Source organism: Lepisma saccharinum, chromosome 18 (genome assembly GCF_977018435.1).
Source record: "Lepisma saccharinum chromosome 18, izLepSacc3.1, whole genome shotgun sequence".
Taxonomy (NCBI): domain Eukaryota; kingdom Metazoa; phylum Arthropoda; class Insecta; order Zygentoma; family Lepismatidae; genus Lepisma; species Lepisma saccharinum.
The window spans coordinates 19,528,765-19,600,853 of NC_139246.1; the positions used below are offsets into that span (position 1 = coordinate 19,528,765).

General features: G+C 38.3%; 2 protein-coding genes across 4 annotated transcripts in view; one reads left to right on the forward strand and one right to left on the reverse strand.

Annotated features, from left to right (window-relative positions):
* Nucleotides 1-3,204: 3,204 nt before the first annotated feature.
* LOC146002438 (uncharacterized) lies at nt 3,205-31,861 on the forward strand. Of its 3 annotated transcripts, none has more exons than XM_083140266.1 (11): nt 3,205-3,565; nt 9,331-9,628; nt 10,174-10,327; nt 22,511-22,721; nt 23,338-23,663; nt 24,435-24,588; nt 25,220-25,603; nt 26,293-26,397; nt 28,613-28,693; nt 29,391-29,545; nt 31,178-31,861. In XM_083140266.1, the coding sequence occupies exons 1-11, from the start codon at nt 3,484-3,486 to the stop codon at nt 31,364-31,366; spliced, it is 2,139 nt and encodes a 712-aa protein (XP_082996392.1). In that variant the 5' UTR covers nt 3,205-3,483; the 3' UTR covers nt 31,367-31,861. The 3 variants fall into 3 exon arrangements, with proteins under 3 accessions (XP_082996392.1, XP_082996391.1, XP_082996393.1); XM_083140265.1 differs by having other exon boundaries at nt 3,206-3,565; nt 28,595-28,693; XM_083140267.1 differs by having other exon boundaries at nt 3,207-3,565; nt 28,616-28,693.
* Nucleotides 31,862-55,457: 23,596 nt separating this feature from the next.
* Nucleotides 55,458-72,089, reverse strand: part of RPA1 (replication protein A 70) — a 142,316-nt gene continuing 125,684 nt past the window's right edge. Inside the window, exons 22-25 of the mRNA XM_083139866.1 lie at nt 71,079-71,331; nt 64,386-64,618; nt 63,490-63,632; nt 55,458-59,246 (exon numbers count right to left, since the gene is read on the reverse strand). Of these exons, the coding sequence (XP_082995992.1) occupies nt 59,048-59,246; nt 63,490-63,632; nt 64,386-64,618; nt 71,079-71,331 (828 nt within the window). The 3' untranslated portion in view covers nt 55,458-59,047. The remainder of the gene's footprint in view (nt 59,247-63,489; nt 63,633-64,385; nt 64,619-71,078; nt 71,332-72,089) is intronic.

Below are 72,089 nucleotides of genomic sequence, written 5' to 3' on the forward strand. Positions count from 1 at the left end.
GGAAATCTAAAATTGTATTGAGTTGTGGTTAAATTTGTTCAATTTGTTTCTTAAGAATTACATTCCTGTATGCATGAAGTTTTGTAAAAATATTAAATAAAATAATGTGGCCATTCCCCATCCAGGATGAAGTCTGAACCATAAAGTTTTTACAAACAAGTCTCTTCTTAAAGTACAACTTCAGTTTTTATCTTCATCGCCCTTGTGTAGGGGTTTTTCATTGAATAAAAAAATGTATATTTTCATAATTTTACAACTATATCTAAGTAGGGAACAATTTAATATATGTTAAGAAATTGGGGTAAATGTCAAGGAAAGTCAAGAAAAAGTCGTTAATTTTGGATTTGTTATTTTGGTAGACAACCTGTTTACTCTTAAAAAATAAAATGTACCATATTTACACATGTTCTTATTACGCACACGTTTTCCTAAATTTTATCAGCAAAAAGACTGTTATACGTGGATTAGTTCTGATAGCTTCATGAAACAAAGTGTAAATGAATGTTTTCCTCGATTTTTCACCTTCTATTGGGACGTTTTGAATCACCCTACAAAGTTGGCGGGGTTCAAGTGAGCACCTACAGGCTACAGGCACATGAAAACCGTAACATGGGTATTTGTCACTCGAGAAATGATTGATTCTTTATTTTTACTTCGCTTGTGTGCCAATTTTTGGCTAATTTGCGAAGATGGGAATGAGTGCTGATATGATGAAATTGATGAATGAACACTCGCAAATATCCATGCCCAGGCCGGGATTCGAACCCAGTACTCCTGGCGTCGTAGCGCGATGTCGGGGGTCGGCTCGAGAAATAATGGAATGCAACTTCCTAAAGAAATCATTTCCAAGATTTGAAACTGTCAAGTACAGACACAGGCCCCGTAATCTTCAAATTAGAATACTAATTTATATGCACAATGATTGCAGAAAATTGTGCTAAAATAAAAACGCGAAGTAATTGACACTTAAGTTCTTGACTAAGGAAAAAGGAATATTTATGCCTCATGGAGAGTTAATTGCTCTTACCACCCTAGGGGAGAATTTAAAGCACAATGAAACTACATTTTGCAGAAAAGTGTTTCTGAAAAAAGAACACTGAAAAATCAAGGTAATCAACCTATTGGTAATTCCAATGGCACCTGTGCGTGAATCTTGCGAGTAGGAATATAATGCATGCGATAAAGTTATGCCACTCAAATTGTTTGCTATATTCAAGTTGTGAGACCTTCAGCCACAACCAGTACATTCTTGGGCAAAATAACACCAGCTCTATGACATAGCGAAGAAAATATTTCTCAGAAATCACGTGTTTTTTTGTTTTTTTTTATATATATTAACTTCATTGTTGCAGTGGGTAGGAATACTTAACGCATCTAAAATGTTCCACCCATTACCTCTCTACGGACAACATAAGTACAGTCAGCGGCAACAATAGTGGGACACCTAGACCCTGTAATACTCTCTTCCCTGCAAGGCGTTGTGTGTTTGGGCTAGCTCTACGGCCATAAGTAGATTTTAGTAGCAAATGTTCAATGGCAACTTCTACCACCGTAGTGTGGTACGCCGTAGTGTTAGGCAACACACAACGCCTTTCAGGGAAGCGAGTATTACATGATATAAGTTGTCCCACTTTTATTGTCGATGACTGTACGTTTAACGTAGATATTGATTTTTTTTAATAGTCAGCAGATTTCAACGGACGCCCGCATAAGATTTTGCAGTGTGTCAGAATAGAATGGTTGTGGTCTTATATGCGAGGAAACGATATGAAGAAAACCATGGAATATGGAAGGAAAAGGGAGAGAAATAAAAGTTATAGATAGGGAGGGGAAGACACGGGAAATGGAAGAGAGAATATGAGATGGCGGGAAATAAAGATACGAGAGTGAGAGAGAAGCGAAAGAAAATAAGAAGATAATCCAAACACACGAGGAGGGGGAAATACGCGATATGGGGGGGGGGATTCATACCAAAATGACAAGCGACGCTGACACTTCGTCTGTCACTGCTCATGCGGAGACCAACAGACCCAACCGACACATTGAGTAAACTTCCCAGTCCGGATGGCACGCAAGCGATAAGCTGCACGCCTCCCTTGTCGTGTCACTTCGGTAGGAAAGTTTGAATTTATTTCTGAAAGTTGGATTCGAAGTGACACACGTTGGCTGTCACCTCGGTCTGAAAGCTTCCGAAGAGAAACGAAGCAAAAGAAAGAGAATAAAATAATAGAAAACTAGAGAGAACATAGAAGAAGAATGATTAAGAAGTGAGGGAGTAAGGTTGAAGAAATAGGCCTACTAAAACAAAAGAAGAAGAAAACCTAGAAAACCTAGAAAATGATACAAGAGAAAAACGTATTTTTTCCTTAATTCGGGTGGGAAGGGTATTAAATTTCGAGTGTTTTCTTTGTTTGGTTAAAACATGCAGCAAAAAATTAAAACAATGTCTTATAAAAATAATTCTATGTTTAATAGAAATGTTTGTTGCATCTGGCTACGGGGATTATTAGATGCCAGATATTTAAAAAAAAATAATTCCAATTTCACGTTTAGAATGCTGTATTATCCATACGCTGTATAATTGTATGTAATTCATATATTCATTATGATTAATGAAGTGTGTGATTGGGTGAATAGTGGAAACACGTTACACTGACCATTCCGTTATGGCGTTTGAGTACATACTTGTTCGCAGGCGTGGGTGGTTAATACTGTTCAAGTGTTTACATCATGTGGAAGGCGATAAAATAAGCTTATCATGAAAATGTTACCTTTATCTGACAACATTGAGCGGCAGGGTGTGACAGTAATAGTAGAGGCCTCGAGCGGCTATCTGGCAACAGTGTTGGCAATCCGTCGAGACGGATGACATCACAGGGTTGCTCCGGACAGTTTTCTTTCTATCTGTGGGTCCGTGACTATCTCCCTCCCCCTTGCGTTAGTTTCTCCTTGCCCCCCCTTCTCTCTGCCCGTCAAGCGCCCACTTTGATACCTGTGAAATCCCCCGCCCTCTCGTTCCCCTCCGTGTAGCGCGTCGCGGACCTTGGAATTACAAAGGGGGGGGGGGGAGGCTTGCTCGAAACGAGGCGGAGCCTGCCGGTGACGTCACTAGGTCGCGCAAGTGTTATCAGGTGGTAGTGTTTTGCGGACGAGAGTACTCACGGAGGGGAGGGAAGAGCGCCTTCCCTGGGCGAAGTGAAGATTAGCGAGTACGGAAGTTGTCCAGTGTGTCTATGCACGTCACTCCGATAGTGTTACTGGAAAGTTGTATGCACCGTCGTGTGACGGTACCCTTGCTTCATGCTTGACTGTGATATTTTCGCAAAGGAGAGTTTACGGCTTTTGTGTTTGTGCATTGTGTGCGATCTTTTTGGTGCGCGTAGATATGTGGTGTTGTTGCTGATAGTATAAATCAGTGCGCATATATTATTATTAGTGTTTTTAGAGCACGATTTTGGAACTTGTACAGTTGTGTTTGCCAAAATGGGAGTGTTAGTGGAAACTGAAAGTCCCACAACATGGATGCCTCCACCAAAAAAGAAGTGGATACAGCATTATCTTTTAGGTAGGATATTGAGATTTCTTAGTTTATTTCCCCACTTCAAGTGAAGGTATAATGTAATTCGTTACACAACAATGCAGCTTGTTTTTCTATTGCTGGATGTTTTGATACTTCCGTTGTTCATTGTCAATCTACTTTCGTTCTTCATTGTCAATTTATTTTTGCAGTCGTTCTGGTAATTAGAATTTATTCTGTGAATCGTAGAAGTTTCAGAACATTTTGGAATAATATTGAGACAACTATGTACATTCGTAGTGGCAATTGCCCATTGCTACATTCATTAGTTTTAATTTTACGTTGTACATGGACATTGTACTGATGTTGGTGCAAAGGTGGGTCAACTGTTTACCTTATTATCTCGATTCTGGAACTTAATTAAGTAAATGAACATGACGATGAACAATTTGCCTGATAGTGGCCGCGGTGGCTCAGGCGGTAACGCGTCTGACTACCATGCTCAAGGTCCCGGGTTCGATCCCCGGCCGGTTCAAATCCGGGAACTTTTCTAACGGTGAAAGCGGCCCCGGCGCCCACCCAGCGTCGAATAACATGGGTACCTGGGGGAAACCCTGGGGGGTAAAGGCGGTCAGGGGCGTGATGCTGATCACATCACCCCCACTCACGACCGGATCAAGAAAGTGTGGGGCGTTACCCCCACACCCCCTATACGCCTTCATGGCGTGGTGCTATGCACAGGGGAACACTTTACCTTTTTTTTACCTTTTTATAGTTTGTGTACATTTGAAATGTTTATTTCCAGTTTCTGACAACGGTTTTGTTAAATAATAGAACTGTAGATTACTCGTGCATATACTTTCGTATGCATCCAATTCAATCAACATGCAATCATTTTGTTAAACCAAAGTTGATATAGCTATTTAAGAAAGTTCAAAGTGGATTTTGTAAATTCCTTTGGCCACAGTGATTTGAATTGAAATACTCCTTTCGTTTCTTGTAAGAAGAAAACTTTGTACACAACACACTACAAAACCGTCATACAACTGACAGCTCTGCCGAAACCTTCTTCAGTGCTCACCCTCTTTTTTTTTTTTTACCTGCTAATTCCTTCCTGTGCTGGTAGGTGTCAGCTCCGGGCTGTATTTCGTTCCGTGTTGGGTTGGGAACCTTTTTCTTATTACATTTGGGCACAGTGCGCAGATTTCGACAATTATGGAGTGGCTGTATTGACACACGTTATATATTACACATTCCCTCTCATGAGAATTGGGGTGGGTGTAGTGCACAGACACCCTTCTAAAAGAAAATCCTTTTATGGTGTGCGTATTGTAAACCAAAACTTAATACTTGCCATGCAATGTTTAATGTGAATGCCCGTATTGAATGTGACAAAATACAAGTTTGGAAACAGTTCCATGGATTGTTCAGTTGTTTTTTTTTTTATTCTCATGTTTGTCACAAATCGCGTGGCCCAACCTAGCGTGTTTGTAGGCAAATGTACCGCAATCCGTAAAGATAATCAATCTTTTGCTTAAATTTCTGTGTATTGTATATTGTATACAGCATAATAGTGATCCTTATTCAGGCACTTTATAATTTTTCCCAAGTATATTGATTGATTTAGATTGTACTTAGTTTTTCTGCCACTTCTGGCTAATTGCGAAGAAGGGATGAGTGATATGATGAATTTGATGAATGGTCACTCACAAACACCCATTCCCAGGCCGGGATTCGACACCAGGACACCTAACGTCGTAGCGCGATGCGATAACCACTTTCCCAATTAGATGTTGCAAATTAATATGCAGAAAACTTTCAAGCATTATAGTTTGAATGTCAACTGTGCTGTAGAAATAATTTTGCGTCTATCATTGCTTTCGTGGTTTGCACTATATTTCATAATCCTTGCATTAGTGAATGTGATTTGGCCTGACCTAGTAACGTGAAACGAGCACGTTCGTCGAAACTGTTATTGCGAAGGATTGGCATTCGCTAAGTTTATTTGAAAGTATTTCAGATCGCTTCTACGTTTCGCAACAGACCGGGATAAGGACGTTGCTATTTTTGGTTTCTGGGCGTGTGCTAGATGCCTCCCGACAGACCGCCTATGCTGGTCGAAGTTTGTTTGGAGCGTGAACCTTGTACTCATTAGCACATGGCAGGAGCGAAGCCTGCGCGAGTGGAACGAGGTTCCGCCCACGTCACGGTCACGTGGGCGCTCAGCTCACGTGGTCGGTGTTGTTGTATCTGGCCGGGCGGCGAATGATAACTTGTATGACCTTCAGGAGCGGTGTGGGCGATGCGCAGGGAGAGTGGAAAACGGTTGTTACGTAACTCGTAAAATTTTGCAACACGTAAGTGCGCCAGACATAACTATGGATTCGGTTTTCGAAAATATTGTGGAGTGGAGTCGCTTTAATCCGCAACTTGATACGCTCTACTCCGTTCTTGAGTACAAAGCAACCAAACCCATAATTAAGAATGAATTCAGAATACCTGTTTGAGCAGGAAGTTGTGCACTTGTTGAGAGCGGAATGAATATAGCTATTGATAATGGAAATCAGACGCATATAGTATCAAATCGGGCAAGCTTATTCATAGTTGGAGCAATCCCCAAAACTTTTCATGGTTTATCTGTTGTTGTTGTTATTACTATTGTGTTATATATGCTTTAAAACATTGAATACTATTGATAGTAACTTCACCGAGATGGAACGTTCTCCGCCATGTTACCATCACCATTGAAATTTCAGTGAAAATTGTAGGCTCGAACGAGAATCGAACCCGTGTCTTCGATACCGACTGAGCTACCGAGACAGCTCTGGGTTCTACGGATATTTCGCTGTTGCTGTTCTACCTACGTGGAATCTTGTCAACGCTACTGCAACGGGATCTGTTGCCTTTAAAACACTGTTGACGTCGACGTGCCTGGTTTCTCCCAGCGTAGAGATTTTTCGCTGAAATTTTTACATAGGACATCTGTGTGTGCTAAACAGTAGGGTAATTTACATATCTATGCTGGGAGAAACTTTGAACTGTCGACGGCATCAGACAACTCCACGCAAGTAAAAGTGCAAGAGCGAGAAATCAGGCGAACCCAGGGCTGCCTCGCTAGCTTATTTGGTAGAGCAATGGACGGTATACCAGGGCACTAATAATGTAAGAATCAGCATCTGCGCGAGAGATATATTATAAAAGGGATTAACCTTTCTAGACACCGAACTGTTAACCTCTCTTCCACGTAGAACACTCTGGACTGACACTTGAAAGACCATACAATATAAACTTCGTGATTAACATTTTTCCCAGAGTTAGACTTGCCATGATTGAGGTGGGTACAAGCTCTAGCAAAATCAAAGTTGCTGTGTATTTCAGTGTACTAATGGTTTGAATTCTGGATTTAAAGAAACAAACAAAAAATATACATAGTTGTGCCAAACTGACAATGTTGTCTTGTAATTACATAGTTCCGATTCTCAATGGAATTGTTACAACCCAGAAGTGTCAGTCACTGTACAAGTATTTGACCAAAGGAAAGAATATATATTTAGTTGTTTGATGCTATTATGTAATCAATTGTGTATCGACGACCTGACCTCCTCGCAAAAGTTCTTGGCAAGGGCTTACTTGTGGGTGTACAGTGGGATCCATGAGTATGAGCTTGCAAATTGTCCATAACCATGTTCGTGCACTTTTTTTGACCCAGTAAGAGCTTCAAGAATAAAAAAGCTCAAACAAGCAGTTGACAACTTCTGCACCAGCATACATAAAAGAACATCGCTTAAAAACACACAGGATGTGAGATAAAAAATAATGAAAAATAGCTATGAACAATTTGCACGGCAATACTCATGGATCCCACTGTACACCTAGAAGCAAACGTGAGTTTTTCATTTTAAGATATAAACTTGATAGCTATATTTGAGCTTTTGATAATTGAATTAACGAACAAAATTTATTTCTGCCTTGCATATATTAGAATCTAAGAAAATTGGTCTGCCATATGTACTAAGATGTATGTTTCTTCGTGAAACCAGCCGCACACTTGGTATCAGTCCATCCTCAATTCTATCTACTCATCTCTCATTGCGTAAAAAAAGTGGATTTGGGTGATGAACACCGCAGTCTGACCGAATACATTGAACTCTGGAATTCAACTTTTCCCCTTCTCATCGTGTTATTTTCAAGTTTTGGCCCCTCCCCTCAAACCACACGGTAATTTCACCGAGATGTTGCCCCCTGATGCAGATTGTTAGTTTCGACGCGGAAGGGAACGGCACTGTGCCACAATCCACTCGCGTATACTGTTTGGTCACGTGATGGAGGTCGCTGTCCTTGAGTTCACGTTTTCACTTGGTGATGGCAAGTGCCTCGCCTCGAGACGAAGAGAAACAGCGAAAAATATGGGACAATCCAGGTCATGCGAATCGTCCACGTTGTCTGCACCTCCACCAGCGCCTCCGTGGCGGGGAGGGAAGGTAACGGTGTGCGATTTTGGCTCGTTCGCCGAGTAAAAAAAGATACTTACTTTCTCAAACTTATTCTTGAGAATGTTGTATAAAATTGCTGCTACTCCTTTTTGCACAATGGAATAATGCGATAAAGAAGACTTGTATGGAGATATTTAACGATCATAATGAAGCCTGTTAATATGTAAGAAATATCTAATGGAATAAAGAATAGTAGGTTACATCTTACATAAAAGTTTGACAGTCAATATGCGAATATTTATTAATTTCTTTGCACTGCTGCTCTTTACGTTGTAGAAACTTTCGACATTCTCTTCAACTGTTAGCATTCGAAAAATCCAGATATTTGAATATACAAGATCTAACTTATGGTTAGATTAAAGGTTCTTTAATGATTACGGTACGAAACAAATCGTTCAGAGGGAAGTGAGATCTCTTATCACTGCCATTGCAATACGAGTATGTACAATTCAGAACAGAAAAGTGTGAGAGTTCGTTACTCTCCTGATAACTTTACCTCAGTTTTGTTTATATGTACATAATGGTTTGATATTTAGACTGTTTAAGCCAGGAGAGTTCATCCTTCTGCTAAAAAATTAGAGTGAGTGTGTTAGCGGCGAGTTGTTGTTTTTCTGTTCCTCGTTTGGAACTTTGTACTTTCGAAAGCAAGATCGTGTGCACTTTTGTGAGTCTGACTCTCTTACACGTTGATCGCGGTTCAATGGCCTATTGGCAGTGAAAACTTGAGCAACAGCCTCCTCAGTCCGTACAGGGAGTGCCTTGTTGACCGGGGTGTCTGACGAAGAATGGAAAATCGGGAGCATTAAAATTTGAGATTCAAACGCACAGTTGAGACAATGTATGTGTGTTATTGCAGTAGCTGATTATAGCATGCAATCATCATTGGTCATTATCATTATCCATTGCTAACCCAATACGTTACCTCAGCGTAAAACCGGTCTGCCATAAGGAAATATAAATAGTAAGTAAAATACAGCTGGACATTTTCACTGTCAACGTTTGGCTTCCCAACAGTTGGAAAGACCATAAGGGATTTTCGTTGTATTGTCTCCTGCTTAATACCAACAGATAGTTAGAAAATAGCACTTTTCCTTCAAAACTGCGTTATCAATTAATTCTTAGTGTAATTTACATACTTGACACACATTAACTTACAAGCCAATATAGTCTGATTGCAAGAAGGTGTTAGATCTGGCTGTCCAGGAGGCTACATTAATCATGGTAGTAAAGGCATTGAACGATGTCTTGCATATATGTACTAGTGTGTGTATATCTGTGTATTTGGAGTTCTAACATTTCCCTCTCGTTTTCTACTTGCAGGCGAGGAGCCACAGGACTACCATGCATTTTCATCTACCGTCCCCGCCAGCAACGACCTGCCACCACTTAGCAGCGCCAGTCCGCCCCGCCTCGCCACGAACGGAGCCTCACCGCCGGCCCGGCCACTCCCCTCGCCGCCCCCCAGACGAGTCCCCTCGCCACGACCCCCTGTCCACCACGAATTCCGCTCCGAAAGGTACCCCAGCCTCTCCGTGGAAGACAGCACCTTGTACAAGCGCACCGCCCCCAATCACATCACCCGCATCGAAGACATTCAAGACCTGAAGAGGCGTGCGGGGTGAGTACTTTTTTCAGTCCTAAGTATCAATATTTGTAGTCACTTATGGGTTGTAACCATCCCATAAGGAGTCAAAAGTGTCAGTGACTGTACAGTCAAGGTGAAATTGCTGTTATGGAATCATTAAAACACATTCCTTATTGTCCAGGTAATTGCAAATTTGGCAACATTAAAGTGGTATTGCTTGGTATTTATAACACCATGCAAATTGTCCCATCACATTCATTTTACTCTTACAATGTAAGAGTTTTTAAGGAGTGGAATTGTTCTGATGATGCTTCAGAAGTTGTCAGCTGCTTTGTTGGCGTTCTTTTTAAGTCATGAACCTTGCATTACATAGAAAGAAGTGAACGTGGCAATTGACAATTTGCTTTGTATTATTCATACATTCCACTCTACAGAAAAAGTTCAGAAATGATTGCAAACATGTTCAAATAATTCCCTTCTTTGAGGGAACAAAACGCGTTTATTTGGTGATGAATTCATTTGATGGCCAGATCATTAAAATCCTGCAGGCAAACTTGAAGAAAATGTTTCCGTTCTAGGTCGGGTACAAGGGAAGTCCATAACAAGCTGGAGAAGAACAGAAGGGCACATCTCAAGGAATGCTTCGAACTACTCAAAAAACAATTGCCTGCTCAAGATGAAAAGAAATCGTCCAATCTTAGTATACTGCACAGCGCTCTGCGGTATATTCAGGTAAGTTTATATTACTGAACAGAGTACGTGTAGTTTAGTTTAAGTATGTTGAAATTGTACAGGACATTGAAAATGAACCTAGTAAAAATGTTAAAGGTTGTGTTTTAAAGTCTTAGCTTTCAGTATTCGTCGATAGGCGGTATTTCCGGAAAACGTTGCAAAATTTTCAGGAAGTCTCCAGGAAGGCCAAATTCCTTCTCGCTACAGACATAACTTCGTTCTGGTTATCGCAGTTTAATGAGCTACGGTTGGCAACAGTATAACTTGGAGTATGTCTTTATCTTTTCTAGTCACTTCCTTAAATACTTACATAAATATCGGTTCTAAATTTCGCGTTGATGTGAAGACGAATAAGTTTGTGCTAGATATACTTTCGGTCAAGCATTTGCCCCGAAGAACAATGAAAACATATTTAGGGTGAAAAACTTGATTTTGGAGCCTTTTTACGGTGGTGCAGTTTACTTAGCTTTTTCAAATTCCATTTCGTGTTTTTTTTAAATGCGCAAGATGGGTGCACACTAGTGTTCAGTGCTAAGCTTTGATCTGTTTTTGTTGTAGGAACACGGAAGCGAGATTTCAATGTGCAGAATGTTTTTTTTGTTACATTGTTTCATTTCCAAAGTGAGCATACAGCGCCGTGCTAAGAAAATACGTATAGTTGTTGACTGACGTACATCCAGTTTCGAGTGTCGTACAATTGGCTAACTTTGTCCGATGCTCTTTCGTATAACCCGCGCATTTTTATTTAATATGTCGTGTAATTATATACACAACATTGCCCTTTTAAGTATTATGAAATCGTGAAGCTGGTTATAATTGTTGTGTAAACTGTTCCAGCTTTATTCGTGCAAAGTATTGGCACTATTGAATGACTTTTGCGCATGCGTCAAGGTGAAATTTAGGCGGGAAGGACCGCCCTCAAAATTTCACGATTGGATTTCGTCACGTCATTGTCCTTGGGTTTTCTGCAATAAATTATTAATCCCATTGAATTATTCTTGGAACAGTCTTAATCGAAAGGAGAAAGCATTGGAGAGAAAAAAACACGAAGATTGTTCGACGTGCCATCTCTTGTGTCCAATGTCTTCTTGTAACTAGAATTGTGCAGAGACTTTGTACAGGCTACATCAGGCACGTATCTAGAAATATGCTTCTGGGGGGGGGGGATCCGAACCAAGTGTCTCATGAATAATAATAATAATGTTTAAATTAAAATTATATTAAATCAAATTAATACTAATAACAATACAAAAAATTAATATATTATTATTACACGAATAGGTAAAAAGACTGTATAAGAATTCAGATACGTATAACAGCGCATATTCATTACGTAGCTTACATGTAGTTAAGATCGGAATAATTTACATAAAAACAAGTGCTCTGGCAATGAAATTAATGTCAAATAGATGAATAATTGAATATTTATCGAATAACAAAAATGATGATACATATAGTTGGAGAAAATTAAGTTTCTGATTAATATTTTATGCATATTGAGTAGTAGTTTACATAAATCTTCTTTGTAATGTCATTCAAAGCCGTTTGATTCCAATGTAATCCTTGCCCGCTAAAAAGTTCTAAGGAAATTAATAACCATAGATTATGCAACAAATGATAATATTTTCATTACTTAATTTTAGTACTTCGTGTTTTTTGGGGGGGGTCCGCACCCCCCTAAATACGTCTTTCCTGTCCTTCAAAGCCGTATGATCCCAATATAATACTTGTCTTCCAATAAGTTCAGAGGAAATTATACAACAAAGGCTAAAATAATATATTTTTCATTATTTAATTTTAGTTCTTGATAAAAAAAAAATTACGGGGCGGCCCCCTGGATTCCCAAAATACGTCCTTGGGCTACATGAGACGACATCGTTGGCAGGTTATGGATAGCAACACAGTATCAGCATCATAATCACAAATGTATATTTAGTAGACATTTGACCTGATATCCACAATGTATACGGGTAAAGTGTAATAATTGTCATATCGAGTTGCGATCCATGACCTACCAATGATGATGTATTTAGAGAGAGAGAGAGAGAGATTCTCTACCCAGTCCTTGCTATAAGATGGCGTTGCTTTATCCACTCTCAGAATATTCTACATGGTCCTGTACCATATTTCCGGACCCATTGTATCGACATCGAAAATCGATGGCTAGGTATAAAGCGCGTAGGGACTATGTAACGTCTCCGTTCGATATGTATGTATATACTGCTTCAGGTAGAAATATGAGTTCTTTTTTTCCTAACAATATTCTCGCTGACCTAACCTAACCGAGACTGGGACAGAAAAATTGCAGTGTAGGACTAACTGGTAGACATTTTAAATCTTAGTATGATGGGATCTCTGTTCTGTATGTTCCCCAAAATAAAAACCTTTTCGTATCTTTGTATTTAAACCGAATCAGTTTCTTGATTTACTTTTCTTTCACTTCAGTCAGGTAACCACTGCAGGCCAATTGTTAGTGACGTACCCAAGATTACCCCCCCCCCCCCCCCCCCGGGCATGCCACTGCCAACCGCCTTCGTAAATAGTTTACGGAAGCAAAAAGTTCAACGCTGTAGCCCATCATAAGTTCTCATACTGCCACACAGGTGCTGTAGATGGCAACACTGATTTATTTGCACAGGAGGACTTCTGGTGCGATTGCATGGAGCTTTCTCCGTGCCCGAGAGAGAGGAGGGGAGGCAATATCTCCCTCTCTAGGGGCAACGGACCGTGGCAGAATGACCGAGTGACCGTCGCCACATAGTACACGTAGGAGTGGAAGGGTTCAACGACCGATGCGTTGGAGTGACGTCACAAGTCGGAACCATCTCTGTTCCCCTCCTTGTATTGCGAGGGAACGGCTTTTCCCTCTCTTCACACAACGCTCACGGATATCTGCCGCCTTTTTTTTTTGTTTTGTTTTTTGCACGTAGGTCACTGTTGACTTGCACACTGGGAGCACGTGCTGAAGAATTATAGCCTATATGTAATAAAGAGAGGAGGCGCACCTGAAACTTTGTTCTTAGAAATGTGTATCTAGAACACACCGTCAATTTTATAATCTTTGAGGTGTACCTTTCTTTCCTACCCGCTTAATATTTAGAACATTGTTGTTCTGAGACATTTAGCCTCCGCGAAGCGTTTGGTTTTTAACACACGATTTCGCCTCCGTGGACTCTGGGTTCGAGTCCTATCCGGGAATACCTGTTCAGTTGCATTTATTCTTTCATCGAATCATCATTCCTCCTCAACGTTGCAATCTTTCCCTATGCATTGGAGGTGCGGTGAGGTGATGTGATGAGCGCAGCACTCCGGTCGCTTTTACACCTCCCCGCACCAATCTATTGATAAGAGGCTGCGTGAGAGGCCTCCCCGGTGACGTAGTGGTAATGTCTTCTCCTTGTAATCAGGGAGAGGCACATAGTGGTTCGGATCCCACTTTAAACTGTAGCCTTTCTTTGCATAAAGTGGACTTACAAGTAAAGCTCAAACCCAAGAGGCTTCGTGAGCCCCGGAGCCTCTTTACATAATATGAATATGAAAAATTCCCACTCCTGGGAATCGAACCCGGATTTTCCACCTGACTAACAAAATGTCGCCAGTATTTTTATTATTTAGTGGCCGCGGTGGCTCAGTCGGTAACGCGTCTGACTACCATGCTAAAGGTCCCGGGTTCGATCCCCGGCCGGTTCAAATCCGGGAACTTTTCGAACGATGGAAGCGGCTCCGGCGCCCACCCAGCGTCGAATAACATGGGTACCTGGGGGGTAAAGGCGGTCAGGGGCGTGATGCTGATCACATCACCCCCACTCACGACCGGATCAAGAAAGTGTGGGGCGTTACCCCCACACCCTCTATACGCCTTCATGGCGTGGTGCTATGCACAGGGGAGCACTTTACCTTTACTTTTATTTTTATTATTTATTTACTGCTGCGACATGCAGCAACGAGTCATGCATGTGCTTTAAGAGTCTCTCCGACGTTGTCAAATGTAAGATATCCATCGTGAAAATCCAAAGTTTAACTCCAAGTTATACTCAGATGGGCTAATCGTGACTATGTACAGTTTAAAGTGGGTTCCGAATCACCGTGCAACGTCCTTCCGCCTGGAATCGAACCCGGGGACTCTTGATTACAGCGTTACCCTCTCCTTTCAAGATAAATGCCCTGGTATCTGTAGTAGACGAAGTGAATGCATGCCACAAGAAATGGCCTAATAATGCCGTTACATTATTGCATGTGAAGTTTCATTGTTGGCAGTTGAAAGCTAGCGGTTTCCGCCCAGTGCATGTGGGATGTGACCTTTTCTCCTTGTGACGATTTTGTCATGTGCGGTGTGTACTGTTCTTGCCATTTGTTTCCCCCACCCCCTTTTCGGGGTGTGGAATTTCTAATTGCCCCCGTCTGCGACCTGTTTCCCCGGCGCAGGGCCCGCCAACCAATCAGTGGGCGGCAGTATTGATCGTGCGGGAGGTCGGAGCAGACGACCGACCGACCGGGTTGTCGGTTAAGTTTTCGCGAAGGCAGATGACAAGCTGCGTTGCCAGTGTGCACCAGTGATGGATCGATTACAACGGTGATATTTTTAATCACCGATTGTTTAAAAAATGATATGATCACAATTGAGAACTGTGACATCACTTCTTAATTTCTTTTTTGCAGATATAATTGAAATCAAACTGAGTCGTTCTTTCTAAGTAATTGTCCATTTGGTTTTCTTTATTATGTTATATACACTCCTCACAAAAAAGTTTGGAATATTGTTATGTTAGACACAACAAGGTTGGAATATTATTATATTTTTGTTTTCTAAACTAATTGGGGGTGGCGGGTGGAAATGATGTGACACTGATTAAAAATATATATCTCATAAATACAACATGGAAATGTACACTGTCATTTAACCTACCTATTTTCATGATTTCAAGTTCGGGTACTTCTTGTTCGCGCAGTGGTAACGTCGTCGTCTTGAAACCAAGGGGTTCCGGGTTCGATACGGGGTGGTTTAAATACCACTTTAACTGTAGGTCCGATCGCCATTAGCTTATCTGTTCATAAAGTGGACATACAAGAAAAATCCACAACGATTTGGAGCTTATCGTCATTCGTAAGCCGAATAGACAGCTTGTTAATTATGTCCCTCATTTCAATTCACTACACAACACAGCACATATCATTCACAAAAATACAATCCACTCACTACTGCATTCACTCGCTGCCTCTTAATGAATTCCAAGCACCAAGACCACTCGACGCGATCTAGACTAGAACTGGTCCTTGTCATTTCCGTAATTTTTAGATGCACTCATAAACCATTCCCGGTCAGCCAACAATTTTCTACTCCCCACTGTATCTCTAGTTGTTTGAAGGTCAACGACCGCCTTTTCAACTCCTCTGCAAGCGTTCAATGATGTTCTTGTCCCTGCTATATGCCACACTTTCCCCTTGCCTGCGATACTTTGGCCTCAAAATTGCCCAGACTGTTGAGGAAGTTCAGAGGGATTTTCCCCCGCCATATGCAACCATGTTCCCTCTCCTGTAACAGTTTGGCTCCACAATTCCCCGATCCTGGGGAAATTACATGTTGAGAAAAATTGGTTTGCAGCATTGATCGGGTGATCTTTGTGGTAGCCCTGTCACGCTTGCCCATCACCCCTGTGCAGTTTCTAGCCGGCGCTGGGCCAGCCGCCTCGCGAATTCAAAGAAAGCGGGCTATGTTTCCAACTCCTAAGAAATCATGTTCGTCTTCTTATTGAAATGAACAATTTTATGCACATTTTCTGATAGATATTTTTTTCTGTATTTTATTCACTGAGTCTGGGCTTTGCAGATAGCCTAGATAGCCCTGAATATACGCCTCTGATGTGTATATATAATATTAAGCTCGCAATACGTTTGCATACTCGCTTAAAGTAATAACTTATTTTTTAGTGTTTCGTAATACAACAAGCAAGTCGGGTGACAAGACACGATTCATGTAAATAGTTTACGTAATGGAAACAATCCTTTCAGTTCTCAAGCCCGATATCTGAAGATATGAGACTTTTACACCAAATAATGCGATCTAATGTTCGTACCTAACTGTATAGGGTTTGTTTCTTTGCGAATATACAGTCTTTTATTTCATACAGTGGTATTCATCACCGTCGCGGTAAATGTAAAATAAACCTCTCTTCAACAGTGTTTTGAGCTCGGACACACACACACACACGCACGCATATATATATATACATACATACACATGCATTGCAAACGCTCGGTATGAGGAGGACCCTTTGTCACACACGTAAACATTTATATGTGATCGCCTTTTTTTGTGTGTGCGCGCGCGCCCACTGCATTCTTCGTTCCGCCATATTTAAAAGTTGCCATCTGGCGGCCAAACACGTAAGTTAATGGGCGGGCAGTATGCGAAATGGAAACTTCGAGATTTTCTCTATTTCAGTGGCGTACGCAAGGGAGGGTTACCGGGTTTAAACCCCCCCCTTGAGCTTTTGAAATATTATGGAAAATGCTGTAGAAAAAAATAAAAATGGCTAATTTATCACAGTCAAATATCTGCGACAGTAATAATAACAATAATAATAATAATTTGAATTATTATTCCCATGCAGCATGAAGAAAAACGCAACATTCCAAACACAATCTAAGCGGCCGCAAAGTTCAATTTTGCAATTTTTTTTGCAAAAAGTCGCCCAGTGACGCGACTCTCGCGAGAATTGTGAAAATTCCTTGCTTCGTCGCAGTGTGCCGACCTTATTGCAAACGTTCTTCCCGGTACTGATTTCACATCCCCTTGTGAACTCTCAAGTGATGCTGAGTCTACATCCACATCATTAAATAATGTTGAAGAAGTGCTTTGTGAATCACCTAGAAGTGATAAATGTGTTGGAATGTCTATAAACTTACTTTTCAACGAAAACATAGACTCAGTGGAATTTAGCAACATGTATTCTCGCGCTTCATCATCATCCTGGGCGAGTTCCATAGGTAAAGGTAATGTAAATTCCCCCGTGCATATAGCACCGTGCCATGAAGGCACACGTAGTGGTGTGGTGGGCCCCAAAGATTCTCGATCTCGAACTATTTTGCAGGTGATGTGATCAGCACCATGCTCCAGCAGCCTTCATCCCCCAGGGTTGCTCTCTGGTACCCATTGATATGAGGCTGGGTGCGGAGACAAGGCTGGATAAATTCCAACTAATTCCGGGAATCGAACCCGGATATCCCACGAAGTTGTCAGACTAGACCAGCGCGGCTCCTTGAATATTTCATATTTGGATTATTTCAATAAATTTAATATATTTGCTTTTTTTATGGATTTTCTTCACACTTAAAATGTCTGACTTATCACATACAAATAACCGTTTACTAGACAATTATTTTGTAACAAAGAAACAAAAGAAATGCAATTTTGTTCTATTTCTTTCATAAATAGCAGCTGCATTAGTAGTAATTAAACTAATTAATTATGAGAATTATTAATTTATTATTAATTAATTAATTAATTAAAGTATAATAAAACAATGGTAATGTGAATTTGTAGAAAGTTTTCGAAATAACACCCCCCTTGATGAAATCCTGCGTACGCTACTGATTTATTTCCCCACGATAGATCATGAAACACCGGCATTCTTTTTTTTGGATGTGAAAAATATCAACAATTTTCTTCCCATGCCAGAATTCACCTCGCGATTGTTTAAGTCGCACAGGAGCTGTATTTCGAGTAGTATTGTTCTCTGTAAACAAAAACAGAATAGTTTATCAAAACCTGGTGAATGCGAAAAGCAAGGACTCTGTAGCTCTTTTTGTTACTTTCTTTTTAGCGGAAATTGTATCCTTGGCGTTTTTGCATTTGTGCCAAATGGTCGGTCGTTCTCCCTAAGAAGATTTTAAGATTTCACAGTACATTTTCCGCGGAGGCTTTTCGTACTCTTTGCTGCTATTTTCAGTATGGGAAGCGGTTCTGCTGTTACTTTCGGTAACGTTTAGATCGCCGTGCTTGTGAGCAGCAGCAATTCCCTACAGCAAGCACGTTTCAGCGAGTTGCGTGTGCATAGATAGGCTGTCGTTTCCGAGGTCACACCGTTAGAACTCTTGCTAACACGCTGGAAGGCTGCGACGTCGGCTTTCGTTGCTTTCGCACGCGCCGTTGTCTTGACGCGCGGAAGATTGTGATTTGCATAAGGCTTTCGACGAAGAGCACCAGCGAATAAGTAGTTGTCACTCAGCTACAGTGCTGACTCTTGTAACGTAACAGATTATTTTTAGACCGATCATCTGCGAGGTCCATCAGCGTACGTAGGTGCGTTCAGTTGTTCAAATAACAAAAAAGAATTCTTCTTTGTAGCTGATCAATGGTGATTTATTCATTCTTACTTTTTGGATTTTTAACCACTGTCTTAATTTTAAAATACCAACGTTTCGGAGGCTGAATCTACCTCCGTCTTCAGGGTAGTGTGTAGTCTGTTAAATCTTGTGGTGTCTATAAATGGTTGCCAAGGCTCCACCTTGTCTCTCGGTCAGTCAGCATACAAACGAGGATCAGTGTAGCACACGCACTGGGAGAACTGTATGTCCACAACCATTCAGGGTCTCGACAGTAGCATACAAGCGGCACTGAAGGAGGTTTTTTTTTCATTTTTGGGGGGTTGATATACAGCATCAATCCCTTGACAAGGTGGAGCCTGGGCCACCGCAACATAATCCTCCCTGGCAAACTACATATAAAAATAGGGCTTGACGTGGCCACACGACGAAGTGGAGCCTGGGCCACTGATAACCCTCAACTTCATGTACAGTCACGGACACTGCCGGCTTGTAACGATTCCATTGAAAGTCAACGTATTCATTGCAAGCCGGCAGTGTCCGTGACTGTACATAGAGGTCCGTCCTTGTGACCGACAGACGAGGTGGAGCCTTAGCCACCGAGAATAATCGTCCAGGGCAACCATTTATACACACAATATGATTTAACAGATTACACACTACCTTGAAGACGGAAGCAGATTCAGCCTCCGAAACGTTGGTATTTTAAAATTAAGACAGTGGTTAAAAGTCCAAAAAGTAAGAACAAAAAATAACTGTTATTGGGAGTCATTTCAATGGGATTTGCATTTACCATATTGGGTTTTTCCCTAGTTATTTACTGCTTTCATTTGAAAACAATGATACTCAAATTTTCGGGGGGCTGTAACCATCGGTAACCCCTGAGTATGCCGGTCTACATATGAATGTAGTTTTATCTTCGTCATATATTTACTGTGATACTTAAACAATGTATCGTACGATGTGAAGTAATTGTGAACATTTTTCTTGTTATTGTCTTTATGCAGGGATAGGGGTGAGTAAGGTCGTCAGACGCTGTCATGTAATGTACAGTCACGGACACTTCTGGGATGTAACAATCGCACTGACTTTCAGTGGAATCGTTATAACTCAGGAGTGTCCGTGACTACATGTCAGCTATCATGTCGAAATACATACGCACGCATAATGCCGAAAATGCTGTAAATGATTGTATTAGAAGAAAACAACTGGCATCAGGAAATGATAATTTTTTGTACTCTTATTTCGTGTCTTCGGTTGTCTGCCAAGTGCAGCATTATTTGCAAATTTTTTAAATCAGTTTTCGTGAATAAGTTCGCCTTGTACTCAGATTGTCGTCAAAACACATGAACTTCCAATAACCTTGAGTAAAGGAGACTTCATTCGTTCACAAGTCACCATATTATAGCCATTGAGGTTTCTTCAAATCACAGTAATGGATTTTCGGTTTAATTGCAGGTTGCAATACAATAGTGGTTCTGCTTGAAGTTCAATTTTTAAAAATGGGCTAGTGAATTTGTGGCGTGGCAGAAGCTTACAGTTTGAGCGGATGTGTTTGCGATCTCGTCTCTTGGTACCGTTCCAAGGTCAGATTCGCTTTGCCTTGCCTGTTCATCGGTGCTATTTCCCCGTCCCTACCCGCAGTTTGAGCGTGAGTTGGCACAAACGCGTCAGCTGGCATTCCCAAGAGTAAACATGATAACCACGTGATAGTCCTCGAGCTTAGCAGCTTTCGTCTACTAAGTCTAGACAATACGTCGCGCTTTGCTTCCGTTATTAACCAGGATGTTCCTGTTTTAACTTGTGGAGTCGAGGTTTCGTGATACCTAATGATGTCGACGTACTGAAATATCAAAACGTCACCTTTCGGCAGCTAGTTAAAGTCCACCTTATGCTCAGATAATCTAATCGGGACTGTAGTTTAAAGTTGGATCTGAACCACTGTACAATGTCCCTCTACCGGTGATCGAACTCCGGACCTCCCGACTACAAGGTTTATCGGTAGCCATTCATTTAGCAGTACTACAATTACCCATTCAATCTAGCGGAGGCGGTTAGTTCCGTTACTGATTGTAGTGTTCAATGGTACATTTGTTCGTTGAAATTCATGTTCTCGCAATAATAATGTACGAAATGCACATACGACGATGCTTGCGATAAATGAGTAATCCTAAGTTTTAAAGGTAAGCATTTCAAATGTTAATAGCGCATATAACTTGCTATCTTCCGGGTATATTTGTGTTCGTGTGGGCATTTTTAACCACCTTTTGAAAAACAAGTTTAGACGTAAACTGCTCCTTTAATTTAGATGTACAGCCTTGAATGGGTGCAACATACTTAAAAGATGTGATTGAATGAAACTGCAACTTGGAACTCCTCCCTTGACTCTTTGACGCGCAGCATATGATTCTCGTCGCCCAGTCCCAACGGATGACCTTGTGAAAGAAATAACTGCATGCGTGTTGTGGCACGTGCTTGCCTGAGCACGAGGACTGGCTGCTCCCCGACAGGTTGACCCTCTAGCCTCTAGACAGGGAGCGGCGTAGCCTCACTTCCTTATGATTGTACAGGGCATGCGTCACCTGTTTCTTGCTGGCACCAACGTTCATACATTGGCATATGGGTTGCGGTTATCCATCCATTACGAGCAAGTGTAACTTTGTTCGTTGGCATTACAGTTTTAATACAAAGAAATCAATCTGTGTTGACGAACATTATGAATATGAATTACAATGAAATTTATGGCTCGGCTGGACCTTTGTCATGTGAATGGGTGATTTTTTTTCAAATTTTCCTCTCCATTCGAAAAACTCCTTGGATATTTCAAAATATGAAACATTACATCAGCTTAGAATTCCTTCTAGAGCATTGACGTGAATTTTCATGTAGTTTTCTTTCATTGTTGTCTAGATATTATCAATAGTTTTGTGATTACATAAGTCTATTAAACTATTGATAATATCTAGACAACAATGAAAGAAAACTACATGAAAATTCACGTCAGTGCTCTAGAAGGAATTCTAAGCTGATGTAATGTGTCATATTTTGAAACATCCAAGAAGTTTTTCGAATGGAGAGGAAAATTTGAAACAATTCGCCCATTCACATGCCAAAGGTCCAGCCGAGCCTTAAGATTTCAAACCAGGACTTTTGCTTTTCCAGCCCTTACTATATTATTTTCTGATTATCAAAATGATCCGTATTGTTTAATGAGAACTTTGGCTCCAAGATATGGTATTGTAAAAACTTTGTTACTGTACAAAAATCATGCATGTTCTTACGGTGGTTTAACTACATATTTCCATAAAAAAAGGTCTGATTTATGGTGTTTGCCCTAAATTTACCTTTAGGCTACTCCTTACTTAATAAAACAATCAGTTTCTTGCAGTTGAAAATTGTAAACTGCCGCAAATTGAAAGAAAATTTAACATATTATCAAGCAACTTGTATACATTTTCAGTGTGATTAGCGTAACAACCAAGTGAGTAGTGACATTGCACATCAGACTTTTTCTTCCTCAGTGTACCTTCCTGTGGGGTTTTGTAACACTTTTGTGTTTATTCTACTGTAGTTACTGTACTGTAAAAGCTTGTTTCTGTAGTGCAAAAAAGAAACCGTAAAAACGTTGAACAGCAGCTTTACAGGAAAAATAGAAAATGGTGATGCAGTAAAAATAATGTAATCATACCTTCCCATTAGTTTTGACTATTGTATTAGCCAGAATTTTGAAACTGACAGGGTGCTCAGGATGTGAAAGTTAAATTTGTCCAAAATTAATGGTATATATAAATCACTGAAATATATTATTGCAGATTGTATTGTCCTAATTTTACACACAGTTTGTTCCTGCTTTTACAGACACTCAAGCGGAAAGAGCGGGAGTACGAACATGAAATGGAACGCTTGGCGAGGGAAAAAATCGCATCACAGCAGAGGCTATCCGCCTTGAAGAAGGAGCTGTCAGCGCAGTGGGACCACATAGACTTCAACACCCTGTTGCCCGACGTTCAGGCAATGGAGCCAAGTGCGGTTCGAGATCATATCTCCAATTCTACAACTACTGCCTCTGGTAAATATCTGCATGTTGTTCATTAACATTCATGTTCTTGCAATAATAATGAGCAAAATGACTAGAACATTTTATACGTCTTTATTGTACTGTAGTTAATATTTGCTGTAGTGCAATGAAATTTATGGAAGAACATGCTTCACCTTACTCAAAATTTCAATCCAGGACAGTGAAATTGTTGGTTTTTTTTTACCTACTAAAGTTATTGAATTTATATTAAATGGATTGCACATTATGAAGATTTCAATCTTTTCAGGTTGTGGCCTGTCCATAGACATTGTGTAATTGTGGTGGTCAAAGGTTCTCTCAGGAGAAAGTAAGAAGAACGTTTTGTTTTTTAAGCTGTCGCCCACTAGTTGAATCGAAAGTTTGTTAGTTTTTGATTTAGTATCGGGGGCGATGATCACTTTAAAATTTTAATGTCGAGGGAAAGGCCACATTCTATTATGTTTATTGATGATTTACTGCTTAATTTTGGCATCTTGGGTGGTTCCAAAACATTGAACATTTCAATGTGTTGCAGAATAATATTGATAAAATCAACAAATCTCGCATATGAACTAAAATTATAATCATGTGCGTGTGTTGGCTAATTCTATCAAATTTATATTTGCAGAGCGTGGCCAGATCAGCGACATGGATGAAATGATGGCTGAACCGAGCGGAAGGGATGCTAAACGACTCAGCAAATCCGGAATGTACAGCAGCACGTCTTCCTTGTCAAGTGCTACTGCATCGTCTCCTCCACGTCCAGGGGCTACGTTGCTCTACACAGACAGATCGGCCTCAGAATCCACCACGTGGAGTTACGAACTTGGCGATAGGTCAGGATCGCCAAGGAGGATTTCCCGCAGTCCGCAGCTGAAGAGCGAGGTGCATATGGAAGGCCCCAAAGTTACCACAGTTAACTCTGTACCAGCTCATATGCAACTGCCCGCTCAGGTATGTTTGGGTGTGATTTCAGTTCAGTGTACTTTGTGCATTGCACAGCCATTTTAATAATGGTGCAGTCCATTGTAAAAATCTTTCCCAGAAATTTTTGCACTGTGCTCAATTTGTCGTGTGAGAACCAGGGGGATGCAACTCCAATTGTTCAAATTTACAGGGGAGAGGAAGTAATGCATTCTTGGGAATATGTCTGACACAGTCACTAAATTCGAGATACTGATAAGGATTAGAAGTGGAGTTATGTTCCTCTGCTTCTCACATGGCGTATTACTTTGGATTATCCTTCCTGATTCTGCCACAGTTATGCACAGGGCAACTGTTAGGAAAAGCAAGGCCCTGTGTAAGACATTGTAAACGATAACCTTTGAAAGAATGTTAATCTAAATGAGTGTTCTTGAACATAGTTTATGATTTATTTACAATTTATGGTGACGTATAATACAATCATACAAGTGTTCTCCTTTTTATTTTTATTTTTTTAAAAAAAGAAGTTCATTTCATGCATGTTCAATAATTTTGACAATATTTACATTTACATACCAGTCTTGTAATTATTGGGAATTCTTGCATGAGTATTTGATACTACCTAACAGTGGTGTTTGAAAATTGAATCTACTTTCAACATGAAAATGTTGTGTTGTACTTTCAGTTGTTAGCTTTAATTTGTCTTCAAATAATTCTGCAATTTTATACACGTTCGCCTTCAGTAAAATTGCTGGTGCATGAATTAATATTGTAATGCATTTATTTTAATTTTCATTACAGATGGTAACACCACCTGGGATGGCAACAACTCTGGTTAGCCCCACGATCCAAGTGCTGGCCCCTCATGGGTTGCGTATGCTTCCAGCAGATGCGACAGGGACAGCCACACAGCCTCTAGCATTGACAGTCCATGCCCCTCATATTCCAAGCACAGGTGAGAGTTCTTCTGCATAAATGCATGTCTAGTTTGATTTTATTGGTTATGGTTTGATGGCAGCCAGCCTGGTTTTTTTCTTCATAAAAATGCATGAATTCTGAATCAGTGCACATTTTAAAATAGTCCAAGAACATGGCGAATTTTTCTGTATGCCTTTTCTCTCTATTAAAGTTGACAACAGGATATACAAACCACAAATATAATTCTCTAGAATTTGAAATGCTATATTAACTTAGTTTATGAAGAAGTAATTTCTAGCACAGGGGGAACTAGACAAACCATGCAAGACATGTTTTTTAAACTTCATATTGATAGTGAAATAATAGTAAAATACACGAGATGGAACGAACTTATATAAAATGGGGGGAAAAAAGTAGGGTGAACCATCTCTCTAATGACTGAGCTGTTCGATGAATTTTTTTACTTGTGATGTTAAGACAATATCGTATAAAACAGGGAAATTGTAAAGTGTGTGTGGCATAAATGCCAGGTACACAGGTTCGAGTCTTGGTTGAACATTTTCCTCCCAGTTTCTATCATAGAACTTTTTTTTTTTAATTGGTGCAGGCAAAAAAATAACAGCCTTTATAAGTCAGTAACATTATATTTCACTCTTTTTTTCCTACAGTTTCATCTCATCGAGGGAAAGATGTGTTATCAGACATGTCAGATCACAAACCAAATCTCCAGCCAGTTCTCAGCAAGGCTGCCGGAACCATCACGGTGCCCACCATCCACCTCACCAACAAAATGGTTCCGAGCAGCGTGACCTTCGTCAGCGGAGACTCCGGAACCTCACGCCTGCCTGGCGGGGCAGAACTGAACGCTGTCCCCATCCGCCAGCCGGTGACCGTCATGGCAAACGGAGCGATCAAAGAGCGAATGCTGACAAATTCCAAGGGAGCAACCTTCGCCAGCAAAGCACCCATCAACTTGTGCACCACGTCCAGTTCATCGGTCACAACCAAGTTTGGCATCACGACTACACATCCTTCTCTGGCGATTGCTGGTGGTGAGTTTTACATTCTATTTTGGGTGCTCTTTTGTTACATGATTCAAGTTCTGATGTTTCCTTAGGATGCCAAAGTTCAATCAAATATTATTAGTGTCGCACATAGGAGAGGAGTGCAGGATTTTATAACATTATAGAAGGGAGTGGAAGGTCGGAGGCTTGGCTTCTGTGCCAACTTAACCAGTGAGTAGAAACAGTAAGAATGATAAATATGGGAAGGAATGGGGGATAGCACCACTGTCAAATGTCTGTCCATCTTTCTTATCTTTTTATTGAAACAAACACAAGTGATGGCAATGTTGGGGAACCACTCCCCCCCATTGCCTCTCATATTTTGGAAAAATATGTTGACTGAATGAGCATAGTGGCATTATTATTATTACCATATACAATATTATGTACATAATTAAATTTTTAAAATATATTTATGACTTGATGCTATTGGATACCTTTCTTAGGCTTTTTTATGCTCTTTGTAAAAAGTCAATAAAATCATCTTTGAATAATTTCTTGCAAGGATTGTTCTACCCCCCTTTTTTTGTTTTATTCTTTTTCCCCAATTTTTCATTCTGCATTTGTATTTTTCACTAAAACACATGACTGCTGATGTATGAGTTGCCTACAATTTCAATTGTGTAGAATTTCTAGTGACTTGATGACATGTATTTTTATTCTAATTTGTTTTCCAGGCCTGACTCTTCCCAACGGTGTGATAAGTCATACGCCAGTGAGCCTAACAACCAAACCATCCTCACTGCCAGTCGCGCAAGCTCATGTTTCAACCCCAAGCTCAGGTGGGTTCACTAACATTACTGTGTACTTGTAATGCCTGTGAACTACAGGGTGCGGCATGAAAAACCAGCCCCGTTCAGATCAGTATACAATAGATGTTGAAAGTGGTCACTATTAACCTGAAGAGACATTTGCATACGGGATAACATGTTTCGCATGAGAGCTTGCAGTTCTGCATGTACATTTTGTATGCTAATCGGAACGGAGCTGGTTTATCGTGCCGCACACTGCACTTAAAAGCCCAGTATTATCAGCAGCTGCTAATGTTGCATTTGTTTATTATTTTGCATATATTATGGCAACTTCAGTTATATTTTTCTAAGGTGACTGTGACTAAACAACTTGCAATGCAAGAAAAGGTTTTTCATAGAAATTGAAGTAAAAAATGCAGACTTGACGAGGACTCAAACCTGGGTTTCCGACATAACCATGCCATTTCTCTACCAGCTGAGCACTTAGTCAGTAATTATATATTTCCACAAAGTATATCTCGTGATGTCCAAATGTAATATACAGCTGCACAGTGGGATTATAGGCACCATTGCTGTCATGGGTTTTTCCAAGGCAAGAGAACCTTTTGTGATATCACTGACTGACAGTTTCACAAAAGTAAACAAACAGTAGCGAAAAATCAGGTGAAACAAGAACTGGCTTGGTAGCTCAGTTGGTAATAGTGGTAGACCAGAGACCCAGATCTGAGCCTGCATTTATCACTTAGTGTGAGATAGTAAAGGAAATGTATAATCAAGAAAATTTTGTAACATTTTGCTTTGTTGAGACAAGACAAGTAAAAGATATAACGTGGGAAAATGTGAAATCATTAGAGCTGAACAGATACCAGTGGTATCGGTTGGAAATTGTTTACCGATACCGACTAATGCTTTTCTAGCATCTTGATCTTTCAAGGGTTCTGCAAAAAAATGCTGCAAGTTAATTATTCTGAAAATTGTGCAAAATTCGAAGTTTCTCTTTATTTTGCACTAGTTTTGTGTGAAAAAAAAATGTGATGACATAACATGCAATTTAATATTTTATTGTAATTTTTGTACATTTTAAAGCAAAAATCTTCGTCAATTAATGAATATAATTAGAGTTAATTATTACACTTTTCAAGTATAGGTGTCGGCTCAGCCCTAGAAATTATGGTTCCATGGTGCATGCATTTATGTTACTAAATATTGGAATATTTCAGCCATTACTATTACTTCTAATCTTTATACTTGCACTCAACAATGAGAATAAAAAAACAATTGTAGTGTGTATAAATGTAAAACTACATTGGCTTGCATATTATGTTCAGCATTGCTGTCTGTATATAAGTCCTACTTAATGTAATTGAACAGGATGTGCCAAATGTCACAATTGGATATTGATATTACATACAGGGTTCTTAAAGTTCCAGGAACTCATAAATTCTATTGGTTTTTGTAACAGGACTGAAACATTGTTTCTTGCACAATTTAAATTCGGCCCAAGTTTCATATTGTTTGATTTCAAAACCTTTGATTTCAAAACCAAACTTGGACCGTATTTAAATTGATCTGGGAAAAGGGTTCTGGGGCTGAATTGAAATACAAAAGATAAAAAAAGTTCTTTATGGTCCAGAACCCATTTATGCTTTCTAATTTTCTCTCCTGGACTGGAATTGAATATTTACAATTCCTGGACCTTGACAAACCCTGATCACATATTACTGTGAAAGGAAATTCAGTAGTCAATGCAGAAATTGTTTTGAACATCAAGAATACCTGCAAGATAAATGAGAGTACAGCTCTCACAAGTTCCGTGAAGAGGATAAATGCCTACCTACAACAACTTTCTATCATGAATAATAAGTTCTTGCACTATAAACAGTAACCAATCGTGTCTTTTGGCTCGTGGTGTACTATTAAACAGCCAGTACTTCACAGGATATTGAAATAGGTCTCATTTACACAATAAATACATTTTTACTACACGATAGACACAAAATAAATGGACATTTTAAATTTTGCAAATACTTTGGCTGTAAAAGTTTTCATTTGTAGACCCAGAATCTGCATTAGTATTAATGATTATATTGAAAAACACACATTTTTTTTGTAAAGATATTGGCTGTAGTATATATGTAAAAAAAAGTAACATATACTTATGGTAAAGTGCATATTTCAACTTTGACAGTTTTTGTAGTGTCAATTGCATTCTAACCACATATTACAGTGATGGCCTTTCTTCCAGCAGGCAGTGCAATGCTGACCACTGCGATTCCTGGGACTGGCTCTGGACAAGTCAGCTCTCTCCCGGCACACATCGCTCCAGGTGAGTAGTTTTCCTCATTCATGAAGCATGGAACTTAAATTCTAAAAAGTCTGTAAAATCTGTGTGAGGAGAATCTTTGTGCAGGTTGTTGCCACTGTTTCTTAATATTTATGTTGCTTGGATCAATAAACAGCACATGAAGATTTGTGTGATTATTTCAGTAAGTCCAGTGGAATCATGAACATTGGTCACAAACTGTAGTCTGGAACCTAAGTTGTTGTATATTGCATTAGCTAGGCTTGAATGGTTATTGATGCCTGCTTTGGTTCGAACAATACCAAGTTCAATCTAATGGGAGCTCAAAACTTTAATGTTGACTCAGCCATCGTAGGGACAATTGAAATTACTTGGAAAATATGATGTGGGCTTCAATCTACAAAGCTAGATAACAAAGACAATGGGATTCAATGTGCATGTGCCATAGAGTTAGAATTTGCTTGACACACATCAATCATATTTTTGCATTAGACTGTACAGGAACAACAAAAGTGAATTATCAAAAACAACTAGAAAAAGCATAATTTTATGTTGAAATCTGAATCGGTTAATAACAGGTGCTTCAAAATATGTACATTTGTTGGCTTTTATGTGTATGAACCATGTAATCCGGTTGAAGAGTTTCTTCATCATACAAAACTCAGTAGCGTAGTTCCAAGTGAATTTAGTGTGGATTTTTAACGTGGCCGTTATTTTCCAGGCATTGCTCACGTGGTGGCCCCCTTGGGAAGCCACAACCATTTGTCCAATATCGTGTCGGGGAGCTCCATAACGCCTCTGGTGGCTCCAGTGACTGTGATGTCCCAGGGGAACCAGGTGGCTCACATTCTTGCCAGTCCTCAGCTAGGAGGAAAGGTAAGTGCACTCATGGTGTACTAGTTTAGGTTTTCAGTAGAGGAAGTACTGGGTGTTTCAGAAATAATTGAGGAGTCACAAAAATGTATTCCAAGTATTGAACTTACATTAATGAAACCAGTTCAGAACGAACGAGGAACACAAACATTTTTTTTTTTTTTTTACACCTACAAATGTACAATGTGTGCACCATGGTTACAGAGAACCCTCCATGCTGTTATTTTTGAGATGTCCAGTTCTCTGGTTGCGGTTGCATTGATTTCTGTGGGCTGTGCACAAAACAGATAGGCTTACCATACGTCCGGGATTGCAAAATGTCTGGGGTTTTGAGAATCTGAACATGAAAAAAGCTACCAGTATTGAATATTCACGACTAGAATTTATGACCGACAAGGATCGATTCTTTTCTTTCTTCAAGAAATCTACTGCCAAACGGTTCAGTTTCCTTACTTCCGTGAGCGTCTTGTGTGGTTGTCTTGCAAGCGTGTGAAGTAACTTGTCTACGCGTTTTTGATAATTATAACTATTTACAAGGGCTTTGCATTTGGCAATGGGCAAATGAAAGTGTGTATTAAAAGTTAACCTGCAGCAGGAATACAAATTCTTGAAACTGTGTAATGACAGTGAACACTCTGTAATGGAGTATTTTCTGTTGCACATAAAGGAAGAGGTGATATTGAAAACCACGTGAAAACATGTTAAACATAGGAGTGCTATTAATGCTACTGCTTCAGCAAACATAAGAGATTTTAGAAAATAATGTTAATATTTTTTCTTGTACAATTTATAGTTTAATGTTCCAATAAAATGTTAAGGCTTTTAAGTAATTTCAATTTATTTTTGTAAAAAAAACTAAAATTCAGCAGTAACGAGTTGATCGCGAATATGTCCTGGGTTGAACCGAAAAAAATATGGTAAGCCTATCAATAGACAACCTGTTTTTGTAAACCATTTGTACCATGCATTGCGAGCTGCAGCTGAACAAAACACCGTGAGTAATGAGAGGGTTGTCTAGTGGCAGGAATGTGAACTTGCAGCTTAACGAAACATGCACGCACAAACCAGTCGAGTTTCTCATCTGTTCTCAACTGGTTTCATTAACGTAAGTTCAATAATTTACTTGCAATAAATTTTTGTAACCCTTCAATTATTTCTGAAACGCCAGGTATTTCTCAGTATGTAGTCCCAAATCTGTATCATTTGTTATTGGAGGTACACCCAATGGCAAAAGAAACATAAGCGAATTGTCCACCACCATTTTCATTCTGTATTACACAATGTGATGACAATGAATTGAAATAATGATGTCAATAAGCAGAGAACAATGCTTGCTTCGAACCAACATAAGTTTCATTCCTTAAAACAACACAGGATGTAGAATAAGAAAGTAATTAAAATGGAGGTGGACAATTTGCCTACCATTATCTTTACCGTTGACTACAACAGGTTCAACCAAATAAGATTTTTTAAAATCTAGAAATCACCATTAGATGCCCAATGGGGTACTGTATAGTATTGGTTCAGACCCTGCTTGAAAACTGAAGGTCAGTTTCATTTAGTGCCTCTGACCATAAAATGAACTTTTTAAGATTTTCTTCTTTTCTTATTTGTGATGATGCTATTTATTTTCAGGTGATGACTACTCCTATCCTAAAGTCAGTTGGTCAGCTGCCAATCGTGAATGCCCAGTACCTGAGTGCCACAGCTTTGGGTGGACTGGCCGCCCCTCAGCTGGTGAAGCCGGTGGTTGTCGTGAGTACAGCCTCGGCAATGTCACCACCAAATCTAATTGTCCCACGATCAGAACCTAATTCACAGTGAAGGAATGGGTGTGTTGTGAAAGGAAATAAAAGTGACCAGTGTGTGTGTGTTCGAGGAAATAAAGACGTTTTTGTTTCCCGTTCCCAAGATGCAGTTGTGAACTCTTTCCGAAGAGTCTGTTGTGGCAGCCAAAGTCAAGAGTTCAGTGTGAAATGTGTGTGTAAGTGAAGACGACGTATGTAGGATATAATTAACTTGAAGAAAGCCAGTGAAACAAATGTGATTTAATTATGTGTGTGTATGTACGTATGCATGTGCATTCGCAGATGTGACTGCTTGAACCCTCCTCCCCCACTTTCTCCATATAAGTTGTAGATATTTTATTTACGACAGCAATGGGTGCTGTGTAGTGACGACAGGGTTTTATTTCCCAAACTCTTTTCTAGTGGAACAAAGTTGTGTTTTGGTGGATAGAACTTCAGTTTGAACAATCTTTGTAGCAGGTCAGTGTTTCAAAAGAAAAAGAATTGCTTGTTAATGTAATGAAGTACATTGGAAGAAAAAAAAGAAGTGGGGAAAAATCTTCGTTCAAGATGCAAAGGACTTAATCTCATTCTATTACTGTTCTTGCATGTAACATTTTTAGAGTACAAAGACACCAGTCTTTCAAGCACCACCACCACCACAATTTCATTTTTTTTAAAACAAAAAATCATCGAACCTGACAACGTGTTGAGTGTTTAGCTTTGGATATTTTTATTTTTCCCAGTACAGTCAGCTGCACGTGAATTTGTGGATTATTACTTCTGAATAGAGCTGCTAGATTTCATGTTAGATGTGAACCCTGTAGGGCAAACAAAGTTTCACAAACTTATTTTCCGAAGATTTGGTGTCTGATTTGGACCCCCTTCTAAATTTAGTATTGTGAAAGAAGGTGACATATGTAATATCTCATGAAATTCAGGTTTTTTTAAAAAAAAAACATTACATGAAGAAAACATGTAATTTACACATCAGAAAAAAATAATGATCTTTTAAACAAAGTATTTATTTTAAATCATGCAGAAAGAAACTCCATTACTTAAGTATTCTGTAAGTAATAATTATATTATCATTGTTTTACAAAATGTTTTGTAAAAGTAGTCACAGAAAATGTGAATAGTTGTGCAACCATGTTGGCAAACTTGGGGAAAAAAGTTAGCTGATTGTCTTTGAATAATGTACTTTTTATTATTGATGAATGAACCTGTGTTCAGGTTAAATCATGTTATAAAATTGTGACCTCACTAGTTGGTAGTGTGGTGGAGGTAGCTGCCTTTGTTGAGGGCATTTGTTCAAGTCCTTTACCTCATCTCCTTCAATATGTGATAGCAAAGCTGACTGCACAAAGATATGTGCTGCCTCTGAGAGTAACAGCAGCTGACTGGTGCTGCTTCTGTTAACTGCATTTTTCTTGGTATTGTGTGTACATAAGTTGTAAGATCATTGTTAAAAAACATTGTTATGTGTATTTAACTGTATATATTAGCATTAAGTGAATGCATTGAATGCCTACACAATAAAAAATGTGAAAAAAAAACCAGCTATTGCACCATCAATTTTGGGTTTGAACCACTGTGGCCCTACTATAATAACCCTGAAGTTTAGATTTAATACCATCAGAGAGCAAAATTGTGAGGTAAGGAGTGTTCACCAGGTGGTGAAATTGCAAACTGCCATAGCTTTGAACACTGTGGAATCAGCCCCCTTCCCCACCTGGTGGCAAATTTGTGAACCAAGTTGTTTTTAAATACGGAGAAACTACTACTCACTTTTATCCGTGAAGCTGTTTTTTTCTTTTTCGATTAATTTCAGTGGCCACTGCCACCATCCTCATTGGAACTTGCTGTACCTTGGCGTGAGTCTTTTGTTTCTCCGTATTTATATACTACCGCATCTCTTTTTCCCAATTATGAATAAGTTGTTTTTGTTGCTACTGCCATCTGGTGGCAAATTTGTGAACCAAGGAGTTGTTGTTACTGCCATCTGGTGGTAGGATTTTGAACAGGGTGGAATCAGTACTGTCACCTGGTAGCAGAAACACAAATGACTTTTCACTTCCCTCATTTAATGGATCATATTAGTGGTAACAAACCAGGATTTGAGTCTGTTAAACAAAGTACTGCGTTTTTCTCCTATGTAAATAAATTGGATTTTCCATCAAAAAGGGTAGCTTTAAATCGAGCTAAGAGAGAGGGAAAGAGAGCAGAGAGAAAAAGAAAGAGATGAACAGTTACTGCAATTAATCTCTGCCATAAGCAACAACTGTCGAGCTGAGGTTCAAGAACAAAATGGATTGACAGCACTTATGAAACAAAATTATGAAAATTATTTACATCAATGTAAAGTTGAGATTTTGGAGAATATGTCTATATATCTCACATACCTTAGAGAAAAAGGTACAGAATAACCAGAGTAAGAAAATCATGCATTTTTATTAGAGCCGAGCCAATACCACCATTTCCACGGATACCGATACTTGTATAATTCCAGTATAAAATAAGAAGGCTAGTTAACGAGTCATACTAACTAGTCGCATCACTAGGCACGTATTTAGAAATATATACTGCTGGACAAAAAAAAACGGACACTTTAATATTTGACATCTGACTTGCAATTACTAAAAAAAGTAAAAAGATACCCTCCCCTTTGAAAATACTAGGCACGCCACTTAGTCATTAATTTTAACTTGTTTTCTGTTGAATATATTCAGGTTTTCTTATTTCCAATAATTTCTGCCACATTTAGTTAGCTTTCGAATCAGAATTTATGCATTATCACAAAAAATGCAAGTAACCGGTTTATTTTGTCCAGCAGTGTATAATTTGAGCAAAGTGTCTCAGAAATATAACAATAAAATTGTTTATTTAATACATCAATATAATTTTTTGTAATATGAAAATTATTAATTAGTATTTAATTTTTCCGGTGCATATGCGTATTGTTGTATGTAACTACAGACTAAGAAAAGGATGAAAGACAACGTTAATACTATTTTGTACTTTCTATCGTGACTAAAAAATATTGTTATTACATAAATAGTAAAAAGATGTTATAAAATCAGAGATAAAACAGCAAATATTCATCATCTAGATTACGTGTAGTTAAGATGGCTAAAATGTGTATAAAAACAAGTCATGGCAAGAAAATTTATGTCAAAGTAAAAAAATTGAATATTTATTGAATAACAAAATGAATGATGGTACGTCCATTTGATGAAAAGTAAAGTTCCTGATAAATATTTTATGTACATTATTGTAAGTAGTGGTGTACATAAATCTTTCGAGGGGCCTCTCCGAATGGTGTCGCCGTCCCCTTGTAATCAATAGATCGTGGGTTCGATACTCAGTGTAGGCATATAGTGTTTTCGTGTCCCACTTTAAAATGTAGGTCCAGTCCCAATTAGCTTATCTTTCTTAGTACTATCATTCAAAGCCGTATATTCCCAATCTCATCTGGGCGGAAATTATTGATTGATTTGCTTTATTTTACTTCACTTTTTGTACCACTTTTGTTTAATTTGCGAAGATGGGGATGGGTGATGTGATAAAATTGATGAATGGACACTCCCAAACATCCATGCCCAGGCCAGGATTCGAACCCTGGCATCATAGCGCGATGTGCTAACTAACTACTCTGCCATGGGCACCGGCTTTCGGCAGAAATAGCCATCATTGGCCAATCCCGGCAGTCACACGAAAGACAGAAGTGAAGAGGATATGTATAAATTGCTGATTCCCCTTCCGTGCCAGAACGTAGATGAAACACAGCTAATTTCACAGTGACCTTCATCCCTCTTTTCCAAGAACTCCGCAACTACCTGACCTGGCTTTAGTGTGGCGGGGGGTTAAAAACATCCACCCATCTTATGACCACGAGCTTCAAGAAAGAATTGGCAATGAATTGTTTCAGGGTGGCTACAAACAAGCAGAAATAAAATTCCCTGACTTTTCCCGGTTTTCCAGGACAAAATTTACATTTTTCCTTGACAATTACAAACTAAACGAAATCGATGTTTTTGCAAATAGAAATTTTATAGGTTTGTCGCGTGTTACTCACAAATCCAGAATATAGAAAAGGAAAGTTAAAAATTGTACTTACGTATGTGAGTATAGTGCTCTTATTGTAGAACGACGTTTCAGAGATTGACTATCTCTTTCCTCAGGTTCGTATAAAAACTAAGTACTTGGCATAGTACTGCGTCAAAAATGTAATATGAGGATTGTGGTTAAGGGTTGGTTAGGGTACATTTAAAATATTAAGTTTTTGCTATTAGAAGTACGTAAAAACCAAGCCGTTCCCTAATAAAACTTGTACAGTAGACCTATTCACAGGTAAAAAAGTTAAAATTCTAAAAAACCTGTATAAATCACAATGCAACCTGCAGGTTTGGCCTTTCCTACCCAACTGTGCTTATCTATCCACATGAAGGTCAATTCTCAACGAATATTTCCCCTCCCCTTAATTTTCTCGTTTCCCCTTATTACGTCACAAATCCAACGTGAATTCACGTTCCTCTCTTGTAGCTTGCATAACTTCCGGAGTGACGTGGAAACCGATATTGGGTTCAATCTTCCAGGCTTTATCCCATTTTTTGAGGAAATTGATCCACCCTTCTTCCAAATTTCCTTCGTCCCTATTAAGATTACTCTCCCCACCCCCTACAAATACTCGCTGTTTCATACACGTTTCTTCCTAATTTCCTCCCCTCTTTTCTGATTACCTCTTTTTTTGCGATTCTATGCCCACTTTCCAAAATATGTTCTGAGAGACCCGTTTTGGGAACTTTTTCCCTTATGTCCTTTTCATGCTCGCTCCATCTTTTACCCATATTTCGGCCCATCTGTCCTATGTACTCCTTCCCGCATTGGCATTCTATTCGATAAACCCCCTTCTGTTTTTCCGGTATTTCCCTAGTTGTCTTTCCTTTCTTATAATCGGTGAAGTATTTTTCTACATTCTTTGGTGCTTTCATCCCGCAAACGATTCCAAAATCTCTCGTTATTTTTCCGATTTTTTCCGATACGGATTGATGGTAAGGGATGCCAACGTACTTTACCCTCCTATTTTCGATTTTTTCCCCTTCTTTTTGATCCCCTTCTTTCCTAATAATTTTCCGTGCTCTCTCCGCTATCTTATCCATTTCTCTATTTGTGTATCCATTTTTTAATCCTGTTTTTCTTATCCACCGAATTTCGTTGTCTTTTTCTTTTTCATTATTGCATAGTCTACCGGCCCTAATAAAAAAGTTAAGGAATACGTTTTTCTTTGTTATTTCGGGGTGCGCCGATTCCTTGTTAATATATAAGTTCCCCGATAGGGGTTTATGATGTACTCCTGTTCTAATCCTATTCCCTTCTTTCAAGATACTAAGATCCAGGAAATTGATTTTTCCATCGCTTAAGTTTTCCCTAGTGAAGTTTATTCTTTCGTCTTGTTTTTCTAATTCTTCAAAAACCTTGTTCAGTGCTACCCCCTTTCCTATAATCAAGATATCATCAACGTATCTCCCATAATATTTAATACACATTCCTGTTTTTTCCAAAGCTGCCTTCTCAATGAAGTGCATAAAAATGCTCGCTACTATACTCGAAATGGGGTTTCCCATTGCCAAGCCTTCTTTTTGTCTATAAATACTGTCATTGACATAGAAAAAGTTATATTCCGTTACAAGGTTATACCATCGTACATATTCCCAAGCAGTTAGGATGTCTATTCCTTTTTCTAACAGCCACCTTAGTAAACAATCTCCCGCCCGCCCCCTCGGTACACTTGGGTATAAGTTAACAACATCAAAACTACTTATTGTATCCTCGTCATCAATTTCCAGATTTTCTATACATTCTTTAACTTCTACGGCATTCCTAACGCTATATTGGGTGTTCTCATTTACCTTCCTTATTCTTTTTACCAGCAATTTTGCTAGCCCATATCCAGGATGTTCGTATGTTGGTATAATAGGTCTAAGTGGTATGCCTTGTTTGTGTGTCTTAGGTATTCCAAAAGCAATTGGTATGTTGCCAACTTTAATTTCCTTAATAAGGATTTTCTTTTCGCTTGTGCCCAATGTAATGCTTGTCTCTACCCCTTTTTTGATCTCTCTTCTAATCTTATTAATAGGGTCTTTCTCTATTTTCTCAAAATCGTTACCTTTAAAGCTATCTTCTAATTTTTGGTGATATTCCTCTCTGTCCATGATAACCATCTTGTTTTCTTTATCAGACCTAATTAGAAATACGTTATTCGCCTTCACCCATTTTCTTACATTTTTTAAATCGCGTCTTAGGTTTTCGTTTACTTTCTCTTTCCGTGTTCTATCTCCCCCTTTCATGTTCGTTTCCTTTTTAATTTCTTTTTGCAAGTGTTGTTCTACAATATTACGTATCCTTTGTCTAACCTCAGTTTTATCCTCCCTTTCGTCAATAGTTGTTACGATCGTTTCTGCTGCTATTATGAATTCCTCTTTTTCAAGTTTCTCTACCCCTATTGCAAATTTCTGCCCCTTGTTCATAATCCTAATCAACTCTTTAGGTGGTTCGTGGGTGGTTAAATTTAAAATGTTCTCATTATTTCCCCACTCCTCTGTTTTTTGTTTCTTATTCTCTAGATTATCCTTCCTATTCAATTTTAATTTCATCAATTTCCTCTCTCTAGTATTACTATCCCTAAATTTAGCTTTATCCACAGCTCTAAAGTGTCTCTCTTCAATGCGGTTCCACGTCACTTCGTCTAGTTCCCCACTAACTTCCAAATGTAATCTATAGCATTCCTTATTAAGACGTTCGACTTGTCCATGTGCCTCCCTAATACATTTCCCTAGTATTTTAAACTGTATTTCTTGTTTTTGTTCAATCATGCCTACACTCAACGGTTTATACCCCCATTTTAAAAAGTTTGGTAAAACCCCCATTTTCCTGCATTGTTTTAAAAATCTAATCCTGATTAAACCCTTATTCAACTTAATCCTCTTATTTTCTAGTGCACGCACTTTTCTCCCCGTATCGGAGATCAATAGCATTTTATAGGTTTGTCGCGTGTTACTCACAAATCCAGAATATAGAAAAGGAAAGTTAAAAATTGTACTTACGTATGTGAGTATAGTGCTCTTATTGTAGAACGACGTTTCAGAGATTGACTATCTCTTTCCTCAGGTTCGTATAAAAACTAAGTACTTGGCATAGTACTGCGTCAAAAATGTAATATGAGGATTGTGGTTAAGGGTTGGTTAGGGTACATTTAAAATATTAAGTTTTTGCTATTAGAAGTACGTAAAAACCAAGCCGTTCCCTAATAAAACTTGTACAGTAGACCTATTCACAGGTAAAAAAGTTAAAATTCTAAAAAACCTGTATAAATCACAATGCAACCTGCAGGTTTGGCCTTTCCTACCCAACTGTGCTTATCTATCCACATGAAGGTCAATTCTCAACGAATATTTCCCCTCCCCTTAATTTTCTCGTTTCCCCTTATTACGTCACAAATCCAACGTGAATTCACGTTCCTCTCGCAGCTTGCATAACTTCCGGAGTGACGTGGAAACCGATATTGGGTTCAATCTTCCAGGCTTTATCCCATTTTTTGAGGAAATTGATCCACCCTTCTTCCAAATTTCCTTCGTCCCTATTAAGATTACTCCCCCCCCCCCCCTACAAATACTCGCTGTTTCATACACGTTTCTTCCTAATTTCCTCCCCTCTTTTCTGATTACCTCTTTTTTTGCGATTCTATGCCCACTTTCCAAAATATGTTCTGAGAGACCCGTTTTGGGAACTTTTTCCCTTATGTCCTTTTCATGCTCGCTCCATCTTTTACCCATATTTCGGCCCGTCTGTCCTATGTACTCCTTCCCGCATTGGCATTCTATTCGATAAACCCCCTTCTGTTTTTCCGGTATTTCCCTAGTTGTCTTTCCTTTCTTATAATCGGTGAAGTATTTTTCTACATTCTTTGGTGCTTTCATCCCGCAAACGATTCCAAAATCTCTCGTTATTTTTCCGATACGGATTGATGGTAAGGGATGCCAACGTACTTTACCCTCCTATTTTCGATTTTTTCCCCTTCTTTTTGATCCCCTTCTTTCCTAATAATTTTCCGTGCTCTCTCCGCTATCTTATCCATTTCTCTATTTGTGTATCCATTTTTTAATCCTGTTTTTCTTATCCACCGAATTTCGTTGTCTTTTTCTTTTTCATTATTGCATAGTCTACCGGCCCTAATAAAAAAGTTAAGGAATACGTTTTTCTTTGTTATTTCGGGGTGCGCCGATTCCTTGTTAATATATAAGTTCCCCGATAGGGGTTTATGATGTACTCCTGTTCTAATCCTATTCCCTTCTTTCAAGATACTAAGATCCAGGAAATTGATTTTTCCATCGCTTAAGTTTTCCCTAGTGAAGTTTATTCTTTCGTCTTGTTTTTCTAATTCTTCAAAAACCTTGTTCAGTGCTACCCCCTTTCCTATAATCAAGATATCATCAACGTATCTCCCATAATATTTAATACACATTCCTGTTTTTTCCAAAGCTGCCTTCTCAATGAAGTGCATAAAAATGCTCGCTACTATACCCGAAATGGGGTTTCCCATTGCCAAGCCTTCTTTTTGTCTATAAATACTGTCATTGACATAGAAAAAGTTATATTCCGTTACAAGGTTATACCATCGTACATATTCCCAAGCAGTTAGGATGTCTATTCCTTTTTCTAACAGCCACCTTAGTAAACAATCTCCCGCCCGCCCCCTCGGTACACTTGGGTATAAGTTAACAACATCAAAACTACTTATTGTATCCTCGTCATCAATTTCCAGATTTTCTATACATTCTTTAACTTCTACGGCATTCCTAACGCTATATTGGGTGTTCTCATTTACCTTCCTTATTCTTTTTACCAGCAATTTTGCTAGCCCATATCCAGGATGTTCGTATGTTGGTATAATAGGTCTAAGTGGTATGCCTTGTTTGTGTGTCTTAGGTATTCCAAAAGCAATTGGTATGTTGCCAACTTTAATTTCCTTAATAAGGATTTTCTTTTCGCTTGTGCCCAATGTAATGCTTGTCTCTACCCCTTTTTTGATCTCTCTTCTAATCTTATTAATAGGGTCTTTCTCTATTTTCTCAAAATCGTTACCTTTAAAGCTATCTTCTAATTTTTGGTCATATTCCTCTCTGTCCATGATAACCATCTTGTTTTCTTTATCAGACCTAATTAGAAATACGTTATTCGCCTTCACCCATTTTCTTACATTTTTTAAATCGCGTCTTAGGTTTTCGTTTACTTTCTCTTTCCGTGTTCTATCTCCCCCTTTCATGTTCGTTTCCTTTTTAATTTCTTTTTGCAAGTGTTGTTCTACAATATTACGTATCCTTTGTCTAACCTCAGTTTTATCCTCCCTTTCGTCAATAGTTGTTACGATCGTTTCTGCTGCTATTATGAATTCCTCTTTTTCAAGTTTCTCTACCCCTATTGCAAATTTCTGCCCCTTGTTCATAATCCTAATCAACTCTTTAGGTGGTTCGTGGGTGGTTAAATTTAAAATGTTCTCATTATTTCCCCACTCCTCTGTTTTTTGTTTCTTATTCTCTAGATTATCCTTCCTATTCAATTTTAATTTCATCAATTTCCTCTCTCTAGTATTACTATCCCTAAATTTAGCTTTATCCACAGCTCTAAAGTGTCTCTCTTCAATGCGGTTCCACGTCACTTCGTCTAGTTCCCCACTAACTTCCAAATGTAATCTATAGCATTCCTTATTAAGACGTTCGACTTGTCCATGTGCCTCCCTAATACATTTCCCTAGTATTTTAAACTGTATTTCTTGTTTTTGTTCAATCATGCCTACACTCAACGGTTTATACCCCCATTTTAAAAAGTTTGGTAAAACCCCCATTTTCCTGCATTGTTTTAAAAATCTAATCCTGATTAAACCCTTATTCAACTTAATCCTCTTATTTTCTAGTGCACGCACTTTTCTCCCCGTATCGGAGATCAATAGCATTTTATAGGTTTGTCGCGTGTTACTCACAAATCCAGAATATAGAAAAGGAAAGTTAAAAATTGTACTTACGTATGTGAGTATAGTGCTCTTATTGTAGAACAACGTTTCAGAGATTGACTATCTCTTTCCTCAGGTTCGTATAAAAACTAAGTACTTGGCATAGTACTGCGTCAAAAATGTAATATGAGGATTGTGGTTAAGGGTTGGTTAGGGTACATTTAAAATATTAAGTTTTTGCTATTAGAAGTACGTAAAAACCAAGCCGTTCCCTAATAAAACTTGTACAGTAGACCTATTCACAGGTAAAAAAGTTAAAATTCTAAAAAACCTGTATAAATCACAATGCAACCTGCAGGTTTGGCCTTTCCTACCCAACTGTGCTTATCTATCCACATGAAGGTCAATTCTCAACGAATATTTCCCCTCCCCTTAATTTTCTCGTTTCCCCTTATTACGTCACAAATCCAACGTGAATTCACGTTCCTCTCTTGTAGCTTGCATAACTTCCGGAGTGACGTGGAAACCGATATTGGGTTCAATCTTCCAGGCTTTATCCCATTTTTTGAGGAAATTGATCCACCCTTCTTCCAAATTTCCTTCGTCCCTATTAAGATTACTCTCCCCCCCCCTACAAATACTCGCTGTTTCATACACGTTTCTTCCTAATTTCCTCCCCTCTTTTCTGATTACCTCTTTTTTTGCGATTCTATGCCCACTTTCCAAAATATGTTCTGAGAGACCCGTTTTGGGAACTTTTTCCCTTATGTCCTTTTCATGCTCGCTCCATCTTTTACCCATATTTCGGCCCGTCTGTCCTATGTACTCCTTCCCGCATTGGCATTCTATTCGATAAACCCCCTTCTGTTTTTCCGGTATTTCCCTAGTTGTCTTTCCTTTCTTATAATCGGTGAAGTATTTTTCTACATTCTTTGGTGCTTTCATCCCGCAAACGATTCCAAAATCTCTCGTTATTTTTCCGATACGGATTGATGGTAAGGGATGCCAACGTACTTTACCCTCCTATTTTCGATTTTTTCCCCTTCTTTTTGATCCCCTTCTTTCCTAATAATTTTCCGTGCTCTCTCCGCTATCTTATCCATTTCTCTATTTGTGTATCCATTTTTTAATCCTGTTTTTCTTATCCACCGAATTTCGTTGTCTTTTTCTTTTTCATTATTGCATAGTCTACCGGCCCTAATAAAAAAGTTAAGGAATACGTTTTTCTTTGTTATTTCGGGGTGCGCCGATTCCTTGTTAATATATAAGTTCCCCGATAGGGGTTTATGATGTACTCCTGTTCTAATCCTATTCCCTTCTTTCAAGATACTAAGATCCAGGAAATTGATTTTTCCATCGCTTAAGTTTTCCCTAGTGAAGTTTATTCTTTCGTCTTGTTTTTCTAATTCTTCAAAAACCTTGTTCAGTGCTACCCCCTTTCCTATAATCAAGATATCATCAACGTATCTCCCATAATATTTAATACACATTCCTGTTTTTTCCAAAGCTGCCTTCTCAATGAAGTGCATAAAAATGCTCGCTACTATACCCGAAATGGGGTTTCCCATTGCCAAGCCTTCTTTTTGTCTATAAATACTGTCATTGACATAGAAAAAGTTATATTCCGTTACAAGGTTATACCATCGTACATATTCCCAAGCAGTTAGGATGTCTATTCCTTTTTCTAACAGCCACCTTAGTAAACAATCTCCCGCCCGCCCCCTCGGTACACTTGGGTATAAGTTAACAACATCAAAACTACTTATTGTATCCTCGTCATCAATTTCCAGATTTTCTATACATTCTTTAACTTCTACGGCATTCCTAACGCTATATTGGGTGTTCTCATTTACCTTCCTTATTCTTTTTACCAGCAATTTTGCTAGCCCATATCCAGGATGTTCGTATGTTGGTATAATAGGTCTAAGTGGTATGCCTTGTTTGTGTGTCTTAGGTATTCCAAAAGCAATTGGTATGTTGCCAACTTTAATTTCCTTAATAAGGATTTTCTTTTCGCTTGTGCCCAATGTAATGCTTGTCTCTACCCCTTTTTTGATCTCTCTTCTAATCTTATTAATAGGGTCTTTCTCTATTTTCTCAAAATCGTTACCTTTAAAGCTATCTTCTAATTTTTGGTCATATTCCTCTCTGTCCATGATAACCATCTTGTTTTCTTTATCAGACCTAATTAGAAATACGTTATTCGCCTTCACCCATTTTCTTACATTTTTTAAATCGCGTCTTAGGTTTTCGTTTACTTTCTCTTTCCGTGTTCTATCTCCCCCTTTCATGTTCGTTTCCTTTTTAATTTCTTTTTGCAAGTGTTGTTCTACAATATTACGTATCCTTTGTCTAACCTCAGTTTTATCCTCCCTTTCGTCAATAGTTGTTACGATCGTTTCTGCTGCTATTATGAATTCCTCTTTTTCAAGTTTCTCTACCCCTATTGCAAATTTCTGCCCCTTGTTCATAATCCTAATCAACTCTTTAGGTGGTTCGTGGGTGGTTAAATTTAAAATGTTCTCATTATTTCCCCACTCCTCTGTTTTTTGTTTCTTATTCTCTAGATTATCCTTCCTATTCAATTTTAATTTCATCAATTTCCTCTCTCTAGTATTACTATCCCTAAATTTAGCTTTATCCACAGCTCTAAAGTGTCTCTCTTCAATGCGGTTCCACGTCACTTCGTCTAGTTCCCCACTAACTTCCAAATGTAATCTATAGCATTCCTTATTAAGACGTTCGACTTGTCCATGTGCCTCCCTAATACATTTCCCTAGTATTTTAAACTGTATTTCTTGTTTTTGTTCAATCATGCCTACACTCAACGGTTTATACCCCCATTTTAAAAAGTTTGGTAAAACCCCCATTTTCCTGCATTGTTTTAAAAATCTAATCCTGATTAAACCCTTATTCAACTTAATCCTCTTATTTTCTAGTGCACGCACTTTTCTCCCCGTATCGGAGATCAATAGCATTTTATAGGTTTGTCGCGTGTTACTCACAAATCCAGAATATAGAAAAGGAAAGTTAAAAATTGTACTTACGTATGTGAGTATAGTGCTCTTATTGTAGAACAACGTTTCAGAGATTGACTATCTCTTTCCTCAGGTTCGTATAAAAACTAAGTACTTGGCATAGTACTGCGTCAAAAATGTAATATGAGGATTGTGGTTAAGGGTTGGTTAGGGTACATTTAAAATATTAAGTTTTTGCTATTAGAAGTACGTAAAAACCAAGCCGTTCCCTAATAAAACTTGTACAGTAGACCTATTCACAGGTAAAAAAGTTAAAATTCTAAAAAACCTGTATAAATCACAATGCAACCTGCAGGTTTGGCCTTTCCTACCCAACTGTGCTTATCTATCCACATGAAGGTCAATTCTCAACGAATATTTCCCCTCCCCTTAATTTTCTCGTTTCCCCTTATTACGTCACAAATCCAACGTGAATTCACGTTCCTCTCTTGTAGCTTGCATAACTTCCGGAGTGACGTGGAAACCGATATTGGGTTCAATCTTCCAGGCTTTATCCCATTTTTTGAGGAAATTGATCCACCCTTCTTCCAAATTTCCTTCGTCCCTATTAAGATTACTCTCCCCCCCCCTACAAATACTCGCTGTTTCATACACGTTTCTTCCTAATTTCCTCCCCTCTTTTCTGATTACCTCTTTTTTTGCGATTCTATGCCCACTTTCCAAAATATGTTCTGAGAGACCCGTTTTGGGAACTTTTTCCCTTATGTCCTTTTCATGCTCGCTCCATCTTTTACCCATATTTCGGCCCGTCTGTCCTATGTACTCCTTCCCGCATTGGCATTCTATTCGATAAACCCCCTTCTGTTTTTCCGGTATTTCCCTAGTTGTCTTTCCTTTCTTATAATCGGTGAAGTATTTTTCTACATTCTTTGGTGCTTTCATCCCGCAAACGATTCCAAAATCTCTCGTTATTTTTCCGATACGGATTGATGGTAAGGGATGCCAACGTACTTTACCCTCCTATTTTCGATTTTTTCCCCTTCTTTTTGATCCCCTTCTTTCCTAATAATTTTCCGTGCTCTCTCCGCTATCTTATCCATTTCTCTATTTGTGTATCCATTTTTTAATCCTGTTTTTCTTATCCACCGAATTTCGTTGTCTTTTTCTTTTTCATTATTGCATAGTCTACCGGCCCTAATAAAAAAGTTAAGGAATACGTTTTTCTTTGTTATTTCGGGGTGCGCCGATTCCTTGTTAATATATAAGTTCCCCGATAGGGGTTTATGATGTACTCCTGTTCTAATCCTATTCCCTTCTTTCAAGATACTAAGATCCAGGAAATTGATTTTTCCATCGCTTAAAAATTAAGGGGAGGGGAAATATTCGTTGAGAATTGACCTTCATGTGGATAGATAAGCACAGTTGGGTAGGAAAGGCCAAACCTGCAGGTTGCATTGTGATTTATACAGGTTTTTTAGAATTTTAACTTTTTTACCTGTGAATAGGTCTACTGTACAAGTTTTATTAGGGAACGGCTTGGTTTTTACGTACTTCTAATAGCAAAAACTTAATATTTTAAATGTACCCTAACCAACCCTTAACCACAATCCTCATATTACATTTTTGACGCAGTACTATGCCAAGTACTTAGTTTTTATACGAACCTGAGGAAAGAGATAGTCAATCTCTGAAACGTCGTTCTACAATAAGAGCACTATACTCACATACGTAAGCACAATTTTTAACTTTCCTTTTCTATATTGCAAATAGAAATAATAAACTCGCACAGATCCACGTATGGTTTTGTTAAGTACCAATATTATCTTCTATGAAATTCACTTAATTTCTCTATTCTCTATGATTTGAATTCAAACTGCAAAATAGTGAATTTGGAAAATTATTAGAATTCACAAGCTAAGGAGGGATTACGGAATTTTGTCATACGCAGTAAGTTTAAAATAAAACACTTGATTATTTTTAAATTTACGACTAAATGAGATAGTGAAGAGTGATTATTTAAGAAATACAATTTGTAATTTATCAGTCTCCTTATACATTTTCGGTATTATATGTTGATATTTCCACTGAGGTTTGGAACCCCCAGCTTGCAAGAACAATGAGTGTGGACTCATTTTTCAATGCAAAAAGCTACTTCTCTCTTCTCTGTAAAGCAAACAACTTAACTCTTGCATATAAGTGAAACAATTGAATCGAACAAAATAAAGTCATATTTCCTTACATTATCAATGGGATTTCTGCTTCAGTACAGTATATCCAAGTGAAGTACTGTGAAACTGACAACATGCAGTTATACCATTATTGCTGAAGAAAAGGGTAGGTATTAGAAATTTAATGCAAGGCATTTATAGAATTGCATTGTATAGGTACCTGATTTAGCTAACCACACATTAAAACAGGAACACGCTAATAATAAAAGCTTCTGAAAGTTCATATACGAGGGGCATCCTGAAAAAAGCTCCAATGGTGCCTGTACGCAGCACTAGTGGTCGGAGAGCGACACACACACATGCAGGCAGGAAGAAGTGGCATGTAGCTGTAATCTGGTACAGTTGCAATGCACCCGTTTTACAACAGTTCTAGGTTAAAGATTGCAGCTCTCATACAGTCTCCCACCGACTGCCATGTAGCCTACATTGCACGCTCAGAATTTGGCACACAGCCACCAGCAATCGTGTGAGGTGTGCAGACTGGATGTCGTGAGTGATAGTATGGTCAGACGATGGTGCAGACAATTCACGGAGGCCAATCGAATGTGCACAACCCCATACAGCTGAGTACAGGCGGGCCCTTTGCATCACTTGAGAGATCTTGGACCACTCCCTGAACAGCCCTGGTTTGAATGTACCGACTTTCATCTCTTTGTTTAACTGAAGAGGTTTATGACAGGGCAAGGATTTGACAGCTACACTGCGGTAGAGATAGTTCCAGTCTTTGCTGTCAGACACACATACCATGGGCATACAAAATTTAGTGCCATGCAACGACAAATGCGAGAACAATGCTGGTGATTATGCCGAAAATTAGGTTAGGACTCACTGTTACTAATGCAATAAATTACAACTGATATTCTTGTTTTATTTATGCCTAATCAGTAGGAACCTTGATATATATATATTTTTTTTAAATTGGTGTATTTTCTTATTTTTAACTATACGGTGTTATTTTTCCCAAAATTCACATTTTCATTTTAGCGCATTTTCTGGCAAATATCTGAAATTATATCTTCACGGTGTTGTTAAAGTACTGTTTCAAATTGTAAGTCACATGGCTTACGCCTCTTCGTGAGAGTTTGATATCTTGAAAGTTATTTTCCATGCCCCTTTTTTAATGTTAAGGTAAGGATTTTAGATAATGGAATTTTCCCCACATATTCTGAAGGGTGCATAATGACCATAAGTGGCGACGCACACAAAAAAATTAAAATCAATCATTCTCACGTGACAGATACCTATATTTTATGGCACCAAAAATTGGCATCATCTTATTTTGACTTGTTAGTGTTACGTTTCCCAAAATTCGCGTTTTTGTTTAAGAACATTTATCTGCCAAATATACCGAAACGTAATACTCCATTGTGCTTTTAAACTATTATTTTAAATTGTAGGTCACATGGTCTACGTATTTTCGTGAGTTTGATATGTTGGAACAGATTTTTGGAGAAGTAAAAGTAAAGTGGTCCCCTGCACTTTTCCATGAAAGTGTATAGTAGGGGTGTGGACTTAGGGCCCCACACTTTCTTGATCACGGCTGAAGGTAGGGGTGATGTGATCAGCACCACGCTCCTGACTACCTTTATTCCTCAAAGTTTCCTCAAGGTACCAGCTTCATATGATGCTGGGTGGGCGCCGGAGCAGTTTGAATAGGTGAAAAACATCCTGGTTCTCCTCTGCAGGGGATCAACCCCGGGTCTCTTGCATAGTAGTCAGACGTCCTAATGACCAAGTTCCATTTTTACTCGCTCGACAAATGCCGATGGTGCGCACTTAGCTTGGTAATTCAAAACATATCTCGTGCGACAAATACGAAGATGTGGCTCCCATGTGACAGTAGATATGGGCTCGATTTCCTGTTAGAACCCTGCCACTTTGCTCTGTGATGCAAATGGTTTTGATAGAAGTTGAAAAAATCGTGGGAAATACATGATTTAATGTGGCTGTCGGAATTGTTCCATGTACGTATAACTCTATAGTTTACTCTTGAGTAAAATGTTGGAAAACTTGCATGCTCTATGTACACAAACATGGCCTAATAATGACAAGAATGTTGGATTTCATGGAAGTTTTCGTTTTTAGGACATTTCTTTTAAAAAAAAATCACTAAAAACTCCCAACAATTTGCATTTTATGCCAAATTCGCATTACTTCGAATTTCAAACGGGCGAAAAATATGTCCAGACATCACTGCACATTCCTAAACATAACTTCGCAGCAATTACCATTTTTCACGGTTTTGGAGTTTGCGAAAAATCAATGTCCATACTAATTGGAAATTACTTTCTGGCCACCCCTCGTATAAATCAGTAGATGAAAAGTGAAAATTTAGCAGGGCTGGCTGAGAAAAGTCAATTCTTGAAGAAAGTGATTTGCTTTTATGATTGAATGATTTGAGTAAATATGATATTAAAATATTTACGTATTTATTATTAGTATTTTATTTCATAATATTGGACATTAACCTTACTCAGCGAGAGATTAATGACCATCTCTCGTGAGTTTAAACAGACCGGACAGAGAGTGGAGTTAATGTCATTGCAATACAAGTGTTGCAGTAAATTTGAGGTTGGGAGCATGCACTTGCCAATTTTTATAACGTTCACCAATGCAGATTTATGTTTCACTTTTCGTGATAGTATTCTATATCCCATTCGGTTGGATTCTTCTTGATATCTAAGAATAGTGCAATGTCATTGTAAACGTATGTTAACTTGTGCGAAACCAGTAATACGTCAGGATGATGAAAGAAAACCTTCGTAAGCACTGCTACATTAAATAAGGTGAAGTGAGCCAGAAGAGTAACAAAATTCCAGCAGGATATTTGCAGTCTAAAGCTCTTCTTCTTTATGCATGCAATTTTTGTTGGATGTTGCTAACTAACTAACTAACTCCCTAGCCTTCTTAAACCCGAAGGTTCATGGCTGCAGCAACACAGGCCTTCCATCTTTCCCTATCTTGAGCAAGTTCTAGATACTCTTTTCCATCCCTACCGATTTCCCTTAGGTCCATCAACGTTGTCCCTCCATCTTCGTCTTGGCCTTCCTACAGGTCTCGTACCATCAGGTTTCCCAACAAGAATCCTGTAAACTCCTCTTTCCTCTCCCATTCCTGCCCACCTAAGTCTTCTTGATTTAATTATTCTAATAATATCTGGACATGAATACAAATTATGTAGTTCTAAATTATGTAACCTTCTCCACTCACCTGTCTCCTCATCCCTTTTAGTTGTTGGATGTTGCAGTCCATGCAATTTCCGTTGCATGTTGTAGTGAGGTACTTTGTCGGGTGGCGATATTCGACAAAAATCGTATGTATCAATGGAACCTATTTGTTTCAATGTTCCTTTAGTTTACCCAACAAAATGCCTTACTATGACGTCCGACAACTATCGGACGGTGCCACCCGCTCTTATCCCCTCCATCTGTTGACAAGTCCCCTTACTACTTCCATACGGACAAGAAAAAAATGATAATTCAATGCATTTTCCATGTAATATATAGACAGAGGCTTAACCTTTACTCCCCCGATGATACCATATGGTATTATGGTGCTGATTACGAAATGAATGTGCTTTTTGGACCTTCATACTCTTATGTTTGGGTGGAAACTCTGACACAGGTCTGGAGCAAACCTGGGAAATTCATATTGATGACAAACCTCCCCATCTCCGCAACATATCCGAACAGAGTTTCACATTTTGGCTCATTATTCAACTTGGTTGGCACCCAGGAACATGAAACATGTTTCAATCTCTTTGGAAACGTCCATTCTTTGAAGAGAATACTAAGGTTTGCGGCTTCTCCCCAAAATAGCGGGAGAAGAGGGGGCAAATTCCAGATTTTTATGTTTTTTTCATTGAAATTCGTAGGGTCGCGCCCCCCAAACCCCCTTCCTCGGATCGGCGTTCTGAATTGTACATGGTTGCATGCTCTGATGTTTTATCTGAAAAACAAAACTTATCCGAAGCAGATTGCTCCTATAGTGCCCGAGTTATAACAATTTTCTGAGCAATATGCAGCAAATTACCTATTTTTCGTAAAAAACAGAGTTTCACATTTTGGCTTATTATTCAACTTATATGGCACCCAAGAACATGGAACATGTTTCATTCTCTTTGGAAACGTCCATTCCCTGACACACTAAGGTTTGCGCCTTCTCCCCAAAATAGCGGGAGAACAGGGGGCAAACTCCAGATTTTTTGTTGTTTTTTTTTTCATTGAAAATCGGGGGTCGCGCCCCCCAAGCCCCTCCTCCTCGGTCCGGCGTTCTGAATTGTACATGGTTCCATGCTCTGATGTTCTAGCTGCAAAACAAAGCTTATCCGAAGTAGATTGCTCCCATAGTGCCATAGTTATAACAATTTTCCTCCAAAAATGCAAATTTCCTATTTTTCGAAAAAAAAATAATCACATTTTGGCTTATTATTCAACTTGTATGGCACCCAAGAACATGAAACATGTTTCATTCTCTTGGGAAATGTCCATTCTTTGAAAAGAATACTAAAGTTTGCACCCTCTCCCCAAAATAGCGGGGGAAGAAAAACAAAACTTATCCGAAGTAGATTGCTCCTATAGTGCCAGAGTTATAACAATTTTCTGAGCAATATACAGCAAATTACCTATTTTTTGGAAAAAAACAGAGTTTCACATTTTGGCTTATTATTCAACTTATATGGCACCCAAGAACATGGAACATGTTTCATTCTCTTTGGAAACGTCCATTCCCTGACACACAAAGGTTTGCGCCTTCTCCCCAAAATAGCGGGAGAACAGGGGGCAAAGTCCAGATTTTTTTGTTTTTTTTTCCATTGAAATTCGGGGGTCGCGCCCCCGAAGCCCCTCTTCCTCGGTCCAGCATTCTGAATTGTACACGGTTGCATGCTCTGATGTTCTAGCTGCAAAACAAAGCTTATCCGAAGTAGATTGCTCCCATAGTGCCATAGTTATAACAATTTTCCTCCAAAAATGCAAATTTCCATATGGTATCATGGTGCTGATTACGAAATGAATGTGCTTTTTGGACCTTCATACTCTTATGTTTGGGTGGAAACTCTGACACAGGTCTGGAGCAAACCTGGGAAATTCATATTGATGACCAACCTCCCCCTCTCCGCAACATATCCGAACAGTTTCACATTTTGGCTTATTATTCAACTTGTTAGGCACCCAAGAACATGAAACATGTTTCATTCTCTTGGGAAATGTCCATTCTTTGAAAAGAATACTAAAGTTTGCGGCCTCTCCCCAAAATAGCAGGGGAAGAAGGGGCAAACTCCAGATTTTTATGTTTTTTCCATTGAAATTTGAGGGTTGAGCCTGCTAACCTCCCTTCCTCGGTCCGGCATTCTGAATTGTACACGGTTGCATGCTATGATATTTTAGCTTCGAAACAAAACTTATCCGAAGTAGATTGCTCCCATATTGCCAGAGTTATAACAATTTTCCTCCAAAAATGCAAATTTCCTTATTATTCAACTTGTATGGCACCCAAGAACATGAAACATTTTTCATTCTCTTGAGAAATATCCATTCTTTGAAAAGAATACTAAAGTTTGCGGCTTCTCTCCAAAATAGTGGGAGAAGAGGGGGATACTCCAGATTTTTATGTTTATTTCCATTGAAATTCGAGGGTCGCGCCCCCAAACCCCTTCCTCGGTTCGGTGTTCTGAATTGTACATGGCTGCATGCGCTGATGTTCTAGCTGAAAAACAAAACTTATCCGACGTAGATTGCTCCCATAGTGCCCGAGTTATAACAATTTTCCTCCAAAGCATGTTCGAATTTAAAATTCCCACCGAGAAGCCCGGGTGAGAGAAATTCCTCTCTCACCTCCTGCCATCACTGGTTTCTGGCGCCGTGGTTGTGTTGCACATAAAAGGGGCGTAAAAGTTGAGGCCGAAACTTACAAACGAGATTTTCTATTCCCGTGCAGAGTTCCATAACTATATCTTTCAATAAATAAATAAATAAATTTAAAAAAGAAGTCAATGAAGACGAAATTCCCTGACTTTTTTTGACACCTCATATTCCCTGACTTTCCCGGTTTTCCAGGTCTGTCGCCATCCTGGGTTTATTTCCTACAGCATTAGCTAAGCAGTTCCATGCCCTCATGGTCACGTTTCGGTTCAGATTTCACTTACCCATGCCATTGGTCTTGCCATCTGCTTCCCAGTAGGGTGGGGGTTTTATCCAGTGTTTCTAGGAAAATCTATGGAACTTCCTGTGCTGGTCTCCCAGTCTGTCACAAGGAAGGGTGAACAAACTTTTAGAAAGGACAAATGTTGAGACGAGCTGTTGCTTTGCCTGCTCTTCTAGCCACTGAAAATCTTTGGTATCGATAAAAGATACTCACCGATGCCATCGGCTCAGCCCTAATTTTTATACAAAAGCTGAAGCTCACCCAATCTTAAGTCGGTTATGCAGCTGCTACGGATGATGGAAAACCAGCAAGCTCAGGCGACTGAAGTGGCGGCACCCATTGGCTGCGATTCCGGATTGGATGCCATTTGGAACATTCACTTTACTCTATTTCCTACTCCATGTATTATTTACATTATTGTCTGCAGGGTATGTCCTTTTTACACACACACACACACACACACACACACACTCACACATACATATACATACATACATACATACAGGAATAGGATAGAAAAGGTGCCAGAAGGGCAGATAAATACAAATGATGAAGGAGACAGTAAACACTTACCACACGAAGAGAAATAGTTCTATATTTTGCGATATATGTCACATTTTCAACATAGAAGAAAGATAGATCGGCATCACATAGAGTAGAACTCTGTGCCTCTACTCTATGTGATGCCGATCTATCTTTCTTCTGCGTTGAAAATGCGACATATATCGTGAAATATAGAACTATTTCTCTTTGTGTGGTAAGTGTTTACTGTCTCCCTCATCATTTGTGTGTATATATATATACACAGAGGTTCTTCACTTTATATCTGACCATTGTCAATTCGGTGCTGCCACCTGGCATATCTGCTGGAACTATGGGTCTGCTGGCAGGAGCAGTGTTGTGTCTGACCTTGTAGGTGCATGAGTGTTGGTAGTGAATGTTATCAAATGGCGCCGAAAATCAACCGGTATTGGGAGGGTTACGTAATGGCCCTTATCCATGGTAAGTTTTCATATGTACGCATTGTGAAACACTCGGGGTGACTACTGTGAAAGCTATTGTGGCCCGTTACACACAACAGGCTCTCCTTGCGAAACATTCACCCACGAAAACCACCAGGAGAAGGGCTGCAAGCAAAGTGTCACCCGTAGTGCTATGGGGGATCTGTCGATTGGCGTGCCAAGAAAATCCCCCGACTCAACGTGATATGGCCCACAGATTTCACCTCGCACAGTCAACTGTGAACAAAACAATTCGCAAGCGCCTCAGGTTGAAATGTGTGAAGAAGGCCCATGTACACCACCTTCTACCGCGTCACTTTGCCGAACGTAAGACAAACTGCAGGAAACATGAAAAGTACCTGGCGGGTTCCAAATGGAAGAAAGTTGTCACAATGGATGAATCATATGTCCATCTCACTGCTGGTGGTCACATTCGGGCGATCACATACCGTGACATTGATGGCAAGGGACACAGCAACTTTGTTCGTCAGTGCAGGGAAAGTTTCCCTCGTGGCTTTATGGTTGTGAGGGTAAGTTGATGATACGCAAGGTGGACAAAAATGTGAAGGTGAATGCCAAATACTTCCAAGACTCCATTCTGACACCTATCGGAGACATATCCCACAATTGTATGGAATGGACGCGAACCAGGTGATGATCCATATGGACAAGGCTTCGAGTCATACCGCCAGAACATTACTACGTTTTTATCAGGAAATGGCAGAGGAATTAGGAATTTGTGTCATTCCGTTTGAAGACATTCCTGTGAAAAGCCCAGATGCCAGTCCAATGGATTTTTGCGCACTTGGACTGTTGAAACGATGTCTTCAACATCGCTGCCCGCACACCCTGGATGGTCTATGGAAAGCTTGCAGGGAGGAGTGGGACAGAATTCCCATGCCTGTCCGGCACTGGAGCTTGCTGCAATGGAAACTGCGATACCGGGCGATAGTGCACAATGCTGGGGGTCCAATAGAACATGATCGGTGCTGGCGGCACAGTATCTCTTAAGGTAAGTACCCGTCAAAAATGGGCGGATATAAAGCGAACAACCTTCTGTATATATATATATATATAGACATATTCTCTGAAATCTCATCTTTGCATTGATGTACAATACGCATCACAATTTTGTTTCATAACTGCTGTCACAATAATTAAAGCTACCCCTTCCAATGGAAAATCAAATTTGATTTGAATAGGAGAAAAACACATTTTAACCTTATTTGGACTCATAACGTCACACTAATATGGTTCATAGAATAACTTTGGAGAAATTATTATCGTATGAAAAAGTTTGTCTCCATTTCAACAGTCCACTTCCTTTATTATTGTAGGTTAATGGCATTTTGGTGGTATCATTTCACTGTATTGACTTTACACTCCAGGGCTGCAATTATCAAATGCAAGGGCCTGTGCGAACTATACTCGTGACGCCCTAATACATATTGTAAAAATTAAAAATATGTACACCTTCAATGCCTCATAAAATTCTACCCCCCTCCCTCCCCCAAACTTGACACTGGACAAGCACATCCTACAACTTGTTTTGTCAGTGGAGTCATGAAATGACACAAACCTGAATTACGGTATATTTGCATTCACTAGGTTTTCACTATCAAGTAGCAGCAATTATTGACACCCAAAATGTGAGTCAAACATATAACAATTATATAATGTCCCCACTATCTACTTACCAGACAGCATTATATTATGCAGTATGCAGGAAAAATAACATACATTAAAACTTATTAAAATTATTTTTCCATCCTTGATAAGAATGCATGGAATTTACATACATACATAGTTTGTAGAGAAATCCTATAGTTCTTAAGTACAAAACATTGGTAACAATAAGATATGGCACAATATATATATATATTTTTTTTCCTCATTACATATTAGTGCACACTATTTCTGTTGACACATCAACACACTTAAGTGTTGTTACTCCATTTAAGTACAGAAACAATTTTCTACAAATTTTATTACCAAATGTCATAAACCACCAAGCAAAATAATCCTTCAACTGAATTTTATAGAAATAAAATGAAAACAGACTGCCATGTAAATGAAAAGTCTAATGTTAAGCTGCTACGATACAGTGCATGGAAACAAACATCTTGTCTGCTATGTTTCATGCCAAATGTTTTAAAATCAATTTGCCACTTTGAAATTACTTGTAAAATAATGGATTAGAAACCGAACCACTACTAATTTAAGTTTTTCAAGCACATATTACATTTTGTTTGAATGAAAAAGGGTGGAGAACACGTTAACATTTTTTTTATAAATAAAAACTCAGAAATTGCATGTGCACATGAGAGGGTGCCCTCACAAGAGACTAGGCATTTTCTGTCCCCCCAAAATGATATGAAGTTGCTACTACTGACTTACAACTTTTAAAATCAACATAAAAATATACTTTTGACTCAGTTTTTGAAATATTCTCAATTTTTTTAAAAAAAACATTCACACAAAAATGTATAGTAAGTAGTATACAAACAACCTTAATATATAAAAGTAGCTACCATTCCAAAAAAATAATACTTTGGCACAGCTGAACAGTAAATTTGCATAAATGGAATGTAACACAAAACTTAAAAATGTGTTAATGTGTACAACTTCTAATGGCAGTCTTCTCTCTATATTACTCTCTCTATATAATGGGCATATTTATAACTTTTTCAGTTCTATACTTTTTTTTCTTTTCAAGACATACAAAAATATCTGCTACACAATAATTAAACCCATCTTTGGTATAAATAATTACAATAAAACAAGAGTACATTTTGAAGATTCCATACAACTATTACCAGCTATAACTTTTACTTAAATAGGGAGGAACTTCAATATCTATACAGCAGTCGTTAATTATGCATCTACAGCACTGAAGGAGGAGCATTGTGATTGGTTAAATACTACACCAATTAATTTCAATTGCGTTGTAACAACAACAAATATGACATTATGGATTACTTTACTTCGCAGCGACTTGTTACTAATGCATTACTCTGTTACACAATACAGATAGATAAGAAATTTAACTGAAATGACCACATGTACATACATACACTGTGTTTAGGGACCTGAACTTATCAGTGTTTTCTCTGCAGTTTTCAATTCATGCTTATTATTAGTTTCTGTAATCACTACAGACTATAAATCTGGAGCGACGGAATTCTCATCTCCTATAAAATTTTAAAAATACATTACAAAAAGAGAAACTGTCTAAGGAAACTTTCTACAAAAAACCTGATTTGATAACATTTTAATTTGTTTCACAAGTACATTTTTATTGTAAACTATGAACTGAAAGCCTAGGGTGTCCATGAAGTCATGGAACAGAGACTTTGAGGGTATGTAACTTTGTCTATGTGGATATATTTTTTAAAACATTACACAAGAAAATGATTCTTTACATGAATGTTAAGTATGGGGATAAAGTTACTAAGGAATAAAAAAAGTTTTTCTACGAAGTTAAAAGACAACTATGGAGTCGCTTACAAAAATTTTCGATGTGCATCAAAGGTCTCTGTGGGTATTTATCAAATTGAAAAAAAAAAATGAAATTTTTATGCATTATGGGGTTAATTTTGATATTCATAAAAACATGTTTTTCTCTGAAATTACGAGGTATTCTGGCAACATGTTTTTATAACAAGCCAATTAGCTTATCATACCGATGCTTGAAAATTGTAACAATTAAAACTTGTTCAAAGCATTGATTAATAATATTAGTGAATGAGTATCTCCGGGTGGGGACTACTTTGGGAGGTCTCTGGACTAAGGATAAGATTGGAAAAGAGTATATAGATCTTGCTCAAGATAGGGACAGATGGAAGACCATGAACCTTCGGGTTTAAGAAGGCTAGAGAGTTAGTTAGTTAGAATGAGTATTCCATTATAAGCATGAATTTACCTAAAATTTTGCTTCAAAATATTCCAGAATTACATCAGAATATTAAAATACCTGTTACAGTTTTTCACACAATGTGGTGCAAAATATATGGAAATTTCAAATTTTGCATAATGTCTTGAGAAGAGAGCCACAGACTGAACCTCGCCTCAAATTTTGACTAAGTGACAGTATGCATTAGCACGAGATAAATAAACATCATTAACACTGCTAAATTTGCAAAATGAGATGAAACAAACAAAATGGATACCTTTTGAGATCCTCCTTTTCTTGGGTCTACAGGATGCATAATAAACAATAAATGTCCGATGTAAAAAATTATAGCAAAATGCTTGTTTGTAGACCTAACTGCGTAATTTCACACTAAAGAAAGACCGTGAACCGCACTAATATTACAATAATGCTTCCACCTCAGTGCTCCAAATGCTTAATTGACAACTTTACATATTTTGTAATCTACAAGCAAAAAAGCGACTTTCATATATATATTGTACTAGAACCAGGTGTAAATATCAGAACACAGAATACTACCGAGGTGTCCCTACCACATTAAATAATACTGCTTTAGAAGTTACAGCCTAGGTTAATATTCACCATTTATAATTCACACTTTGACACGGTGATACTGACAATATTTACAACAAATGACTATAGTAATGTACTTAAACATAAAAACAACATACATTTCAAAAATGTATGTTAATAACACAAAGCTTTTAGTAAGGTGAAATAAATGCATTTGAATGGTACCTTTTGTTTTTGGATTTTACATCTCACAAAAAAAGGGGGGCCATTTACTGTTGCCCATATTTCTATTTATAGAAAGTGGCAGTTAAAAAAAAATACAATTTCTCATAAAATTCCATTCTGAGCAAAGAAAAACATGGAAAAAATAACCAAGGACAGAATTTTGAAAATACACTACTACGTAAATTTCTCATATGCATCCATGACTGGATAACAATATTTCATTGAAAGACAAAGCAGTTTTACTGCTTTTATTAATTACAAGAACACCGTATAAATTCGTATACTTTTATTCTCAAATGTGGTACCATTTAGTTATGTTACTACCACAAGTTTTTCAACTATATATATATATATGTGATGATTAAAAACAATTGTGAATACTTGTGAAAATGAAAGACATTTTTTCAAATATTTTTGTACAAAAATCTACATTTTATATCTACGATGAGAAAAAAAAATCAGTTCATCACACTTTTTATGTGAATGTTCGAAGTTGTGCTGAAGGTGCAGACAATTCTTTTTGATTTGCTCTCTTCTTAAAATTTCTCGCACAAGCAAAAGATCATCGACCTCAAAGAAAATCCAAAACACCAATTTCTACATTTACACCATACCTTTTCTCTTCATCCGGAAGCGATGATCGGCAATTCCTTCTCGCTCGGTTGTCTCACACACTCCACGTGCAGCCCCTGTCAGTTGTTATCTGAGCCACTGGCCTCCCCAATCAGCTCCAGGGTCTGCCCAGTCACCTGGCATCTGTGCTGCATCGCCTCTTCGTACGCTTTCCGCACAGCTTTACGCTCGGTCGGTTTGCGGGATTCGATCAACTTGGCTTGGTCGAGATCGGTATCAAGACCAAGGGGCTCGAGTTTATTTCTCGGCAGCCACTGCCTATAAATAAAATACTGAATTAGGGAAAATTATAGAAGAGCATTAATTAGAATGGGCAAAACTTGAGCTGAGCTGTGCCCATAGAGATTACAAACAATTCAAATGCTTGAATATTGTTATAATTAAAAGTTGTAAAAAAATTGACAATATTAAAGTGTAAGTATTTCATCTATTACCAAGAGTTTTAGTTTAAAATATGGCTGTGCCGATACCGATGTTAAAATATGGCTGTGCCGATACCGATGTATCAGTATCGGTTGATTTCAGAAAGTATCGGTTGGAATTCCTTTAAAAATACCAGTCGATACTTCCCCGGCACTTTGGTCTTTTACAGGCTCTGCCAAAATGCCTCATGAGCAAAATTCGAGATTTATTTTTATTTTACACCAGCTTTTTAAGCAAAAAATAAATTTTGTTATAATTTAATATCGTGATGTAATTCTTGAATATTTTGAAACAAAGATCTTTGTAAAATTGATGCATATAATTACACACTAATATTACTCAATATTTTGAAAAACTTAATATTTCAATCTTCAAGCATTAGTCTTGGTGCTCAGCCCTACTTTAAAATATTCAACAATAAAATCAGAAAATTAAAAAACATGTTACATAATCACAAAATCCAGTTTTTCACACAAAAATAGTGCAAAATAACAAGGAACTTTGAATTTTGCATAATTTCCAGGATAGCCAGACTCCATGAAAATATCATGTGGCATTTTTGCAGACTCCATGAAAGATGAAAATGCCACAAAAGTATTGGCTGGTATCAGTAAATAAATTCCAACCGATACATTCTGATACCAATACATCTGCATCAATATCAACTCAGCACTATGTAAGCACGTATAATTGTAGGGTTGTGACCAAAGAGTATATATGTCACTAGAGTATATATGTCACTACTGTCCGATTAAAAATCATAGATATTTGAGTTTGGACTCCAATTAAAAATTAACGAGTAGACCTACATAAAAACGAGTTTCATCAAAATTTAGCTTATTCAATTCTGCGTTAATCTATGCTAACAATTTTTTTTTCAAGTATGCCTTATATTTTTTATCACCTTGAGAACAAAAAAAGGGCCGGGTTTTTTGAGTTTTACAAACGATTGCTCTATTAGAAATTCTGTAAATCCAAAACAGGTTGTCCGATTGTTATGAAAATTTAGTAGGGTGTAGGGAGAAAGGTTGTAAACACTATTCATTTTCAGGTTTTCTAAATATGTCAAAAAAACGTTCCTTTCAATTTTTATTGAACGGAGGAAAGCTGTGCGTGGAACGTGGCAACACCGCAAGCATAGACTCACTGCTCCAGGCTGAAATTTTCAAGGCTCAACGGACATCGCTGTGTTGCTACGTCCACGTACAGCTTTACTTCGTTGAATAAAAATTTGTATAAAATCTGTTTCGCAATGCGATTGGCAATATTTAGCTTCGGAAAGAAAATGCTTCACATTATATAGAATTTCAAAATTATTCAAAAAATTTGAATCTTTTAGTTACCAGGCTCTTAAGAATACACTGAAGAGAAATGCCACTTTAGCCTTTTGCGCACAGATGGGAGATACAGCTTCCATGCGGCAGTAATTATTTCTTGGAAACTACACATATTTCAGTTCTGTCTCTTTTGTTCATTAGTGTACCTCTACAGGTATGACATATTCGAATTCTGACACTAGAAGTGAAATTCCTAAAATTATTTCTGTAAGCTGGAAATGCTATCACTCTTATAGTTTTTATTTTCTTCCCCAAGAAGTATTAGTTTACTTTCAATGAAACTTTGCATGGTTGTAGGAATGTGCCACTGCTACATACATTTTTTTGTTCACTTCGTCCTATTGTGCGGCTATTTTTTTCTTCTTCCTCTTCCTTTAACATTCATTATTGGGAGGCACAATGCATAAATTTTACATTTGCTACAAACCCTATTTTTAAATAAGAAAACAAAACCAATTGTATCTCTCTATGACAATTAGTTCTCAAGCTATAATTTTTTTTAACTTCGTGGCAAGTTTAAATAATGTTCGCTTGAAAAGGTCAATTCTGCAGAGGCTTTTCAGGCACCCAAGGCTTAAAGGTTAATTAGCTTCTTCTGGCACACCATTACCCATCAGTTGAATAATAAGATACATACATGAAATTGCATTTACATTACATAGTCCAACATGTTGAAAACAAGGACATGAATAATAGTTTTTCTTGTATGTATGCATTGCTTGCATTGTAGAATTATTTTTTTGTAGTTTACAGTTATTACAAGCATAAAAAAAAACAGTTTTTCTTTGTGACGTTTCAGGAGAACACAGGCTCCCTTCATCAGACATATATTTATATTTTGACTTAAGATACAGTTATAATCTTAGCAATCTTTTAAACAAAAATAATCCATTATATAATGGATGTTGTCAATGTTACATTGTTGTAATATAGCAACCTAACTGTGAAAAGAAGCAGTCTGTTTTATTTTTATTTCAGATAAAAAGTTTTGATCACAATATTTCTTATATAAAATTATGAATCCCAAATATCATCATTGTTTTCACAAAGTTTCTTGATGTTTTCTGTTACATTAAATTTTAAAGATGGTGGCTTACTCCATTTGTGAAAAAGAAAACTCCATACTGGATCTATGTTACCATTTTCATTATTTAATTTATTCCAGTGTTCTGCAATGAACGAAGCTTCATACACATTCAACTCTATGTTTCCCGTCAATCTTTTTAAAACCCTTCTCTTTTTAATCAAATGTTTCTCTTCAATGATGTGAGCTGACAAACCTGTTCTTGGGTTTAGATTTATAATGTCCAAATCATGTTCCTGCCAATGTCACAACGAAAAACTGTTTTCTTATAACCAAACTAACTAACTCCCTAGCCTTCTTAAACCCGAAGGTTCATGGCTGCAGCAACACAGGCCTTCCATCTTTCCCTATCTTGAGCAAGTTCTATATACTCTTTTCCATCCCTACCAATTTCCTTTAGGTCCATCTCAACGTTGTCCCTCCATCTTCGTCTTGGCCTTCCTACAGGTCTCTTACCATCAGGTTTCCCAACAAGAATCCTGTAAACTCCTCTTTCCTCTCCCATTCGTGCCACATGGACTGCCCACCTAAGTCTTCTTGATTTAATTATTCTAATAATATCTGGACATGAATACAAATTATGTAGTTCTAAATTATGTAACCTTCTCCACTCACCTGTCTCCTCATCCCTTTTAGGTCCAAATATTTTCCTAAGGATCTTATTTTCAAATACTCTCAATTTATGTTCCTCTTTCAATGTAAGGGACCAAGTTTCACACCCATATAATACTACAGGCAAAATTACTGTTTTGTATATTTTAACTTTTAGTTTCTTAGATATTAAACGAGAAGACAAAAGTTTATGAAGAGAGAAGTAACATGCATTTCCTGAATTAAGCCTACTTTTTATTTCCTCTTTAATACAATTTTCATTTGTTAATATTACTCCTAAGTATTTGAATTTGGAAACTGGTTCAAATGAGTTGTTATCAATAATTAGATTTTGATTATTACCTAACACTTGGTTTCGGCCTGTAAGCATATATTTAGTTTTCTCTTTGTTAACTTCCAAACCTCTCTCTTTAGCAGTTTTGAAAAATATTTTAGCATTATTCTGTTTTCTTATGCTTGTAATAATCGTAAACTACAAGAAAATAACAAGGACATGCCTTCAAAATAATGTTTTAAAAATTTCTCACTTGCATCATCAGACTTTACCAAGGGGAAACGCTGCAAATTTAAAGCTGGGGTCACATTGTTGCCAGAGTGGAATAACCCACTGGGTTACTTTATAACTGAGTACAATTTAAATTTGTCAAGTTTTCAGACCAAAAGTGGTGGCAAACGTATCTTGACTGAAGTTCAAAAAACATGAACATTCCAAAGGCAGACAAATCCTTAAATATTAGTTACATTCAAAGGGCCGATGGCGCAGCGGTACCACCATCACCTTCTAATCAAGGGGTCCCGGGTTTGATACCCAGTGGAGGCACTTAGTGGTTTGGATCCCACTTTAAACTGTATGTCCAGTCCCCATTAGCCTTACTGTGTATAAAGTTGACTTAAAACACCAACTCAACATTCAGAAGGCATAGTAACTTCAATTAGTCAGCTTGAATGATCAGAGAGAAACCTTTCTTGTTTCACCTAGCCAGATTTGGCCAGATCTCAGCAAGAATTAAAGGGTGTAAAATGAGTAATTGATATCCGTACGTACCATGTCCTTTTTGTGTCAAAGAACAGGACAAGGAAGACTGGATCCTCGTAGTTCTGTGCCAGAGCAAGGACATCATCTGGAGGGGCTGGGATTGGAACGCCATTGTGAAAGTACCCAGTTTTGGGCATTTTGGGGTTAATTATCTGAAATGAAAGGAAAACAATATTAAAAAGCTATGGAAACAAGATTCAAATTATTCAAATCCTGATACATTTTTTTAAGAATATGTATAAAGATTACATCTAATAGTACCTGTTTTCTTACCTCTTGAATTTATGTTAAGAGTATTACCTTATCCATTTAGAAATGTACATATTTCTAAATTAGTGTACTTACTTTTTCTATTCATAAGGAACTGATATAACTATGGAAGCAATTTACAAGTAATAATTTATGTATTAAGAGATAGGTCCAAAAAATTAATAATGTATTGTAAAATAATAAATGTATCCTTCTCTTACTTTGCTTTATTGCATTTATTTTGTGCATATTTGGTGTTTACACATTTCAACTATTGCTCAATCAGGTGAATATTAACAAAGAATGTCTGGTCATAGTTTTATTTTTAATATCTTGAGGATAATATTTAAATTTCATGTAATAATAGTACTGATTATTATTTATTGAATTTCAAGTATTACTGCATTTCTCTAATAATTACTAACATTCAATGAAAATGTATTATTTAAAATAAATCATAGAACCATAGTCAATGGTCCTTTGAAATTAATTGAAAAAAAATTGCAAAGTGAAAATATGGAACATCACCTATACAATATTAAAACTGAATAAGCTAGTTTCCTAAATCTCCTCCAACAAAGTCACCATTGAAAATTGACACTTTTTTACTGTGCATGAAATACAATAGATGTCATCTCACAATTGAGAATACTTACCAGAGCAGGATACCATGGGTAGCCCCTACACTTGGCCCACACGAGATCCAGTGGTTCCAAAGGGATTTGAGACCCAGAAGAGAAGTTCGCAGTTTCGTCTGCTGATGATTCCGACTGCATTTCTCCAATGTGAGATTCTGAATTCTCCGAACTGTCTGAGTCACTGCTCGAGGACCCTGAAGAACTAGATCCTGAATCAGATTGTGTGTCGTCATCAGTTTCCGCAGATATTTCTACAAAGAAAAAACAAATAAAAATCGAAATTTATCTACATACACAGTTGAATGCTGAATGTTTGCATTGCTATGATATTTAGATACAGCAAAAAGTAAAAGTAGAACATACTATTCAGAGCTTTTGTGACGTGCACATAGCGATGTATCAACTTGAATTTTAAATCATGGTTTGTTCCATTTTTAACACTGGGTAATCCAATCTGCACCTCACATCTACTTTTTAAGCTTTTTTAACATGTGGGCAATCAACCTACAAGAAGTGCCAGGAAAGAAAACACCTGCAAAAGTTTACTCCTGTTATAATTAAAAATACTCTATGTGATCAGAAGTATCCGGACACCCACCTGAAAATAAAGTACAAGTTTGGGCAACCCTCCATCGGGAACACTGGCAGTCAATACAGTGTTGGACCACCCTTGGCCTTGACGACAGCATCCACTCTCACAGACATACTTTCAATCAGGTGCCGGAAGCTTTCCTGAGGAATGGCAGCTCCTTTCCTCGCAGAGTGCCAAAATGAGAAGAGGTATTGATGTGGATCGGTGTGGTTTAGCACGAAGTCGGCATTCCAAAACATTCCAGAGATGTTCTATGTGATTAAAATCAGGACTCTGCGCAGGCCAGTCCATTAGTGGGATGTTGTTGTCGTCAAACCACTCCTCCACAAGCCTTGCAGTATGGGCGGGTGCTCGGTCATGTTGAAAGACACAATGGTCATCCTCGAACTGGTCTTCGACGGTAGGCAGCATGGAACCTGTTAAAATGTCAAGCTAAGCTTGTGCCGTGACATTGCCATGTAAAGCAACCAGAGGGTCAAGTCCCCCTTCTGGAGAAACATGACCACACTGTAACCCCGCCACCTCCGAATATCACTGTCGGCACTATACAGGCTGGTAGATGTCGTTCACCAGGCATTCGCCACACCCACACCCTACCATCGGATCGCCACATTGTGTACTTTGATTCATCACTCCAGTCAACGGTTTTCCACTGTTCTATGGTCCAGTTTCGACGCTCCTTGCACCACACGAGGTGGCGTTTGGTATTTGTCTGTGTGATGTTTGACTTATGGGCAGCTGCTCGGCCATGGAAACCAAGTTGCCTCACCTTGCGCCAAACAGTAATGGTGCTTGGAGTAGATCCTGATGCAGTTCGGAATTCCTGTGTGACGGTGGCGATGGAAGATTGACGATAATGCTGTATGACCCTCTTCAACACTTGATGGTCTCTGGAGGTCAACATGGAAGGATGACCTGCACGCTTTTGGGTTGTACACATCCCTTCACTATAACATTGGGAACAGTAGACAGAGGGATGTTTAGGAGGGTGGAAATCTCACACACAGACTTCCTACACAAGTGGCACCCAACCAACTGACCATGTTGAAAGTCTGCGACTTCCTCAGACCATCCCATACTGCTGTCTCACACTGTCTGCACACTTCTGAGTTCGCTGACTATGTGTTCCACGCAGTAGATGCCCGTACTGTGTCGCCTTCTATGATAAACACACGTTTCCCGGTGTGTCTGGATACTTTTGATCACATAGAGTATCATATTCGAGAGGTGTCCTTGATATAGTTAATGGCATGTTATTTAGCTGCCTTACAACCATCAGCAAACACTTGAGAAAAGAAAAATAATAGTTTGCGTCTGCAACAGTGTTGGTAAGTATTAGTAATGCAGCTGTACTAAAAGCGATGATGATGCTGATTGGTATCAGGAGATATTGGTTGGATTTTTATTTTTTAATTTAAAATTTTGGGTGCGTCAGCACTAAGGCTATTTTGCACCCGTCACATTATACGGGGTCCAGCCCTTACCATGACTAAAACAGCATAACTGTAATGCTGTGTTGTAACTAAAATGTAAAATAAAATTTTCTCACCGGTTAAAAGCTGAGGCTGCAAAGAGGTACTCAGCACATATAGCGGCAAAACACAAAATTATACTGCCCATAGGGCCAGTTGCCAGAGCCTCGTTAGTCTACAAAATGCAGTCCAGGGTGTACTGCATGGAAGTGAGGTTGTCAATTGGGTGTACTATCTGGAAGGTCACCCCTTACACCCAGCGGCGTAGTGCCCACGTAAGGCTTGTAAGTCCACCTTACAAGTTGAAATTATTGAAGAAAACATATTTCATTACCGTATTTATCGCTTGAACACACATAGCATTATAAGACTTCAAATAGAACTTTTAACGAAACAATTGAGGACTTGTTTTGATTCGAGTTGTTTCTCTGTAAGGCTTCTTGAGAGGAATTACGTGCGGGTGAATCGAAGAAATGATTTGGACTCACCCATGGCGGGTGTGTTTGCTTACGTAGTATCTTCTCAACCAATGACAGGGCACCCCGATTCTCACGCACTGTAAGGCGCATTACGAGTGGATGCTAACTGGCGAGATTTCTGTCCCCGCTGCGTCTGTTTGCCACGGTCGGAAGAGAACCAAGAAAATCGACTCCCGTGTTGTTTCAACAATGCTTGACGGGAGGTGTAACAAAACGGGTTTCATTTTAAATGTGTAAACCAGGCATGTCAAACTCAAAATATGAACTGGGCCAAATAGTCAGTAGTGTTAGATAGGGCGGGCCGCAAGGAAAAAAATTAAATTATCTTTAATACTTTATTTTAAAGAATGACTAACATAACACTTAATAAAGTATATTGAACATTCATTGAAACTTGATCATTGCTTCTTGTCTGACAGCTGGCATATTTTTTCTGCCACCAACTTATCAATATCAGGAGACATCTTATTCAAAGCAGCTACTTTCAGAACACAGCTAAGATGAACATCTGAAAATCTGGATCTCGTTGGTGACTTGTTTCCTTTCACGAGTGAGAAAAGTTTTTCACACTTTTAAGTGCTACCGAACATGGAAATTATTTTACACACAAATTTGCGGGTTTCTGGAAAACATGCAGGCAAGTACTCAACTTTGAAACAAAAGTACAGCGAAGTGGGTATCCCTGAATTTCAATTACTCTCATCTGCAAATGTGCTGCATCTTTTTCTCCGTCAGTCGTAAACAGGGCTGAAAACAGGGAGATTTTGTCTTCGAAAGAACGAACTTCGCGGAACCTTTTCCCGAATTCAGTATTCAAAACCTGATTTTTTCGGTGTACTTTTTGTACAAAACAGGGTCCTTTGAACTTGGTCCGTATTTAGAACAAGTTGGAAAGTGCTTCAAGTATTCATTTCTTAACTGTTTTTCCCAAAGCAATAACTTACGCTCGAATGTTTTGACTTGATCATTCATGTTTGTGATTAATTGATATTTTCCTTGCAGTTTCAAAATTAATTCTCACAAGTGTTTCGTTATATCAACAAGAAAGGAAAGATCTTGTAACCACGTTGGTTGCGAAAAAAGGCTGGTGTCTTGTTCTCTCATTTCCAAAAATTGGCATATTTCATCTTTCAAGTTACAGAATCTTTCAAGAACCACAGAACACGATAGCCAAGCGCACTTCTATGTAGTACGGCACTCCAGAATATTCGCTTTCTAAATCTGTTAAGAAAGAAGTTGATAGCTTTTTTCACAGGTTTCATCACACTTTCCATGTTGATTACTTTTGAACACAAGACCTCTTGGCGAATGATGCAATGCACATGATGGAACATGTGTTTATCACAGGTTTCACGAAATTTGTTTTGCAGTTTTCTCACAAAACCATTGTTTTTTTCCCGTCATTGAAGGGGCACCATCCATAGCTACACAGGATAACTTTGACAGAGGTAAATCATGCTTCCGCAAAAGTTCACGAACAGCAATAAATATATCCTCACCGGTAGTAGTGTCATGCAACGGTAAAATGTCCAATAGCTCATCATCACAAGCACGAAGAAACACAGCTAAGTGAGCTACACCACCGATGTCTGTACTCTCATCACAAGCGATGGAATAAGCAATGAAATTTGACACTTTTGTTTTAATTTGATCACTAAAATCACAGGCCAGTTTGGTTACTCTTTCAGCAACCGTGTTGCGGGATAGTGAAATGCCTTGAAAAGCTTTTACACTTGCGGGATTAACTATTTCAGCAGCTTTTATCAAGCACCGTTTAATAAACTCGCCTTCGGCAAAAGGTTTTCACTGTTTAGCTATCAACTCCGACAATGCGTAGCTTGCGTGTACCGCAGCTTTGCTTTCTTGAGCTACTTTAGTAGGTTTTCGGGCGAAGGCAGCTTGTTCCCCTTTCCCTTCAATCCCCCTCTCATTGTAGATTACGGAGGGAAAACTGCGCAGGCAGACGACTTAGCCTTGGACTCTGAACAACTGGTAATCAGTACATTCGTCAACCACCCCAATAATGCAACACAACCACCTTTTTTCACCTACCGACGGGTATATCCTGTCCAAGAGGAAAACGTGTGAAATTTCACATCATCTTATATAAAAACACAGATATTTTAGCAACTACACCTGAAGGGTCTACTATTTAGAAACAGGTAATAGCAAAGGGGCCGCACAAAAATATATCGCGGGCCACGTGTTTGACATGCCTGGTGTAAACCAACTATTGAGTTCACAAAGAGATGGTTTAATGTTGGATATTACCTTCATTAGAAGTAGCGAAGTTAAAGATAAAAGAGGAATGTCTGGCAATCCTAGATCCGGCAGCGCCCGCAAAGTTAGGCACGTGCATCCCAGTTGCCCGTAATGTTAAAAGCATAGCGTTATGATTTACAGATTTGTTTTACCTTTTCCTTTGACTAAGTTGCTTGATATGCATTTGAAAATGTGCGCAAATATCGTAACCATGACAATGAGTAATATTCTCGAATGCAATTGCATTTGCAAATTGTATCCTACGCATTTACCACAAATGGCATTTTAGTGAAAGAATAATAATAATAATAATAAAAATATGACATGGCCTTTCCAGAAGAAGAGTTTGTGTCCTTAACTAAGCTGTATGCGAAATTTGTCAATTGCTACCAGTTGAGCTACAGGTAATTTATTCTGAAGCCGAATATCAAGTAAAGAGTGTGTTTGAATTTCATGAGTACTTGCGTACTACCCATTTGAATGAAGCTGTTGAACAAGTGTACAAACTAACAGAATTGTTCCTCACTGTTCCTGCCTCAAGCTCGTCGGTGGAAAAGTAGTTTTCTGAACTGAGGACGATTCACACATTTCAACGCAGCACACAGACTCAGGCAAGGAAATCTGACTTGGGACTGATATCCATTGAAAAGGAGCTGCTAAAGAAATTGACCAGAAACTCCCGATTCTACGGCGACATAATTGACGTGTTCAGACTAAAGGATCGTCGGATCGTCGGAGAATTTTCATTAAGTAATACATATGCTATTATTGTTAACATAGAGTGTGTGCATTTTGTGTTTGAAATTGAGTATGCCCATGTATGACTTACATTCAAATAGATTCTATTTAGTTAAAATATCTTTGGGTTTTCTTTATCCAATATTCAGATCAGGTTTATCTAAGGAAGCCTTACACCTTTCATAGAATCACGCTACGCCACTGCTTACACCTCATTGCTTGGAATTTATTTACCAATACCAACCGATACTCTTCTGGTATTTTGGTCTTTCATGGGGTCCACAAAAATGCCACACGACACTTTCATGGAGTAATTATCCTGGAAAATTTACAAAAATTGAAGTTTCTTTTATTTTGCACCAGTTTTGTGTGAAAAACAGGATTCTTTGATTACATAACATGTATTATAATATTCTGATGTAATTCTAGAATATTTCAAAGCAAATTGATGTATACGATTGGAGTGGAATACGTACACAATAAAATCAAAGAACTTTAATTATTACAATTTTCAAGCATTGACATCAGTATTGATGGGAATCGGTAAGTGTTTTGGCATCCTTATGGGCACTGGCTCAGCTCTAATTAATAATCAGCATTTTGGAACCAATACATTCTAATATCAATACGATTGATATACAGGTATCAAGTCAGGTCTGATCAAAATCACCTTTTACAATATATTTTGAGGACTTAAGGACTGTCTCCCTACACGAAGCATGAGTAGTAGAACAAAATGACAATCTACAATGCCTGGCAGCTGGGATTTTGCAAAGCACATGGATGGAAATAATAAAAGTTGAAGACGAATTGAATTATTTCTCTTGTAGTTTACTGTTCTTACATAAGCACATTTTTCAATGTAAGTTTCGGGAGAACACACATCCATGCTTCATAAGAAATACACAACGAGTCGAAACATATCTATCACTGAAATATTCATTAACCTTTATCTAGCTTAATATATTACAGACCTGCTTACAATTGCAACGTGAGGATCAATCAAGAACTCAATGTTTTATGTTTTATAATAATAGCGTGCTTTTTGGCAGAAATGAAACAAGTGTACACCTTATACAAAACTCTACCTTATCCCCTTAAAGGACACCAGAATTTGCTGGGATAAACATTTTTCATTCTCACAGAGTACCATTCACAACAACTGTACCTTTGCCACTGCGATACACCCTGAAGCTTTCACTGTAAGGCACCACAGGGTCCTGTTCGTTTACGGCAGGCGTTTCCCCAGCAGGCAGCAGGCTGGGATTCTTAGGACTGCCTTGTGCATTGAGAGATTTCATTGCTTTTGGTTTCTGCGACTTATGGTCGCCCGAACTCTGTGTCAGTGCTGGCCCCCCTTCTGCATTCTTCCTTGGTCTGCCAACTCTCCTTTTGGCTGACGGAACAGGAACGTCAGGTTTCTACAAGACAAAAAGTCAATAATAAGACAAAACTTAATATGTACATCACAATAATACTGATTAATTTTATGGACATACCTGGTTGGCCTTGCATACTAAATCAAAACTATAAAAATATATCAATGGATAAGGCTACAGGATGCAAATATCATATACGGCTTTCATTTCAGTTTTAAAGAGTTGCCTCAATTAGATGTGAATGGTGGTTCCCAAACTTGCTTGGTTCACAACTCTTTGTACATGAGTATTGTGTTGCAGTAACCTTACAGGGTAGTAAAATTAGACTTTAAATGAAACTGTGCTATGGCTACCACATTGCAAAATGGATGCTAAAACCATTGCAGATGCAGTAAAAGGTTAAGAACAAAAAATGTTCCATGATGAAATGAAAATTTTTCATTTCTGTGCTTTTTTGCATATTCCTAACCATTTTCATATTATGAGGCATTTTCACATCAAGTACAATACATTTTCATGTACCGTAAGTCAGTAAATACATAACATTGGTACAATTAAAGTGTAATGACAATAATTTGATGAAATTATGAATGAAAATTTCTCATTACATATTAGGTTAAACTAAGGATTTGATGAAACTCATTTATAAACATTGGTCAAAATTGGCATACCAGAACAACAATTAGTTTAGATTTTGTTTTTAAGTCTACTTTATGCATAGATAGGCTAATTGGGACTGAACCTACAGTTTAAAGCAGGCTCTGAGCCACAATGTGCCTTCATTAACCACTTATCAGAAC

Bases quoted from the DNA above. Each gene is read 5' to 3' on its own strand.
- LOC146002438 (XM_083140265.1), top strand. From the start codon at position 3,484: ATGGGAGTGTTAGTGGAAACTGAAAGTCCCACAACATGGATGCCTCCA. The intron at 3,566-9,330 runs GTAGGATATTGA...TTCTACTTGCAG, and splicing joins GATACAGCATTATCTTTTAG to GCGAGGAGCCACAGGACTAC. The intron at 24,589-25,219 runs GTGAGAGTTCTT...TTTTTCCTACAG, and splicing joins CCCTCATATTCCAAGCACAG to TTTCATCTCATCGAGGGAAA.